Source organism: Tachyglossus aculeatus, chromosome 11 (assembly GCF_015852505.1).
Source record: "Tachyglossus aculeatus isolate mTacAcu1 chromosome 11, mTacAcu1.pri, whole genome shotgun sequence".
In the NCBI taxonomy this organism is placed as follows: domain Eukaryota; kingdom Metazoa; phylum Chordata; class Mammalia; order Monotremata; family Tachyglossidae; genus Tachyglossus; species Tachyglossus aculeatus.
In genome coordinates, this window is record NC_052076.1 from 55539228 (window position 1) to 55594787 (window position 55560).

General features: G+C 53.1%; 1 protein-coding gene and 1 non-coding gene across 2 annotated transcripts; one reads left to right on the forward strand and one right to left on the reverse strand.

The window, feature by feature from the left end:
* The first annotated feature begins 5172 nt into the window (after positions 1-5172).
* On the forward strand, positions 5173-5309 carry LOC119935385. The gene has a single exon (XR_005453270.1). It is a non-coding gene; the product is annotated as a small nucleolar RNA SNORA7 (small nucleolar RNA).
* Positions 5310-12219: 6910 nt separating this feature from the next.
* On the reverse strand, positions 12220-49714 carry MMP15 (matrix metallopeptidase 15). The gene is made up of 10 exons (XM_038754635.1): positions 48949-49714; positions 25584-25732; positions 24687-24809; positions 22934-23241; positions 20937-21098; positions 20381-20625; positions 19412-19550; positions 16645-16795; positions 15226-15341; positions 12220-13818 (listed from the first exon to the last, which is right to left on the reverse strand). Exons 1-10 carry the CDS (start codon positions 49120-49122, stop codon positions 13307-13309), a joined length of 2079 nt encoding a protein of 692 aa, XP_038610563.1. The 5' UTR covers positions 49123-49714; the 3' UTR covers positions 12220-13306.
* Between the last annotated feature and the right edge of the window lie 5846 nt (positions 49715-55560).

Consider the following 55560-nt stretch of genomic DNA (forward strand, 5'->3'; position numbering starts at 1 on the left):
GTCGGTGAACAGAGCCAAGGACAGAGGGGACCATTGTGGCCAGGAGCAAGGATTCCTGGGGTTGGCGGGAAAATGGAAGAGACAGAGGATGCCCTTTGTTGCGGTCTATTGAGGAGGGAAAGGGGAAAGCGGCGGGTTGGCAGGCCCCCTGGGAGAAACAGTTGGTTGGTTAAGTGACCATCTGCAGGCGGTGCTGCTCGGAGTGGCTAGTGAAAGGACCTGCCAAGTAGGGAAGGGGGCCTCCTCCGGGGCAATGAGCAGGGGCATTTACTGCTCCCATCCTTCTCACCCTGACCCCTGCCAAGTTAGGGTTGACCCTGACCCCTCTCCAGCTTCCCCATTCCCTGGGCAGATCAGCATCTCTCCTCTCCCGCCGGCCGCGACTTCCTCTCTGAGCTCTTGGTTGTCACTGCCCACTGGACGGGATCCTAAGCTTTCAACCTGCTCTGAAACTCCCTCCCCCTTAATAACAATAATAAATGTGATATTTGCTAAGTCCATGCTATGTGCCAAGCACGGGGGTAGTGCAGTCAGCCACACTGGGCTCAAGGTCTAAGGAGGAGGGGAATTGAGTCTCCATTTTATAGATGAGGAAACTGAGGCACGGAGAAGTGAACTTGCCCAAGGTCACACGGCAGGCAAGGGGCCGAAGTGGGATTAGAACCCTGGTCTTCTGACTCCTAAGACCGTGTTTTATCTACTAGGACACCCTGTTTCTTCAGGATCTTCAAAGTCCTTCTGAGAGCATGTAATAATAATAACAATAATAAAAATCATAGTATCTGTTTAGCACATCACCTTCTGGAGGCTTCCCTGAGGAATCGCTCATCTTCCTCCCTTGTATTCATTCATTCACTCATTCATTCAATTGTATTTATTGAGCACTTACTGTGTGCAGAGCACTGTACTAAGCGCTTGGGAAGTACTAGTTGGCAACATATAGAGACGGTCCCTATCCAACAACGGGCTCACAGTCTAGAGGGGGGAGACAGACAACAAAACAGAACATGTGGACAGGTGTCAAGTCATCAGAATAAATAGTAGTAAAGCTAGATGCACATCATTAACAAAATAAATAGAATAGGAGATATGTACAAGTGACTTCCACCTTGACCCTTCGATGCCACCTAAATTCCCACAGCCCCCCACATCTCCTCTGCCCATATCTTAAATACACTTTATCGCGCCACTGCTCCCCTGACCTATGATTTCTGTAAGTATTAGCCTCCCCTGCTAGACTGGAAGCCCCTTGAGGGCAGCGACTCAGTCTTCTAGCTCTTCTGTTTTCTCCCAAGTACTTAATACAGTGCTCGGCTCACAGTAGGCGCTCAATAAATATTACTGATGATGACGGGAATGATGATACTGGCTGACGAAGTCTCCCCTGCTCTATCGTTAACGGAGAACTTGAGTTCTAATCCCGCCTCTCGCCTGCTGTGGGACCTTTTGCAAATCACCTCACTTCCTTGGGCCTAATTTCCTCATCTGTAAAATGGGGACTCATTATCTGTTCTCCCTCCCTCTTAGCCTGGGAGTCCCAAGAGGAGCAGTTACTGTGCCTGCTCTGATCGTATTGAATCCAGCACTTAGTATAGTGCTTGGCACGGAGTAAGAGTTTACAAAATATTTATTATTATGACTTTTAATATTATTATTGCCCTCACTGGGTGGCAGAAAACTAAGTGAAAATCACACAGACTGGGCCCCCAGGTCCTGGCAGTGGGGAGAGTGGGTGGGCAGCATGCCTGGGGGGTGGTCCAGGTTGTCTCCCTGGCTGGAGAAGAGGGGGTGAGGCTTGGGCTGAGGTTTTGGGCCCTCAGGATCAAATTTGGGCTCTGCCCCTCTCTGGAGCCTGAAGAAAGAGCTCCTCTTCATCCCTGGCTGCTGGGCCCCACTCACCCCTGTCATTCCCTGGGCCCTGTGGCAGATAGCAAGCTTTTTCCCAGAACAAAACTCTCTGTTGTAACGGGGAAACAATTTTGGCCGCTGACGCCAGTGCTCAGTGAATTATGGCGTGGAGGAGCTACAGCGGGTCTGGACGGCAGCCTGGGCCACGGAGAACGGGGCTCCAGGTGCCGGGATCTGCGCTACAGAAGCAGGTTCGAATCTTGCTTTCTGACCGGCCAGAGATGAGGGGCGGGGGAGCCTTCTCCAGTCTCTATTTGTCCTAGCCTGACACTCACAGGGAAAGCCTAGTGGAGAGGGTAGGGGGCTGGAAATCAAGAGACTGGATTCGAATCCCGGCTCTGCTGCGTGCCCTTGGGCAGTCACTTAACTTCCCTGTGTCTTAATTTCCTCATCTGTAAAATGGGGATTTGATACCTGTTCTCTTTCCCCATTAGACTCTGATCCCCCTGATTCCCCATGTGGGATAGGGACTGTGTCCGACCTGATTAGCCTGTATCAACAGTGCTTTGCACAGTGCTCAGCACATGGCGAGCGCTTAATGACTTCTACAATTATCATTATTATTGCTCTAACCCTGACTAGATAAGCAGGGCACCTTAGGGCCAGGACAGGAGGAAACTTCCGGTGTCCTTTCCTTGCCATCCCAATGGTCAGTCTCACTGCTTAAAATCATTCTGCTCCCATCAAGCCTTTAAGGGTGCGTGGAGCCCAGGAGAAGGTGCCAGGAGCTAGACTCTGTGAGTTATTTCTGTTTGGAGCTGGAGCAGCTGGAAAATGTGCCAGAGGAGTTGGGAGAAACACACCCCCCACCCACCCCTCCCCTCTCCACGACCCCCAACCCCTGTGGGAGCAGGGAATGGGAGCTGGGGCCGGAGTGGGTGTGGAAATGCCTGGAGAATGCCCTCAGCCAGGGAGGAGTTGGCTTCACACTACTGGGGTGGAGAGTAGGCATTAGGACGGCGAGAGGAGCCATTATCCATGACCACCTGCTCCCTAGGAACTGGGCTTGGCCAAAGCACGGCAGCTGTGAGGGAATGGTTGAAGAATGTACTTCAGGCAGCCTGCGGGAGACAATCACGAACACCTGTTTCTCGTCCCGAACCCTGTGGGCCACGGGGGATCATTTCCAGTACCTGGGAGGGTCCCCCAGCTCCCCCTGAGACTGACAACCAGAACAGACAGATTCCTCCAGCTGGAAGGGGCTTGGACAGAGTCCCCTGTTTCCAGGGAGCTCAGCGATGAAGGCAACCAGGAGGTCTCCTTACTGGTGTCCTGGGACGGAGAATAAGTCTCAGCTGGTCAGAATCGTCACCGGCCTAACCTCTTCTGCACTAGGTAGACAGGTGACCATTTCCAAAGATGGATCCAAGAATGGATCAGCAACTCCATTGAGCTGGGAAAGGGGGAGAGCTAGGGGTGAGGGGGATGGAACGGGGTGCTGAGATCTCAGTCCACTATTAAATAGGTCATTTTCTTCCCTTTTGGAGCAGGGGGCCTCAGAGCTCCCCTCCCCCAGGGTTTGCCCGTTCTGTACCCCAGCTAAAGTGCTGCCTTCAGACTGGAGGTCAGACTAGACTGAATTTCCAAACGATTAACCTCAGGCCTCCGGGGGTCAGGGACCAGACCTGTCAGTGGGCCCAGGGGAGAGGAAATGGCTAAGGTCAGAGGGTAGGAGGGCTGAGCCAGGTCTGAGCCAAAGCCAGGGGCCCTACTCTGGAGTGGAGAAAGAGATTGTTGAGTGGAGAGGCTGGACTAGGAAGAGATGGGGCAGGGAAGATGTTGGGTCCCTTTCCTTTTTTCTCATCATCCCCCAGGGTTCTGGGACTTTGACCGAGGGAAATCCAACAAACTCCGGCAATCCTAGGAATACTCTCACTCTAGGTGATGGCGGTACCCATCTCCAAGTGGTTTGGGGCACAGCCGACAGGGAGGAAACTGAGGCCGCATCCAGCAGCTGAGGAAACTGAAGCTCGGGTCCGGACGGTGACTTAACCAGGCAGTCGGGAGCTCTGCACCTTTACCGTTGAGCTCTTCGCTTTACCTTCATGCCTCACTTCCGTCCCCCTTCCTTCCCATTGGTTACAGAGGCTGCTCCTTGACACTCGTTTGGATACCCCAGGATGAGAGCCATTCTAGAGCGGTGGTCCAACCCCTCCTGGAACCAGGTCTGTGGCCAACCGAGCACCTCTCTGGGTCCAAGCTAGGCAGGACTGGGCCTCCGGCCAGCTGGGGCTCAATCAGGGGGATGGATGGTGGGGCCCAGCTCCAAAAGGCCATGAACTCCTGGGCACAGGAAGCTCCGGATTGTTGGTTCGGCAGAGATAAATCAACGGCCTCGGGCGGACTGGCCTACCAGGACGGGAAATGGCAGGGTCTGTCCCCGTGAGCACAAGAATAGGAGCTGTGTAGCCCGACAACAAAAAGTCTTTTCTGCCCAAAGCAGTGGGGAAGATGGAAATAAGGAGTAGGTCTCTTCCCCCTCCCCCCGGACGTGCATGAAAGGAGGGTCTGTTGGTGTCTGCTAGAGTTGGGGTGGTTTCTGGGCAGAGGATCTGCTCTTTCGGGAGAATGCGATGACGATGCCGATCTGCTTCCAGCCCCCTCCACCCCCCGAGGAAGGGGGAGGACAGAGGAATGAAACACAGGGGGAGACGGAGGAAGTGGGGGGGATCGGAGTGGGGAATCCTGGCTGCAAGAGGTCAGCGAGAGCTGCAGTGGAATGAACATCCTGGGTGGGAATTGGGAGCGACCAGGAAAGTAACGTTCGGGTTCAATGTCTCCGGCTTCGGCTTAGGCCAAGAAAACTCAACCCCTTAAACGGGGCTTGGTAAAGTACAGAAGAAAACCTAGAACGTTCTTCAGAAATCGTAAGGGGTTTCTGCCCTGAGGAGGAGAGTGGGGGGGTCTTTGACAAGATCCGGGACTGTGGAGCAAGACGGTCTGGGTTTCAGCTGGCCTGCCCCTCTGTCCAGTGTGGCTATGGCGTTGGACACCTGTGGGTCCGCTGTTTTTATTTTCAGTGTCCAGCCTCTCCCTTCAGCTGAGTTCTGTGGCTCAGATCCCACAAACAAACCCTCAGGGGCATCAGGTCTAGAGGTCTAGAGTTGAGAAATAGTTCCCTCAACTGCAAAATGGGGATTAAATACCTGTCTTCCCTCCTAAGACTGTGAACCCCACGCGGGACAGAGACTATGTACGACCTAATTAACTTGTACCTACCCCAGTGCTTAAAACAGGGTTTGACACATAGTAAGTACTTAACAGCACCCTCAGGGTCGCGCCTGGAGAGTTTCCAGTACTTTACCAGTCTCGATTACTGGAGGGAGAGTCAGGCAGAGGCCTATCTATTCCATTCCTAGCTTGGGCGGTGGCTAGCGAGTGGGAGGCAATCTGCTATAAGTCAAAACTCACCTGTGCTGGGCAGCAACAGCGTGGGGGAGAGTCGAGGGTGGAGACTCAATTTTACCGCGTGGAAGGAGGCGATGGTAAACCACTTCCGTATTTTTACCGAGAGCTCTATGGATACACTACCGGAATGCTGGCAGTTGGAGGTGGGCCATTCTGGGAGAGATGTGTCCATGGTGTCACTATGGGTCGGAGACAACTCGACGGCATAAGACAAGTGCTTAACAAATACAATGAAGAGAAAGGAAGAGGGAAAGAGGTGGGAGTGGGGCTTCAGAGGGGGACTTGGGAGGAGCAGCGGCTTTGGGAGATGGGACCCCAAATGGTCCCCTCCCCTGCAGATTGGCTGAGCACTGGGGCTACCTCTTCCCCTGGCTACCGTTTCTCCCTTCCGCTGACTTAGAGGGCCACGGATGGTCCTCAAAAATACCAGACCCCTTTTGGATGGCTCCCCAGCACATGACCTGACAGGGAACAGCCCAGCTGAATGCCAGGCTGTCTGGAAGAAAACCAGATGGACGGCTACAGTAGAACAGCCACTCAAGGCTGCCCTTTGTCAAGGCCCAGAATAGCAAAGGTGGCTAAAGGCCACCTTTGGGCCTGGAGACTTTGGGACTGGAGGCAATAATAACAATAATAATAATTGTGGTATTTGTCAAACGCTTACTATACGCCAAGCATTGTTCTAAGCACTGGAGTAGATACAAGGTAATCAGGATGGACAGAGTCCCTGTCCCACATGGAGCTCACAGTCTCAATCCCCATTTTACAGATGAGGTCACTGAGGCACAGAGGAGTTAAGTGACTTGCTCAAGGTCACACAGTAGACAAGGGGCGGAACCGGGATTAGATCCCATGACCTCTGACTCCAAGCCATTAGGCCATGATGACATACACCTTCTTCCTGAAGCCTATTTCCATGAGCACTGTGGGCGGGGACCATGACTTGTGACTCTTGTATCGTCCCCTCCCAAGCTCTCAGTATAGTGCTCTGCACGGTAAGTGCTCAACAGTAAGCGCTCAATAATCAATCAATCGTATTTATTGAGCACTTACTGTGTGCAGAGCACTGTACTAAGCGCTTGGGAAGTACAAGTTGGCAACATATAGAGACAGTCCCTACCCAACAGAGGGCTCACAGTCAATAAATATGATTGAATGAATAATCAATCATATTTATTGAGCGCTTACTATGTGCAGAGCACTGTACTAAGCGCTTGGGAAGTACAAGTTGGCAACATATAGAGACAGTCCCTACCCAACAGAGGGCTCACAGTCAATAAATATGATTGAATGAATAATCAATCATATTTATTGAGCGCTTACTATGTGCAGAGCACTGTACTAAGCGCTTGGGAAGTACAAGTTGGCAACATATAGAGACAGTCCCTACCCAACAGTGGGCTCACAGTCAGTAAATATGATTGAATGAATGAATTAATACCACGGATTGAATGATTTCTTTGTTGGCAGAAGAGAGAGAAGGGGAAAGGCGGAATGATGAAGGTGGAAGCCGTCAGAAGGCTGTTTATATTTCCTTTCCCCCTACTCTGTCCCCCACTATGGCATCTCCGGTCCTTGAGGGTAGGAATCATGCCTACCAACACTATTATATTGTACTCTCCCGAGGGCTTAGTATAGTGCTCTGCTTACAGGAAGCAGCCATCAATCAATGCTATATATTAAGTGCTTACAGTGTGCAGACCACTGTGCTCTGCATACAGGAAGCAACCATCAATCATTGTTGTATATTCAGTGCTTACAGTGTGCAGACCACTGTACTAAATGCTTGGTGGAAGGACAACAATCAATCAATATATATTGAGCACTTACTGTTTGCAAAGTACTGTTCTAAACGCTTGGGAGAGTATAATGCAACTGTCTATTAATCAGTGGTATTTATTGAGCACTTAATGCGTGCACAGCACTGTACTTAGCACTTGGGAGGATACAACAGGGTTAACAGACACATTCCCTGCCAACAACGAGCAGAGGAGCCTGTCCTCCGGGAATACCATCGATTCACTGATTGATTCTGGCCAGCTTTTAGGCGAACCAGGGCCGGAAAGAGGCAGGACAAGACTCTGACACCAGTTCTGTCTGCCTTCCCTTCTCCCGGCTCTGGTGGACAGGTTTCAAGAGAAGCAGCGTGGCCCAGTGGAAAGAGCGCGGGCTTGGGAGTTAGAGTTCATGGGTTCGAATCCTGCCTCCACCACTTGTGACCTTGGGCAAGCTGCTTAACTTCTCTGTGCCTCAGTTCCCTCATCTGTAAAATGGGGATTAAGACTGTGAGCCTCACATGGGACAACCTGATCGCCTTGTATCCCCCCCAGCGCTTAGAACAGTGCTTCGCACATAGTAAGCGCTTAACAAATACGATTATTATTATTATTATTATAAGCTGGATGGAGGAAAGAGGTTGCAGAAGCCTGAGCAATGTAGGTCATAAAAGGGCAACGCTTAGAACAGTGCTTTGCACATAGTAAGCGCTTAACAAATGCGATTATTATTATTATTATAGGCTGGATGGAGGAAAGAGGTTGCAGAAGCCTGAGCAATGTAGGTCATAAAAGGGACCAGGCCGAGTAGTGGCACTTCTTTCCGCATGCTCACCGGGGAAGGGCAGGGGAAGGCAAGACTGCCCTCTCTCCCTCTCGCATTCCCAGCTCTCCGATTCTGTTCCCATCACTCTAGTATGGCTGAAGCAGCGTGGCTCAGTGGAAAGAGCCCAGGCTTTGGAGTCAGAGGTCATGGGTTCAAATCCCAGCTCTGCCAATTGTCAGCTGTGTGACTTCAGGCAAGTCACTTAACTTCTCTGTGCCTCAGTTCCTCATCTGTAAAATGGGAATGAAGACTGTGAGCCCCACATGGGACAACTTGATCACCTTGTAACCTCCCCAGCGCTTAGAACAGTGCTTTGCACATAGTAAGCGCTTAATAAATGCTAGTAGTAGTCGTAGTCGTAGTAGTAGTAGTAGTAGTAGTAGTAGTAGTAGTAGTATTCACCCAGAGTCCAGACTGGCCCCATTTAATTCTTCTTCAATCTTCTGGGCCACCCGGGCCAGCATATGTGGCTACCTGGGATTCACCTGCACGGGCTTCGTTTTCTTTCTACATCACCCCTCTCCCCTAGGGGCCACAAAACAGTGGCCCCACCATCTTTCTGTCCTGGAGGAGCAAGTGGGATCCCACTCCCGATCCGACCGGCAGGGAGTGAAGTTGCTCCCGGTGAGGGAGGGACACCTGCAGCCCCCAATGTCTCCCGGAAGGCTGAGGGCTGGGGCATGGTGTCCTTGAGGGGGGCTTGCTCCTTGACCTTGGGATCCCTCTGATGTGGGAAGATATTCATTAATTCAATCGGATTTATTGAGCGCTTACTGTGTGCAGAGCACTGTACTAAGCGCTTGGGAAGTTCAAGTTGGCAACATTTAGAGACAGTCCCTACCCAACAGCGGGCTCACAGTCTAGAAGGTACGGCAGGAGGCTGGAAAGAGAGATGCAACAGTGATTCAATCGATCAATCAACAAGCAGCGTGGCTCAGTGGAAAGAGCCCGGGTTCGAATCGCGACTCTGCCACATGTCTGCAAGTCACTTCTTTGAGCCTCGGTTACCTCAACTGTAAAATGGGGATGCATACTGTGAGCCCCACGTGGGACAACCTGATCACCTTGTATCCCGCCCAGCGCTTTAACAGTGCTTTGCACATAGTAAGCCCTTAACAAATGCCATTATTATTATTATTATTAAGTAGTATTGAGTACTGGTGGTGGGCAGGACACCAGACTCTGTGCGTAGAGGAGAGAGTGAGGCCTGGGCAATGGCCAGCAAGCTCTAGTGCACACTAGCCCCACCCTGGCCTGCACCTGCAGGGTAGTAGTAATAGTAGAAGGAGTTGTAATGGTATTTATTAAGCACTCACTGTGTGCAGAGCACTGTACTAAGCACTTGGGAAAGAATACACAGGTAGGAATTAGACACGGTTCCTTGCCATCCAAGATGGCATAGTTTTCCCCTCCGCCCCAGTTCTCTCTTCCCAAGCCGGTGGCACCCAGACAGCTTGGGGAACGGGCCGAGCTGGGTTGGATAGGAGGGGCCTGACACGGCTCACCCAAGGCTTGTTTCCCTCCCAACGCTCCCTCCAGAAGCTGGCAGAAGAGGGGCTCTCCTTCTCTATCCCACGGCGAACAGAAAATCACCCCGGCTCTATCTTTTCTTCCCAGCCTCCTCCTCATCTCCACCCCACTGGGCTTGTGCCTCTGAACCTCAGGATTGGGCCCACGTTCCCTCTGGCCTGGGGACTTTTTCCCTGTATTATTTTTTCTGCATGGACTGTTTTTCAATCTTCATTAGAAAAAACAAACGTATAATTTTCAAGAATTAAATCAGAATTTTATTTGGGAGTTCTCTAGATGATCCAAAGCATGCTTGTAGTGCCCTGATATCAAAGCAACTGAAATATTTAATTCTCACTTGATTGAAGGGTCTAGGGCCCACACCAGTGTATGTTAGAAAGTCCCCCTAAACTGCAAGCTTGTTGTGGATAGGGAAAGTGTCTATCAACTCTTTTTTGGTAATCTGCCCAGAGCTTAGTTCAGTGCTTTGCACAAGGTAAGCGCTCAATAAGTATGATTGATTGATTGGGGGAGGGGGGGATGCTCCAGTTCTCTGGCCCTTCCCCACCACTCGTGCCTTCCTCCACTTCTCTCCCAGGCTGGGGGACAAGTTTAGCCCTTCTCATCTCCACAGGCCCGAGGCAGGAGAGGACAACTGCCTCCATTTCCCACTCAATCAATCAATCAATCGTATTTATTGAGCGCTTACTGTGTGCAGAGCACTGTACTAAGCGCTTGGGAAGTACAAGTTGGCAACATAGCAGGGCCCACGTGTCAGTCCAACAGAGAGGGCCGAGGATTCGCAGCACTCGATTCCCATCTCCCCCCACCCCACGTCCCCCCCCCGCCTGGTGACAAACCACTCCGAGCCGCTCTGACGCCGTATGTACAATTTAATAAGCGCGGATTATTTACAGAAATGTACACAGGGGCCTCTTAAGCCTTCCGGCGCTAGGGCCGTAGAGGATGCCGGGGACACCTCGGCACCTAGGAGGTCAAAGGAGAGGCTCCATGCTCTCCAGAGGGGTGGAAAGACCTCATCCTGTCCACTTCTGCCTCAGGCCGGGAGCCGGAAAAAGGCCAGTGGTTGAGAGGGGGAGGTGGCCCTGGCTGAGAAGCTTTCACGTCTTAACATTTCTGCTTAAAATCCCCGCTGCGGGTTACCCCTAAGGTTCGCTTTTACTCCTCACCGGGACGTGGCTCTCCCGGTCTGCCGTCCGGAATCGTATTTCAATCAATCAATCGTATTTATTGAGCGCTTACTATGTGCAGAGCACTGTACTAAGCCCGTCCGGAAGCCCGTACTGAGTGGATTCACCGTTCCCCTCAGCCGCTGGAGACACTTGTTTGTTTCAGAAAGGGAAGGGGGAGGGGAAGGGAGGAAATAGATGAGAAGAGGCTCTCCGGGCCGGATGGACCCCAGGGGCCTCTCCTCCATCTGCCTCCTTCCTCGGCCAGAGCACACCAGGGCCAGGCCGCAGCAGGGGCTGCCCTGCCCCCTTTGGGGGATGAAATGGGAAGAGACAGAGGAGTGCACCTCAAGATTTCCAGCCTGATTTTCCCACATGGGGGGCAGGAGGAACTGAGAACGCTCCCCTTCCCCTCCCCAGTTCCCAAAGGGGAACAGGAAGCAAGTGAGATGATGTAAGCCCCAGGCTATATTCTCTATCCCGAGGCCCAGCAGCCCCCAAGGCAGGCTGCCAGCCCCCATCTGGCCTGAGCCTCCCTGAGGGAAACTGAGGGAGGTCAGCGCCTGGAACCCCCCAGGGTCCTGACCCCCTCGCCACCCTTAATCTTGCTACCCTCTGGTCCGCCAAGCCTTGCCCTGTCCTCCCTCTTCCCAGCTGTTTCAGTCTTGGTTCCCGTCTTCCCATCCCTTGTGTGGTCCCCAAATCAGAAGCAGAACGTGGGGGATCCGGACAGGCAGAGGGCCCAGAGCATCCCACTCGGCTCAGTTCAGGCCCTGAGGTGGGGCTGGGGGTGCCGGCACAGGAGATTTAAGAGCTGCCGAGAAAGGAGTCGTGTTCTGCCCGGGGCTGGGGGTGGCCATCAGCCCGAATTCCTCCTTCCCACGGCTCCCTGGCGGGTGGCCAAATCTCGAGCCAGCTGCTTCTGCCGAGACTCTAGGCTGAGATGAAAAACCTGACCAGAAGCAGGAGGCTGGACCAGATGACCTCACCGAGTCCCTTCCAGCTCTAGGATCGTTATTCTAACCCTGCTTTTGGCCAGTTTGCTCCCTGGTCTCCTAACACTGTGCCTTCCCTCCGTCTTTATTTTTTTTTCCAAACGTATTTAGCACCGTTCCTCCACAGGGCTCAGGGTGGTGGGCGCTTAGGACCTCTGGATGATGCAGCTCGTACAACTTGTGGAGGAGCCCCAGGGGCTCATATAACACATGCACGGTGGACTCGTGAGGACAATGTAGCCCGAGATTTGTCCCAGGAGCGATAGCAGGGGTTGATTGGCGAAAACCATCCTGGAGTGGGAGGGGAGGACGCTGCTAAAGTCCACAAGACTATAAGCTCTTTGAGGGCAGGGATGGCGTTACCAACTCTATTATACTGTAATAATAATAATTAATGATTTTGGTATTTGTTAAGCGCTTACTACGTGCCACGCGCTGTTCTAAGCGCTGGGGGAGATACAAGGTAATCGGGTTGTCCCACGTGGGGCTCCCAGTCTTCACCCCCGTTTTCCAGATGAGGTAACTGAGGCCCAGAGAAGTGAAGCGACTTGCCCAAAGTCACACAGCTGCTAAGTGGCGGAGCCGGGATTAGAACCCACGACTGCCGACTCCCAAGCCCGGGCTCTTTCCACTGAGCCACGCTGCTACTGTACTCTCCCATGTGCTTAGGACAGTGTTTGGCCCACGGTAAGTAAGGGTACAATATGCCCAGCGCTTAGAACAGTGCTTTGCACATAGTAAGCGCTTAATAAATGCCATCATTATTATTATTACTCCATAAATACCACTGATAGATTGATGAATATAGCCCTATTGGAGCTTGGTCTGGTTTCTGGACTGAGAGGGCAGGGAAGAGGAGTCACTGGAGGGCGAGGACAGCAGCTGGATGAGGAAGGTTGGGATTGAGTGACCGCCCACGCCCGGGTCAGTGGGGGGCCTGCCCCTCGCCCTCTCTTTGGGCAGGGATTTGCACTCTCCCGGAGCAGAGTGAGCTCGGCCCCTTGGCTCGCTAAGGATCTTGGCGCTCCAGGATCCTGGGGGGATATTTGGCCTCACCCCTGCCAGGCTGTGGAGAAGCTCTGGTTTGCCTGCCCCCGCCAGCCTTTTCTCCAGGACAGAGCCGCCCTCTGTGATGGAGGGGGCCGGGGTCGCCCGCTCCCTGCCCTTGCCATCATCGGCATCATCTCCAACTGATCCAGACGTGGGAAACCCCAAGGCGCACGTGACGAGGGGATGAGGGAGGCCCCAGAGGAGGCCAGAGGGAGAGGCTGCCACCCCCGTTCGACAACACCGAGGGGGACGTCCCGGATGAGCGCACGCAGATCGTTGTGCAAAAAAAAAAAAAATGTTTTTTAAATCTCAGTATAAATAGACTATAGGGTGGGGGGAAGAGGGCAAGGTTTCTCTGGATTTCGGTTAGCACCAGCGCTTGGTAGTAGGAAGGGCGGGAGCAACGCTCTTAAATACACCCGGCAGCATGCCTTCCGGCGCCGAGGCCCGGCTGCGGGGTGCTGGGAAACAAGAGGCGCCCGCCCGGCCCGCGGGAGTCAGAGCCGGGACCACCCCGTCCGGAGCGGGCCCGGGCCGAGCCGGGCCACGTGGGCGGGGAGCGTCGCCTTGGATCTGCGGGATGAGACCGCCGTCTAGCTCTAGGGGTTAGCACCATGTGGAGGGGAGGGGGGCCGGGGTCGGAGGTCACACCCAGTCCTGCAGGGACCGCTTGCAGTAGAGCAGCACCCGGGGAGCCCCCTTTCGCTGCATCTGGATGATGACGTAGATGAGGCCCAGGATGCAGAGCAGCAACAGCAGGGGCACCAGAACCACGATCACGTTCATGGTCCGCGTGTACTCATCCATCCGCACCACCACTCGGTGGTCTCCGTCGCCCCCGTCCTTCTCCGGCTCTTCCTCCACCTCCACCTCGTTCTCCTCCTCCCTCTCCTCCTCCTCCTCCTCCTCCTCCTCTCCCGGGATCGGGTCGCCGGCGTCCCGGCCCTCCCCTTCCCCCTCGCCGTCGTCGCCGCCGCCGTCGGGGTTGAAGGGCGGGCGGTGCGGGTCGGGCCAGCGGCGCCCACCGTCGGGGTCCGCCGCCGCCTCGTGGCAGCCCATGAAGTCTCGCAGGATGGACTTGGGGTAGCCGGGTTCCATCTTGAGCCGCTCGTTGTCAAATTTCCAGTACTTCGTGCCTTTGTAGAAGTAGGTGTGGGCTGCGAGGGGACAAGGGCGGGGGGAGAGAACCAGAGGAGCGTGAGGATCGGGACAGGCTCCAGGGACGGGCAAGCAGGCAGGCGGAGGACGTGCTCTGCTAGGGCGGCCATCTCTGGCCTTGGGGACTTCCAGTCGGGACAGAAGAGGGGTGAGTCCTCTCCAGCTCAACGGGCAGCAGTTCACACCCCATCCCCCCGGCACAAAGCCCCCTGGACAGGACTGCCCGGCCCCTAAAAGTGGCCAACTGTGATGGCAGCATGACCTAGTTGAATGAACCCGGGCCTGGGGTCAGAGGACCTAGATATTAATCCTGGCTCCACCACTTGTCTGCTGGCTGGCCTTGGGCAAGTTGACTTCGCTTCCTCTGTGCCTCGGCTCCTCTACGTGTCTGCTGTGTGACCTTGGGCCGGTCACTGCTCTGTACCTCAGTCACCTCATCTATAAAATGAGGATTAAGACTGTGAGCTCCATGTGGGACAGGAACTGCGTCCAACCTGATTAACTTGTATCTACCCCTAGAACAGTGCTTGGCACGTAGTATTCTCATCTATAAAATAGGGGTTCAGTACCTGTTCTCCCTCCCATTTAGATCGCAAGCCCCATGTGGGACAGGAACTGTGCCTAACTTGATTATCACCATCATCATCATCATCATCAATCGTATTTATTGAGCGCTTACTGTGTGCAGAGCACTGTACTAAGCGCTTGGGAAGTACAAGTTGGCAACATATAGAGACAGTCCCTACCCAACAGTGGGCTCACAGTCTAAAAGGGGATTATCTTGCATCTGTCCCAGTGTTTTTAGTACAGTGCTTTGCACATAGCAAGCGCTTAACAAATATGATCATCATCATCATTATTATTATTATTGTGGCTCAAAGAGGCACAAAAGGGGTCTGGAGCCTGGCAGGGAAGCAGCATTCCCAGTTTCTAATAATAATAAATAGTGGTATCTGTTAAGCGCTGGGGTAGGTGCAAGATAATCAGGTCCTACGTGGGGCTCACAATCTAAGTAGGGGGGAGCACAGACAGTGAATCCCCGTTTTGTAGATGAGGAAACCGAAGCATGGAGAAGTTACGTGACTTGCCCAAGGTCACCCAGCAGACTGGTGGAGGAACTGGGATTAGAACCCAGGTCCTCTGAGTCCCAGAACCGTGGTCTTTCCACCAGGCCACATAGCTTCTATTATCTCTGCCCTTTTTGTTGGCACACGGGACCGTGGGCTGGTTCTCGGGGTTGGGGCCTCTCCAGCTGCGCTCTGCGGGAGAAAGTGCCAGACTGTCTCCAGTGGAGTGTGGGACTAATGAAAACACTAAGGCCTGGGAGTTGGGGGAGGAAGGGAGGCGCCCAGAAGCAGCGCCCTGGCCTCCCTGCAGTGCGTTGGGAGATGGAGGGGCTTGGGTACCTGCATCTGGGCTCAGGAAGGCGCCTTTCGGGGACAACGGGACCCCCTTCCAGACGCTGATGGGCTTCGGGTAGCCAGGGTCCACTGAGTGAGTCTCCTCATTGAAGCGCCAGTACCTGCGGGTAGAATGCCCATACCATTAAGCGTGCCCTCTGCCCCCCATCACCAGCCCAACCTCCCCTGGAGTCTCAGGACTGCAGACGGGGACGGGTGGCGTGTGGGTCCTAGGCTGGGAGAGCCCCCCTAGCAGAAGCCCCCTAAAAATCCCAGCTTTCACTCCAGACTCCCTGGGGAAGAGGAATGCAGACGGTCAGAGGAGAGAGGGGTGTCCTTTCCCCTGGCCACTGTGGCCAGGTAATAATGATTGTACCTGTTAAGCGCTTACTACGTGCCAAGCACTGTTCTAAGCACTGGGGTAGATACAAGTTAGGTTGGACGCAGTTCCTGTCCCACGTGGAGCTCACAGTCTTAATCCTCATTTTATAGATGAGGTAACTGAGGTACAGAGCAGTGACCGGCCCAAGGTCACACAGCAGACATGTAGAGGAGCCGGGATTAGAACCCGTGCCCTAACCACTAAGCCATGCTGCTTCTCAGGTGGCCAGACGTTCCGGGAGGTGGAGCAGAAAGCGTCAGATGCCAGACTCCCTATTCATTCATTCATTCAATCGTATTTATTGAGCGCTTACTGTGTGCAGAGCACTGTACTAAGCGCTTGGGAAGAAACTCTAGCTCCTTGCAGCTCCTCGCCTCCCCTCTCCCCGATCAGGAGACTGGCGTGGAGCCTTTTGGCTTCAGCTGCTCTTTCTCTTTCCTGTTCCTTGCCCCAGACCCTCAGGAAAGAAACAGGGTTGTGGGGTGGATGCCTAATTCCCAGGAGTCTCTCATCCCTCATCCTGGGAGCCCCTCACCCCCCCGGCCCAGCAGCGTGATCTAATGGATAGAGCATGCTGCTGAGAGTCAGAAGGAGTTGGGTTCTAATCCTGGCTCCGCCACTTGTCTGCTGTGTGGACTTGGGCAGGTCACGTCACTTCTCTGCGACTCAGTGACCTCCATCTGTAAAACGGGGATTAAGACTGTGAGCCCTTTGGGGGACGTGGACTGTGTCCGACTTTATTAGCTTGTATCTACCCCGGTGCTTAGGGCGGGACCTGGCACGTAGTAAGCGCTTAATTGGTACCGTAAGAAAGGAGCCCCTCAATTCCCCATCCCAGGAGACCCTAATTCCCCATCCCAAGAGCTTCTCACCCCCCCGATCCCAGGAGCCCCTCAGTGTCCTGCCCCCATCCCAAGAACCCCTCACCCCACCTTTCCTGAGAGTCTCTCCCTTCCACCTCTCACCACCCCCATCCTGAGAGCTTCTCAGTTACCTTCCCAAGGAATGCCACCCCTGCAATCCCGGAGCTCGCCCCCTCTTACCTGTCCTCCTGGAAGAAGAAGGTGTGCCCGGTGGGCTCCCACCAAATGGCAGTGTCAATGTGGTCGAAAGCCATGCCCACCCCATAGCTGGACAGTGGCTGCGGGTAGCCAGATTCCAGGTTGGCCTCGCGGAACAGCCAGTACCGATCCCCTGCACAGGGACCAAAGATGAGTGAGGCGGGCTCAGGCGGGTGGGCAATCTGAGCTGGGAGGCACCGGTGGCCCCCTGAGGCGGTGGGTTGGGGGGTAGCGGGAAGGTGTACATGAAGTTCACGGTCCCTACCTTGGAGAAGCTCGCAGTCCCAAGGGGACAGGACAGGAAGGGCAGGGGTGAGGAGGGGTTTTGGCAATGTCGGAGGGGGTCTCTGCTCTCATTCTTGACCAGACTGAAGGGTTTTGAAAAGAGGAAGATGCAGGGACTGTTGGGAAGCCAGGAGAGAGTGAGTCCTGGCATCCCGGAGAAGCAGCGTGGCTCAGTGGAAAGAGCCCGGGCTTTGGAGTCAGAGGTCACGGGTTCAAATCCCGGCTCCTCCAACTGTCAGCTGTGTGACTTTGGGCAAGTCACTTCACTTCTCTGTGCCTCAGTTACCTCATCTGGAAAATGGGGATTAAAAAACTGTGAGCCCCCCATGGGACAACCTGATCACCTTATAACCTCCCCAGAGCTTAGAATAGTGCTTTGCACACATAGTAAGCGCTTAACAAATACCATTATTATTATTATTATACCAGCTTAAGGAAATCCCTGATGCCCTTTCGGCCCCCTTCCTGGTCTTCCCACAGTTCACACCCTGCTCCATCTCACTCTCCAGGCGATGGAGCGAACGGGACCTGACCTCAGCTCCTTGACACCCTTCTCCAGAGCACTTAGTTCAGTGCTTGTACACAGTAAGCACTCAAAAAATATGATCGACTGACACATTGATTCTCCCTTCCTACTGGGGCTCCTAATGTTCGTCCCCCACTTTCCGACGGTACTCGTGTCTGTCAGGACTAGAGCAGCCTGGGTCCTCCTCTCTCTGCCAATCGGGGCAACCATACCCAGATCCACAAATCCTAACAATGACAATAATGAAAATTACTATGTGCCAAGCACGGCACTAGGTATACGGGGCCCCCAGTCTAAGTCACAGGCTCCAAGAAGACCCTGAAGAATCGGGTCACAATTCCCCGGGAAAGGGGAACCCCTCTCCTGAACCTGGAAATTCCTGTGGAATACTGAGGGCATCTGGTGAGGTTGTTTGGGGTTCGGCAGGGAAAGGGGAGGAGATCGTAAACTCGTCGTGGGCGGGGAACGTGTTCTGTTACATGGGTGAGTTGTGATATAATGGTATTTGTTAAGCACTTACTATATGCCAGGCACTGTACTAAGCACTGGGGTGAATACATGCAAATTGGGTTGGACATAGTCCCTGTCCCAAGTGGGGCTCACCGTCTCCATTCCCATCTTACAGATGAGGTAACTGAGGCACAAAGAAGTGTTGTGACACATATCAGACTAGTGGCAGAACTGGGATTAGAACCCATGACCTTCTGACTCCCAAGCCTGTGTTCTGCCTACTATGCCACCCTCCTTCCAAGCACTTGTACTCTCCCAAGCGCTTAGTACAGTGCCCTGCACATAGTAAATGCTCAATAAATATGATTGATTAACTGAAGCCAAAACGAGGCTCCAGCTCTGGGAGGGGGATGGGATCAGGGGAGGGGGTTGGCTGTTTTTAAGAGTACAGCTTCGTCCCGCACAACCAGCACCCACAGATCAGCAGAGCGATGCCTCCAGGTTTCTGGCGACTCTCTCTCTCCCTCCCTTCCCCATGGCCCTGTCCCTCTCTCTCTTCCGCTGACAGTAGCTTCCTTTACACTGACAGGTTGGAAATGATCTCATCAACCAGGTCATGATGGGAAAAACATGAGCGAGGACATGAGCGAGATAGCTCTTTCTCCATTCTGTGGGTGGTGGTGCATGGCCGTTCTTAGTTGGTGGAGCGATTTGTCTGGTTAATTCCGATAACGAACGAGACTCTGGCATGCTAACTGTTTCTTCCCTTCTCAAAAATCTCCAGTGGCTACCAATCAACGTACGCATCAGGCAAAAACTCCTCACTCTCGGCTTCAAGGCTGTCCATCACCTCGCCTCCTCCTACCTCACCTCCCTTCTTTCCTTCTCCCGCCCAGTCCGCACCCTCCGCTCCTCTGTCACTAACCTCCTCACCATTAGGCCTCGTTCTCGCCCGTCCCGCCGTCGACCCCTGGCCCATGTCCTCCTCCTGGGCTGGAATGCCCTCCCTCCGCACATCGGCCAAGCTAGCTCTCTTCCTCCCTTCAAAGCCCTACTGAGAGCTCACCTCCTCCAGGAGGTCTTCCCACACTGAGCCCCCTCCTTCCTCTCCCCCTCCTCCCCCTCGCCTTACCTTGTTCCCCTCCTCACAGCACCTGTATTTTTGTTTATACATATTTATTACTCTATTTTACTTGTACATAGTTACTACTCTATTTTATTTGGTTAATATATTTTGTTGTCTGTCTCCCCCTTCTAGACTGTGAGCCCGCTGTTGGGTAGGGACCGTCTCTATATGTTGCCAACTTATACTTCCCAAGTGCTTAGTACAGTGCTCTGCACACAGTAAGCGCTCAATAAATATGATTGAATGAATGAATGACTGGGCCGCTTCTTGGCTAGTCCTCTCCTCCACGGGCTCTTCCCCGCCCCCCAGCCCCTTTCTTTGTCCCCTGGCCCAGGAAGGCCCGGGCGGACCTCCCGCCTCACCTTTGAAGAAGACAAAGCGCCCATCGTGGCGCTCGTACGCAGCATTGATGTCGCTGGGCAGCCCCCGCCAGAAGTGTCCGATGGGCATTGGGTAGTTGTCCAGCACACGGTTGTGCCTGACCCTCCAGAACCAGCGGCCCTAGGAGAGAAGGGTGTGGGGCAACGTTGGACTCTTCCCTCCCCCTGTCCCCCACTGGCAGGGACCCTCTCTGCTGCTCCCCAGACCGGGCCCTCGTTTTTTAATGGCACTTGCTAAGTGCTTACTATGTGTCAAACACTGTTCTAAGCCCTGGGGTAGGTAAAAGTTAATTAGTTCAGACACAGCTGTACCTGGTGGAAGTTCGGCCGTGTGGGGGTTGGGGTGGGTGGGCAAAACTCCCATCCCCAAGGGGAGTGAGTAGCAGCTGGCTCGGGCTGGAGGCCCCCAGGCTCTGGGTCCCCATGGGGAGGTGCGTTAGAGCTGGGGGAAGGGCACAGGAAAGAGCTTGGAAAAAGGCTGACTGGAGAGGGTGGAGGCGGAGGGACGGGGAGGAGAACGGCAGACAGGAAAGCCAGCCGAGGTAGAACAAAGAAGGCAGGGACGGAGGAGGGAAGAGGCAGGGTGGGGTAAAGGAAAGAGGAGCAGAGGGAGGAAATGAGGACAGAAAAGACAGGAGACTCTAGGTATATATCTTTCAATTATATATATTAGAAATAACTTATGTACTCCTATCAGTGGTCGGAAGCTCATTATGGGCGGGGAACGTTCTGCTAATTCTGGTGTATTGTACTCTCTCAAGTGCTTAGTACAGTCCTCTGCATATAGTGAATGCTCAGTAAATTCCAAGGATGGATGGACTGATCTAGGGGAGGCAGAAGTCGAGGGGCAGTCGAGGTGAAGAGGTCAGAGGGACGGAGGATGGAGGGAGTGATGGGGGCTGCCAGAGGGAAGGGAAGCCCCAGGGTGGGGAGGGCGGGTGGCATTCTTACCTTGAAGACAAACATCTCCCCCCGCAGCATGGCCACGGTGTCAAAGCCTCCATCGCAGATGTTGGGGCCATACTGCTCGGGCCTGTCGGTGGCCCGGGGCCGGGCAGGAGGGCCCGGCTTTGGGGGCCGGTCCGGTTTTCCCTCGGGCGGCGGTGGCCTGGGCGGGCGGTGGTCCGGCCTGCCGGGACGCTGCACGGTGACTGTCGGGAGGGGCTGGGTGGGCTGGGGCTGGCCGTCCGGGGTTCCTGGGGATCCAAGGAGTTAGGGAGAGAGGGTGAGAAGACCCCACGAGAAGCTGAAGAGACCCCTGTCCCCGAAAGATCAATGCTGAGCGGGGCGGGGAGTTGCCGCCCGGAAGCCGGACCCCGTCCTTCAGGTGGATGAGGGAAGACAGGGAGGGCAGTGGGTTATACCTGCAGCTCCTTCCAGGACAACTCTGGCTGTGGCTGGGATCCCCCCGGCGAACAAGCCCAACCCCACCTAGGTCCGGAGGCGAGGAGGGCATTGGGGGGGAGTGTGGGGCCAGGGGACCTGAGGCGGTGGGAGGGACTCTGACCATAGAGCTGCTGGATCCCCCGGAGGTCATCGTCGGGCAGCTGGAAGTCCTCGGTGTCCATCCACTGGTAGAAGGGGGCCATGATGGCACTGGGGTTGTTGGAATGCTCCAGGCCCAGGGAGTGGCCCAGTTCATGGACGGCTACTAGGAAGAGGTTGTTACCTGCAGCAGAGATTAGGTGTCACCCCTGGCCTTCCATGGGGCATCCCCTGCTCCCTAGAGCCCGCCACGCCAAGGACTCAAGAGGGAAGACCTTCCCATGGAGGGCTCCAGCTGGATTACGGGGGAAAGAGTAGCCCTGACCCCGCTATTCCTCCTCCTGGAGCCTCTAGATTCCAGGACACCTCACGGCTACATGCCCAGGAGGGTGATTCCAGAGAGGCAGGGCCGGGGGGGAGCCTGCTAAGGAACAGAACACCAGAAATGGAGGGGACCTGGGATCAGTAGCACAGCTGTGAGGGTTGTCTCTGCCTCTGCTATCATGAACGGGGGCCCGGGCTTTCCCATTAACTCTCCCGGGACTTGTGGGAGATGGGCAGGGAGAGGCAAATGCTCCAATTCCAGCTGGAACTTGGGCCACCCCACGGATTAGAGGCTGTTGCTGCCCCTCCTGAGAGGAACCATCCTCCCTTTAAGTGCCAAGCTAATGTTAGTGGAGTTGGCCCCAGAAGGAAATGCTTATAGCCTCATCCTGCTAGGCCTGCCTTGGCCCCAACCCCAGGAGTCCTACTGACAGGACACTGTCCACCGGTAATGCGGACTCTTCCTGTCCCTCCCTCCCCGTCGCGTGCCGATGCCGTGCGTCCTCGCCTTCCCAGGATCCAGGCAACCAAGATGGACGGGGAGGAATTCAGGAGGGGCCTTCGGACTGCTCAGGTAGCAACTGTCAATCAGGCAGTCCCCCTGGCCAATTGGGAAACTCAAGGAAACTTAGGCTTGCAGAGGGAATGCACTGGCTCAATCTCGGTCTCATTCTTCCATCTTTCTGGGCTGAACTGGGACAAGAAACAGCAGGAGCAAATCTCCTTATCATCTGCAGACCAGTGAGGGTGACTTCGTTAGGGTCAGTAAGGAAAGCACATATCTGGGAGTCAGAGGGACCTGGGTTCTAATCCCAGCTCCGCCACTTGTCTGTTGCGTGACCTTGGGCAAGTCACTTAAATTCTCTAGGTCTCAGTTACCTTATCTACAAAATGGGGATTAAGAACGTGAGTCCCATGTGGGACAGGGACTGTGTCCCATCTAGTTACTTTATATCTACCCCAATACTTAGTACAGTGCCTGGAACATAGTAAGCATTAAACAAATACCATAAAAATAAAATATTAAAAAAATGTATTCTGTAGAACGTTTTCAAATTGACATTAGATTCAGCCACGGCTGGAGTTGAAAAAGGGGAGAAACCGAAAAGTCTCTTTCTTGCTGTTCTTTCACCTGACTGCTGCGTTGTGGCATTCCCTCTGTCTCAGCTCAAGCCTGTCGAAGAGCCCACAATCTGTGACCCAAATTGCCCAGCTCCAGGCCCCTGGATACTGATCTTCATCTTTCAAAACGGCATCCACCTGGCTCTCGGCCTCCCGACTCAGGAATTCTGCCTCCTTTTAATTTTAAGGTATTCGTTAAGCTTTTACTATATATGTCTGTTATATTGTACTCCCCCAAGCACTTAGCACAGCGTTCTGCAAATGGTAAGTATTCACTAAATATCACTGATGGATTGTCAGACACTGTTCTACGCCCTGGAGTAGATACAAAGAAATCAGGTTGGATGCAGTCCATGTCCTCCATGAGGCTCAAAGTCTTAATCCCCATTTTACGGGTGAGGTAACTGAGGCCCAGAGAAGTGAAGCGACTTGCCCAAGGTCGCACAGCAGCCAAGGGGCGGACCCACGTCCTTCCGATTGCCAGGCCCGTGCTCTGTCTGCTGGGCCACACTGCTTATCCTTCCCTTCTCTCCGGTCCCCGCTCCCACCCCCTCCAGTACCGGAAACCCTCACCATACACGTCGGTGTTGGCAAAGGTCCAGGGCTCTTCAGCGTCGAAGTGGGCATCCCCGCCCATGCCCGGGCCGGGGAAGTACGCGTGGGCCAGGAAGCCCCCAACGCCGTCGAAGGGGGAACTGTCGCCGTGGAAACCAGAGGCGAACAACACCATGATGTCGGCCTCCTTTTGCTGCCGCAGCCGGATGTCCTCGTAGGGAATCTCTCGGAAGACGAGGGGCGTAGCCTGTTCCCACACCCGGAAGGCCCGCCGCACCGCCTCGTAGGACTGGAACCATCCCAGCTTCTCCGTGTAGTTCTGGATGCTGGAGAGCAGAGGAAGGGTGGGAGACACTCAGTCTGCTGCCCCTCCCCACCCCCAACCCCCAGGCTCCCTGGGGTGGAAAAGACCATCTTCCATCTTGGGATTCCCTGGCCTGGAAGGGAAGGCTCCCTTAGGGAAGATGAGGCCCTCCAGGCTGCGCCGAGGTTGGAGGTGACCCCCCTCCCGTTCCCCGTGGAGGGGCGGGAGAAGGGGTGCCCCTGTGACCGCCCTGCGCCCCAACTCTCCGATCCCTGGCTTAGGCCAAGAGAGAGGCTGCTTTAATTACGGACACTGGGACACAAAAGGTGTCTCTGCTTCTCTGGCAGTGGGAACAGTTGTCCCCCTTCTGGGAGAGGGAGACACGAACGATCCCAGCTCCCGGCACAGCCTAGTAGTCCAGTTCTCATCCGTCTCTGGGAGAGTTGTGGGAGTCAGACAACTTCCACTGGTTCTGCTCCGAGGTCCAACCCAAGCGATCCTACTCTGGGATCCCGGCTGGTGCCAGGGATCTTTCATTCCCTTTCGGGTACTGGGTCCCAGGGCCAAATGCCCCCAGTAACAATATCGGCGGTATTTGTTTAGCATCTACTATGTGCCAAGCATTGTATTGAGTGCCTGGGTAGACACTGGACAATCAGGTTGGATAAAAACCCCATCCCACATGGGGCTCACAGTGACAGTAAACTCTTTGATGGCAAGGATCCTGTCTAATCGCTCTCTAGCACCTTCCCAAAGGCTTAGGCCAGCGTACATGGAGTACAGTCGATATCAACGGATTAACGGCCCCACTTCTTGGCCTTTGGGGCAGAATCGGGGGGAGAGACTGGCACTGGTTGGGTCTCTGGGAGGAGCTCGGCGGGCAACGTAGGGGTCTAGTCAGGTTCTTCTCTCCCTGTCTCAATCATGAGTAGGAGAGAAAGGTCCAAGGGGAGAAAGGCCCAAGGGAAGCCAGTGGTGGGCTGCGGAATTTGCCTCTTGGAGGACACAGGGTGGGGATGGAATCTCAGGGAAGGGGAGCGAGAAGTCTGTGGGAAGCTTTGAGGTGGGTAGAGAGGAGCCTGCGGGGGGCTACGGGGAAGGAAAGGAAGGAGAGAACTGAGGCATAAAGACCTCCTTCAGGCCCCCTGGGGCTTTCTGAGACCCAGGCTGAGCAACGGCATCTCTGAGAAAGGGGGTCCGGCCTGGCTCTCACGTGGGCTGTGGTGAGGCCATTGAAGGGAGTGTGGGAAAGGAAGCAATTAAGACAGGACCCGAAGCATCTGGGACCTGAGCGCGGGGGGAGAGGAAGAGGAGGTGAGGACTGCGGGGGCTTTTCTTGGTGAGGAGTCCTGACCAGGGAGAGCATCTCCGAGACCCCCTCTCTGTCAACTGTGGACCTGCCAGGCGCCAAGCTACATCCTCGGTCCCCTCTCCCGTCCACGCTAAGGCCTGGGACGGGCCGGCTACCTGAAGGTCAGCTGACGATGGTTCCACTTCCTCCCGGTGAGGGCATACCGCTTCCGCCGCATGTTAGCTTTCACCCGCATGCCAAACTGGTCTGGAACCCCACAGCGCGGCCGCTTCATCCAGCTGAGGAGAAGAGGGGCGAAGGGGAGGCCGGGGGGCGGCTGCAGCTGGAGCCAGCAGGGCAGCACGGAGAGCAAGCAGCGAGCCAGATCCTGGGGCCGCCGGCCAGGACCAGAGCGGGGAGGGCGAGGCGGGTGGACAGGAGCAACAGGGAACTAGGCAAGGGCTCAGAGACAGGGGATTGGCCTACATGGGCCCAAAGCCATAGCCGCCAGTGGATTAGTCAATCAATCAATCAATCAATCGTATTTATTGAGCGCTTACTATGTGCAGAGCACTGTACTAAGCGCTTGGAAAGTACAAATTGGCAACACATAGAGACAGTCCCTACCCAACAGTGGGCTCACAGTCTAAAAGGGGGAGACAGAGAACAGAACCAAACATACCAACAAAATAAAATAGATAGGATAGAAATGTACAAGTAAAATAAATAAATAAATAAATAGAGTACAGGTGACGATTGGTTCTGAGAGGTAGTGGGGCTGACTGGATCGGAGCTGACTGGGGAAGTCGGAGGGGCAGGAGGGGATTGCAGAGCTGATTTGGGGATTGCAATAGGCCGCAGGACCAATGCCTGTTGTGGGCAGGGCGTGTGTCAGTTTAGTGCTATATTGTACTCTCCCAAGTCCTTTATACAGTGCTCTGCACACAGTAAGCGTTTGATAAATACGACTGACTGGCTGACTGACTTCCCACCCCCTCCAGGACTCCCTCATCAACCGCGGACACCGCCCGGAGCCCTGGGGCCGAGGATGGGGAGGGAGGCAGGGGACTTACTCTTTGGTCTCCTCGTCCAGCACCCCCGTGACCGTGATGCCATAGAAGCGCTGCATCTCAGAGATGGCGGAAGCCAGGATCTGGGCTGACCGCATGGTGGACATCTGGCGGCTGGGCTGGGGGAGGTAGCCATATAGACGCAGCCAGTTCTGCGGGGGGAAGTAAAAGGGCGGTCTTAGGTCCTGGTGCCTTGCTGCTCCTAAGCGCTTAGTAGAGTGCTTTGCTTAAAGTAAGCGATCAATAAATACAACTGAATGAATGAGTTAATGCTCGGTTCTGGGGCTCCCTGGACCTTGGAGGTGGAACAGCCCTTCAGAGTTATAATAATAATAATGATGATGATGATGGCATTTATTAAGTACTTACTATGTGTAACGCACTGTTCTAAGCACTGGGGAGGTTACAAGATGATCAGGTTGTCTCACGGGGGGCTCACAGGCTTAATCCCCATTTTACAGGTGAGGTAACTAAGGCCCAGAGAAGTGAAGTGACTTGCCCAAAGTCACACAGCTGACAATTGGCGGAGCCGGGATTTGAACCCATGACCTCTGACTCCAAAGCCCGTGCTCTTTTCCACTGAGCCACACTTCTTCTCTGAGTTCTTGGGGTCACGCTCACCTCAAAGGACCCTGAGCCCCGGAACCCTCTAGAAACCCGTCAGGGTGTTACCATCCTCCCCGGGAGCAGGGATCGAGGGGATGGCGGAGGACGGGGGGAAGGGGGAGAGATACGGGAGGAAGGGACGAGCGGCCGATGAAGGCTACGGGGCAGTGACTTTCGACCCAAGCTCACGCAGGCTCTTGAGCGAGGCAGCCCCGTCAAGCTCAGCTGTAGCTGTTCGGGGGCACAATTTGGATCTTTCCAGTGAAAAAGGTGCCTGAAAGGAATAGACGGCCAGTGCAGACGAGGCAAGTGGGAAGTGAAGGAGCTGTCAGGGGCCATCTTGTGGAATACGGATGCTGCCGTGGCTCCCATGGAAATCCTCAGGAGAGCGCCATGGGAGAGGGCCACAGGGGACCACTGCAGGACAGCACCAAAGGAGAGACCCAAAAGAAAGCATCACAGGAGAAGAGAGTACCACAGGAGTGAACCACAGTGTGGGTGGGTAAGGTGCCTTCAACTACTGCTTCCATCCTGCTGACAACTGACTGACCAGTCCAGCTGTTGAGCAGCAGTCAGAGAAGCACCTCAGGTGGGAGCTGCTGGACGGTGCCCTGGCACCCTCTCAGAGAGAGATTCCCCTAGAGGAGATCAGTCGCGGAGGTGGCTGACGTCCAACTTTGACCCGTTCTGGCTTCCCTGTGGGTGGGGGTGGGGGGCAGTGAATCCGGGAGAGGGGAGGGTCCATTAGGGAGGACACCACTGACCAGGGCAACCTTGGAACCCTGGGACCCCTCAATGCTGCCCTGCCAGTGACTCCCCTTTCCTCTTTCTTAGAAACGCTTTGAGCCTGACGGTTTGCGCAGGAGGGGAGTCGGGGTACTGGTTCTCAGGATAGACCCTATCCTTGAAGGGGGTGGGGGACTCCTCTGTAGCTCCTCTCCCCACCTCCAAGGCTCAGATCTGTGGGCCAGTGTCCCCCAGGGGTTCTGCACTCCCAATTCCCCTCTCCCTTCCCTCCCCGAGCATCCCTCAGAGGAAGGGGCGGCTGGGAGCCGAGAGCACAGGTCTTCCACTCTGGAGCTTCTCCTCCCTCACTGAACCTGTCCCCTCCACTCCACGCCCCACCAAGACCCCCTTCAACTGAGAAAATGAGAGCGCTAAGCTCTGGGGGAGTGGGGAGACTAGGCTTTGTCTCTGCTGCTCCACTCTCCTTGGGCTTGAGGGTCCTGGGTTGCTGGGGGTCCCAAAGGCCGGGGTGGGGGGGCAGCAAGGTGGAAGAAAGCGAGTTCTCAACTGGCCAAGGCCACGAACGGGGCTCTAAGCTCACTGCTAGGGCAAGCACACAGAGCGGCTGGATGGTTTTGCAAGGAGCCACTGCTTGTTGGGACTATCTCTGCAAAAGAGTTACACCCCCAGGCAGCCGTTCCCCACCCACCCCAGCTCACCAACTCCGGGGTGTCAGAGCGCTGGGATGTTGTGTGGCTACAGTGGTTGGAGTGCTTGCCCCGGGGCTCTGACTACGTGAAGGCCCGCCTGGACATTTACCATCACACCACAACGGGCGAAAGAGAGGCGAGAGAACCAAGAGCATCCACTGTCCGTTCTCCTCCTCTTCCTCCTCCAACTGGCAGATCTCCTGAGGCAGACAACAGGGGAGGGGCCTCCTCTATGCACTTTACACATGGACTACAAGACTCACCCATCAGGCCCCTCCTCTTGGAAATCATCCACAGAGTATCCAGGAGGCCAATCTGACCTCTCCTTCACCCACGCCTGGTTCCCCAGGCAAAGCACTCCGCATTTCTGGCAGGAAAACCAGTTTCAGGGTTGGACGGAAGCCAACCCAAGCAGCGTCCACTCAGAGCCCTAAGTGAGAATCCTGAGGTGTGGTAGTGGGAGGGAGGAATGGCACAATGTCTAGGGGCCCCACTTTTTCCAGGGCCCCTCAGTGGCAGCCCCCAGACCAAATATCAGGAAACATCCAACGGCTAGACAGCGGCATATCATCCCTGACCGATCCCCTGTCCGGCTGATAGGTCAGCATCCAACTTCTGCGGCCCCTCGTTTCCGCTAGCCCCTCTCCGGGACCAACAACGATAACCGTACTAGCCGTGACAAGGGAAATCAAAGACGGGGTTCCCGTCTTGAAAAACTTCCAACCTAAAGGGAAAGACAGCCTCTCCCTCTGGACCGTAAGCTCCTTGTGGGCAGGGAACATAGCTATCAACTCTGTTGTACTCTGCCAAGTATTTAGTACAATGATAATAATAATAATTGTGGTATTTGTTAAGTGCTTATTAGGTGCCAGGCACTGTACTACGCGCTGGGGTTGATATGAGGTAATCGAGTTGGACACAGTCCCTGTCCCACATAGGGCTCACAGTTTTAATCCCCATTTTACAGATGAGGTAACTGAGGCACAGAGAAGTGAAGTGCTAACCTCCTCACTGTGCCTCGTTCTCATCTGTCCCGCCGTCAACCCCTGCCCAATTTCCTACCTCTGGCCTGGAATGGCCTCCCTCCTCACATCTGCCAAACAAGCACACTTCCCCCATTCAAAGCCCTACTGAAAGCTCACCTCCTCCAGGAGGCCTTCCCAGACTGAGCCTCCCTTTTCCTCTCCTCCTCCTCCTCCCCTCCCCATCACCCCAACTCCCTCTCTCTGCTCTATCCTCCTCCCTACCTCAGTCACTATTTACTATATACATATATATTTACTATTCTATTTATTTTATTAATGATGTATATCTATAATTCTATCCATTTCTATTGCTGCTATTGATGCCTGTCTACTTGTTTTGTTTCGTCTCTCTCCCCCCTTCTAGACTGTGAGCCCGTTGTTGGGTAGGGACTGTCTATGTTGCCGAATTGTACTTTCCTAGCACTTAATACAGTGCTCCGCACACAGTAGACGCTCAATAAATATGACTGAATGAATGAAGTGACTCGCCCAAGGTCACACAGCAGACATGTGGCAGAGCCGGAGTTAGAAACCAGGTCCTTCTGAGTCCCAGGCCCATGGTCTATCTAGGAGGCCAAGCTGCTCTGCATACGGTAAGTGCTCAATAAATACTACTGCAGGATGGATTGATTGATTGACAGGGCAGACCCGGCTATGATTCCATCATGGAACTGTCAGCATGGCCTAGTGGATAGAGCATGGGCCTGGGAATCAGAAGGACCAGGGTTCTAATCATTCTTTCATTCAATCGTATTTATTGAGCGCTCACTGTGTGCAGAGCACTGTACTAAGCGTTTGGGAAGTACAAGTTGGCAACATATAGAGGCGGTCCCTACCCAACAGCGGGCTCACAGTCTAGAAGGAAAAAGAGTCTGGGGGTGCTGCTGTGGTCATGCGCTAATTGACTAGTCTCTGATGGGGATGCTGGGTGGTATGGGACTGGCCAGTTCTATATAATAATAATAATGATGATGGTATTTGTTAAGCACTTACTATGTGCTAAGCACTGGGGTGACATAATCCTGGCTCTACCGTTTGTCTGTTGTGTGGCCTTGGGCAAGTCCTTTCTTTTCTGTGCCTCAGCTACCTTTTCTGTAAAATGGGGATCCTTGCTGTGAACTCTATGTGGGATGGAAACTGTGTCCAACCCAATTTGCTTGTGTTTACCCCCAGGGCCTAGTATAGTGCCTGGCACAGAGTAAGTGCTGAACAAATACCACAATCATTATTAAGTGCACACACACACTCTCTCACGTAGTGTTGTAAGCATGGGGATGAAGAGGAGCAATGATTTTAAGGAGGCTGAGGACAGTGAGGGAACAGGCTACAAATCAGAAAGGTGTCATTTTGGGGTCTTCCCTGCCCTGACTGGAGACCCGTGATGAACAAATCTGGGAGTCCGGTTCCGACAGCTAGGGGAAGGGATAGAGGCATCACCTCATCCACCCCTGTGGAGTGAGTGCTCAAGAAACACCATTAACAGGTGACAAAGCCCAGAGGGGGAAAAGACCCCAGCAAACTGATGGTGGATCTAAGAATCATCCCGTCACTCCGAGGCTCGCTCCTGTGCTCTGTTATGAAAAAGCGATCAATACCATTAGGATCTGTATGGTTGCTGACCCTCAGTGAATCACAGGAAGCCACTTACACTGCGGGGGAGGGGGCAGGCAGAGAAACCATTAATGAACAATGGCCCGCCAGAAGTTTCAGAGAGACCGGCATGCCAAAGGATGGTGGGCAAACGAGATCCACACTTCCCGAAAGCCGGTAATGAGCCAAGGGCGTTGGGCGTCAGGCAAGGAGTCCCTCCGCCTTCCGCCCAAACAGCCGAATTAGCACGATCACCAGAAGCACGGCGACTGACTGAAAATATTTTCAGGAGGAAGAAGTGGGGGAGGGGGATTCAATCAATTAAGAGCAGGTCCTTCATGGCTCGGGGGATGGAGAATTATGGTACAGAGCAAGATGCTTCTGCGCCATGCTTTCATCTCAGGGCACAACTCTGAAAGCAGAGACTTCTCTCCAGGGACCACTCAGGGAGAATGGCCATTAGCTGATGCAGGCCTTGGGCTTGTCGGAGTTCACAGGTTACAGCTGTTGGAGAGCCCCTGATGAGGCGAGGAGGGGTGGCTGGGAGGGTGCAGGAGGGAAACTGCCAGAGCTCAAGGCTACAAAAGGCCCCAAATGGCAAGTTGCCATGTTGGTTGGAGGGAGTCCTTCCATACTGTGCTCATGTGGACTTTAAATTTAGCTCTTCAGTCAGCTCCTGGTGAGGTGAGTTGACTAAGCTTTCCTTTCCTCTTCTCCCTTTTGCGTCACCCTGACTTGCTCCCTTCATTCATCCTCCCTCCCAGCCCCATTCATTCATTCAATCGTATTTATTGAGCGCTTACTGCGTGCAGAGCACTGTACTAACAGCTTGGGAAGTACAAGTTGGCAACCTATAGAGACGGCCCAGAGTGCTTATGTACATATCTGTAATTTATTTATATTAATGGCTGTCTTTCCCCTTCCAGACTGTCAGCCTGTTGTGGGCAGGGAATGTGTCTATTACTCTTTCAAGCACTTAATACGGGGCTCTGCGCACAGGAAGTACTCAAATATGATCGATTGATGGGTGAGCTGGGATTGTAGCCATTTCTCAGATGGGGAAAAGGAAGTACAAAACTGCTTGGTTAGATGTCTTGGTTCCTTAGTGCCCTGTGGAGCTGGGATTCCTGTTCAACGGATTGTGAAAAAGGCTGTTTGGAGTTGGGGCCTGAGGTACTCCTATCTTCATACCCTGTCTATTTCTACAGTGCTCGGGGCTAGCAATGGTCTGTGATGCAATTATGACACTTGATGCTGGGGGAGATATAGGGCTTGTGGGTGGCTGTCCCTTCCCCACCCTAGGCACATTATCTGTCTATAGATACTTATAGATTATTAAATAGTATCTGCAGATAATGCTCTAAGAGATATTATTTATTTGCTCTATTTTACAAATGAATAAGCCATGGACTGGAGTGGTTAAGTGACTTGCCCAAGGTCACACGGTAGGCTAGGAGCAGAGTTAGAACTAGAACCCAGGTCTCCTGGTTCCCAGTCCTGAGCTTTTTTTTTTCCCCCCCACGAGGCCCGGTGGGAGGACCTTGATAAAGGAAAGTAAGCAGTCTCCCAGCCAGATGGGAGATGGGCTGGGTTTTTCCATTGGAATTCTAGAAGCCAACCCAGCTGGGGAGCTGAGTGAGAAGTTGGGAGAGTGTGAAGGTGGGCTGGGTGGGTACATGGATGACGCGTGTTTGCCCAGGAGTGGTGGGAGGAGACCAGGGTGTGGGGTGGGTGGTCTTGACCTGCTTTGTGTGGCATTTCCTGGTATCTCAGCCATAAGCTCACAGGTCTGGCCTGGCTCTGGGGGAGAAGTTATTCATAAGCAGCATGGCTCAGTGGCAAGAGCCCGGGCTTTGGAGTCAGAGGTCATGGGTTCAAATCCCAGCTCCACCACCTGTCTGCTGTGTTCCACCTGTCTGCTGTGTTCATTCATTCAATCGTATTTATTGAGCACTTACTGTGTGCAGAACACTGCACTAAGTGCTTGGGAAGTACAAGTTGCTTGGGAAGCTATGTGACCTTGGGCAAGTCATTTCACTTCTCCTTGCCTCAGTTCCCTCATCTGTCAAATGGGGATGAAGACAGTGAGCCCCACGGGTGACAACCTGATCACTTTGTATCCTCCTCAGAGCTTAGAACAGTGCTTTGCACATAGTAAGCGCTTAACAAATGCCATCATTATTCATTATTATTATAACAATAATAACTGTGGTATTTGTTAAGCTCTTCCTATGGGCCAGGCACTGTACTAAGTGCTGGGGTAGATACAAGATGATCGGGTCAGACATAGTCCCTGTCCCACATAGGGCTCACGGTCTTAATCCTGATTTTTACGGATAAGGTAAATGAGGCACAGAGAAGTGAAGTGACTTGCCCAAAGTTACGCAGCAGACAAGTGGCAGAGCTGGGATTAGAACCCAGGTCCTCAAACTTCCAAGCCTGTGCTCTTTCCACTTGGCCTCCTGGTTTCGGTAGGGCCCTTGCCAGTTTATTTGACTTGTACATATCTATTCTATTTATTTTATTTTGTTAGTATATTTGGTTTTGTTCTCTGTCTCCCCCTTTTAGACTGTGAGCCCACTGTTGGGTAGGGACTGTCTCTATATATTGCCAACTTGTACTTACCAAGAGCTTAGTACAGTGCTCTGCACACAGTAAGCGCTCAATAAATACGATTGATGATGATGACTGTTGGCTTGTAGTGGACTGGGAAATCCAGGAACTCCTTTCAGGGGCCCCTAGAGGATCTGTGGGCTCCTGGGGGTTTACTAGGAGAATGTCTTCCCAGGGATGCTGCCTGGACTCTGACTGGCCCCTGAACCCCGGGCCTTTCATGGGGCTTGGAAGGGGGCCAGGACCAGCTGAGCCCCAGACAGAGCAAGAAAACTGATGGACTGGACTTGGCCCAGGCTCGGTTGCAGACGTAGCCTGGGGTGGCTGTGTGCCAGGTGTGCATAAATGAACGGCCAAGGAGGCAGACGTCGGGCAAGACTCAATTTTCTTTCTCTTCTTTCCCCTCCTCCATGGAGCCTTTTCATGAATATCCATGATGAAGTGTCCTAAGATCATGCAAATGTGCTTAAACAGCTGCAATCAGGAGAGGTTTTTTTTTTCTTCCCTGAGATTAGAAAATGGAATGAAGGTGCCGACTGTTCCTGCCAGGCTAACTGCGGGCTAAGCCTCTGTTCTTAAAGTCTCCTCGCTGAGAGGGTCTTTTAGATCGAGTCTCTGTCTGTTCCCTCATCCCTTAACCAGCAATGTCTTCTTCCTTGGACACCCAAAACCCTGGTGCTGGTTTTGGAGGAACCAATCTCCGCCTCATCAAATCCTCCACCTTCAGAGCTGGAAGTATCCAGCGGGAGCCCCTCTGGCTCTAAAGGCCTCCCCTTTTCCTTAAAGATCAATCAGCACAACACACTGCACTAGGCGCTTGGGACAGTACGATACAACAGAGTCGGTAGCCCACGACGAATTCAGTCTACCTCTGGATCACTTCTGTGGCTGCTCTGTTTGCAGCCTGAGTGCTCAATTTATTTCCTTTTACATTGAACTGAAATCCGCCCGCTTTAAATGTAAGGCCATTTTCTTTGGTTTGATCCTCAGTGGATGTGAAATCCATCAGTGTCAGATTCCTGAAGGAATCCCAGTTGAAGTCCCTGGGTATTTCTATGGTGCTTGGTCCCACTAGTGGGCTGGGAAATAATTATGGCATTTAGTAAGCGCTTAATGGGAGCTAAGCCGTAGGGTAGATACAAGGGCAGCGGATCGGACGCAGTCAATCAATCAATCAATCAATCAATCGTATTTATTGAGCGCTTACTATGTGCAGAGCGCTTACTATGTGCAGAGCACTGTACTAAGCGCTTGGGAAGTACAAATTGGCAGCACATAGAGACAGTCCCTACCCAACAGTGGGCTCACAGTCTAAAAGGGGGAGACAGAGAACTGAACCAAACATACCAACAAAATAAAATAAGTAGGATAGAAATGTACAAGTAAAATAAATAAATAAATAAATAAATAGAGTAATAAATATGTATAACCATATATACATATATACAGGTGCTGTGGGGAAGGGAAGGAGGTAAGACGGGGGGATGGAGAGGGGGACCCACATGGCGCTCACGGTCTATCTCATCCCGGCTTTGCAGATAAGGAAACCGAAGCTCCTCAGTATCTCCCCTGCCCCCATTCCTGCAGTAGATCCTGCCTTTTATGGTATCCGTTAAGAATTTACTATGTGCCAGGCACTCTACTAAGCGCTGAGATAGATGCAAGCTAAACGGGTCGGACACGGTCCCTGTCCCACACAGGGCTCACAGTGATAATCCCCATTTTACAGATGAGGTAACTGAGGCCTAGAGCAGAGAAGTGACTTGCCCGAGTTCACACAGCAGAAAAGTGGCACAGCCGGGATTAGAACCCATGTCCTCTAACTCCCAGGCTCATGCTCTCTTTCCACACTGCTGCTCTGCGTGATGATCTTAGACTACTTACGGCTGAGGTCTCGGCCTCAGACTCCTCCAAACTTCCTCCCCCCCGGCTGCCGCTTTCCCTGCTGTTGATCAGCCAGTGGGCCGAAGGATGCAATCACGGTAATTAATGCTGCCGCAGCACGGGAAATACAGAGCGGCTTCCGTCGGGGAAGAGATGCGGCCAAGTGCTTCTCTGGTTCTTGGAAGTTGCTGGAAGCGGAGACGGCTACAGACCGCAATGGCGCACTGGAAGTTGGGGTTTTCAGTTCAGGCTTTCTTCCCCCACCCTGACTCGCGTTTCTCCCCGTCTGCAAGCAAAGCTGACCCGGCTTTCCCCATGTAGGTGAGGAGGGAGCTGGAAGCTGGAAGGACAGTATCAGTATTCAATCGTATTTATTGAGCGCTTACTTTGTGCAGAGCACTGTACTAAGTTCTTGGAAAGGACAATTTAATTCTATATACAGTTCAATTCTATGCTTCTGTTCAGCTGAACGGTGTCTGCTGGGCTCCAGGGATAGGGAAATAGAGGAACTCCAGGGGTGCTTCCTTTAGGGAGAGGGTGGGAGCTGGAAGTCTGGGCACTGGAGATGATGGAGGGAAGGGCACGACAGGAATCCTGGGCTCTGGCTTAAACTTCACTAATAATAATAATAATAATAATAATGGCATTTATTAAGCACTTAATATGTGCACAGCACTGTTCTAAGCGCTGGGGAGGTTATAAGGTGATAAGGTTGTCCCACGGGGGGCTCATAGTCTTAATCCCCATTTACAGATGAGGGAACTGAGGACCAGAGAAGTTAAGTGACTTGCCCAAAGTCACACAGCTGACAATTGGTAGAGCCGGGATTTGAACCCACAACCTCTGACTCCAAAGCCCGTGCTCTTTTCCACTGAGCCACACTGCTTCACTATTGCTCTTCTCCGGGCCCAGGCCGGGATCTGATCTCTCTGGGGCTCCACCCCTCGCCCTGGGAGCCCCCCAAGGAGGGCTGCTCAGCAGCCTGGAGAGCAAGGGCCTGGGTGGGTGAGCGTCTGGGAAGAAAGACGCTGGATCGATAGTGTACGTTAATAATCGGATTTATCACACTCGGGGGCTGCTCCTGGCCGGGTGGATGGTTCTGTCTCCTCTCTGGCGGCAGAGACAAAGGACTAGGGGGCCGCTGGAACCCGACAGCTGAGGGGCCTTTACTGCTCCGTCGATGTCCTGACTTGGTGAACGCCGTCAGCCCGCCCGCCTGTGGCTGGGGCTTTTATCTCTGGCTGGATGATAAGGACATTCCAACTCAGTCTGCTCTGACTCCCCACAGTGTGGGTGAGCTTGGTGGCCTTACTCTAGACCGGTCTGGTTGGGGGAAGGAAGGAGGGAAGGAGGAGAGGGGTGCCCCTCACAAAGGGGTCTGACACCTACAGCAGTATAGAGCTTTCTCAATTGCTAGGAGCTGGGGCTGCAGGGGTGCAGGTTGGCCCATGGCAGAGCCTCCGAGCTGGTCCAGAGTAGGCCTAGCCTTTTTGGCTCCAAGGACTGAGAGCGGGCAGAATCGGACCCTTGCACTTGTTTAGGGCATCCCGGGCTTAGGTGTGACTGCCGGACAGGTGGGAGACCGGCAAAGGGCTGCCAGGGAGAGGGGGGACCCCCCAAAACTGGGGAATGAGGGCAGCAGAGCCTGAGGAGAGTGGGGAGATTTTAGCGGGTTAACTGACAGAGGGCAGGGGCTATGTCTGTTATGCTGCTTGGCAAGGAGCCCCACCCTGGTTTGATCAGGAAGTTTAGCAACGTCTTCGGTGAGGTTGACGATAAGGATTTGGGACCAATATAGTCACGGGACCAGGAAAGACTAGAGTAGAGGGGACAGAGGGAGGCCAAGTGGGGAAAGAGAAGTCTCAGATTCTGCCACTCAGAAAAACTAACAATCCCAGAAAGAGTAAGAGCATGCGGTGGTTTTCTGGTGCCGGCACGGAGTGTTTACAGAGCACTTTCGCCTTGACCCTGAGCCCTTCTGGCCCGGCCAGAGGCTCCTGTATTTGCAGTGTTTTTTTATCTAGCTCAAAGTAAACACACCCCTTGTCCCACAGGGTTGGAACAGGGTAGCACCCACCCACTGGATGGGTGGAGATGTTTGTTTGCCGAGTCGTGCAGTATGCAGCGAGTACCAACACTCCCCAGCTCTGGTGGGGAATCATTGAACTAGGCAGCCATCTGTTTCTTCCTCTCCGAGGAATCCTCCTCCCTCTGCTCTCTGTTCACGTCCTCCCTTCCCTGGGTTGTTCTGTGACTTCAGGGATGGAAGCTGGGATCAGGAAACTCTGCAGTCCCAGCCCTTGAGGGCATTGCTGATTGTTTCCAGGCCTAAGGATCATTCAGTTGTATTTACTGAGCGCTCCCTGTGGGCAAATCAATCAATCAATCGTATTTATTGAGCACTTACTGTGTGCAGAGCACTGTACTAAAGCGCTTGGGAAGTACAAGTTGGCAACATATAGAGACAGTCCCTACCCAACAGTGGGCTCAACAGTCTAAAAAGCACAGTCTAAAAAGCACTGTACTAAGTGCATGGGAGAGTACCATATAAGAACGAACAGACACATTCTTGCCCACAAGGAGCTCACAGTCTAGACAGATCAATTACAGGTCCAGGAATCATCATTTCCTCCAGCTAATATCCTCTCCCCACCATGCCCACCCCTCTGTACTCCCAAGGCCCTGGGCAGCCCTGTTTCTGGTGCTGGGGAATGCTCAGTATGGGCAGGTGGAATAGGGCCCCATGAGAGGGAATTAAGCAGCGTGGCTCAGTGGAAAAGGGCCTGGGCTTTGGAGTCAGAGGTCAAGGGTTCAAACCCCGGCTCCCCCAATTGTCAGCTTTGTGACTCTGGGCAAGTCACTTCACTCCTCTGGGCCTCAGTTCCCTCATCTGTAAAATGGGGATGAAGACCGGAAGCCCCACGTGGGACAATCTGATCACCTTGTAAGCTCCCCAGTGCTTAGAACAGTGCTTTGCACATAGTAAGCACTTAATAAATGCCATTATTATTATTATTATTAAGGTGATAACTGCTACATTGGTTAGAATAGTTGCCCGAGTTGTCCTTGGTTTAGGGAGGCTCGACTGGCTGGTGGTGGGGCGGGTGTGGATAAGAAGTCATGGCCCTGGGGGTGTAGTGAGCCCCTGATGCTTGGGCTCTGTCTGGTGCACAGCCTTCCCTGGCTGTCCATGTTGAGAGATGAGCTCTGGGAAAAATGCCACAAGAACCCATAGGGACTGAGGGTGGGGGAGAGAGGGTTAAGGAGGAGCCCCTCTGAGGGGGGCACCATTCATTCATTCATTCAATCGTATTTATTGAGCGCTTACTGTGTGCAGAGCACTGCACTAAGCACTTGGGAAGTACAAGTTGGCAACATATAGAGACGGTCCCTACCCACCAGTGGGCTCACAGTCTAGAAAGGCCTTGGAGACTCTCTTCCTGACAAGCCTGGACCACAGCTGCCTCACTCTTGACCTCCTTAGGAGGCAAATCCTTGATTTCCCTACAGCCTCCTAGTGCCAAGACCCAAATCAGCTGCTCCTCCTCTCCTTATCCTAGGCCGCAGGTGGCCAAGTCTCTCAAAGGGAAGAGCCACGAACCAAAAGCCACAGAACCAGAACAGCAGGCAGTGCATTGTAGAGGGGGCAAGAACTGCATGCGCCCACCCCTTCCTCCTGGCCTGCGTTCACATGGGCGGCAAAATATAAAGCTTAGGCTCACGAACCACACGGCGAGTGGAGAAGAGCTGCGGCCAGGCCACCCGGTACTCCCTCCTAGCCTGCGCCAGATTGGTAAGAGCGCCGATGTCCTCTGGGCCCCTGGTGACCTGGTCTTTCTGACTCACACTTGGCTGGGGGACGAAGGTCAACTATCATCAGCCCAGCGTGATCTGACATGGTATGGTGGGGAGGTGGCAGAGCTTAATGTCCTTTACTTCCTCTTTAGGGGAATCCCTAAAGAGAAGCAGCGTGGCTCAGTGGAAAGGGCATGGGCTTTGGAGTCAGAGGTCACGGGCTCAAATCCCGTCTTTGCCAATTGTCAGCTGTGTGACTTTGGGCAAGTCGCTTAATTTCTCTGGGTCCCAGTTCCCTCATCTGTAAAATGGGGATGAAGACTGAGCCCCCCGTGGGACAACCTGATCACCTTGTAACCTCCCCAGCGCTTAGAACAGTGCTTTGCACATAGTAAGCTCTTAATAAATGCCATTATTATTGCCACCATTATTACAGCACTTAGAACAGTGCTTTGCACATAGTAAGTGCTTAATAAATGCCATCATTATTAATCCCGTTTCTGCTTCCTTGGATTCAGTTGAACTTACTGAGTGCTTCCTGTGTGCAGAGCACTGTACTAAGCACTTGGGAGAGTACAATATAACAGATATTCATAAACCCTACGTGAATGAAGGCTTAGGTTTTTCATAATAATAATGGCACTTGTTAAACGCTTACTATGTGTCAAGCACTGTACTAAGCACTGGGGGGATACAAGGTAATCAGGTTGTCCTACATGGGGCTCACAGTCTTAATCCCTGTTTTACAGATGAGGTAACTGAGGCCCAGAGAAGTTGTCCAAAGACTTGTCCAAAGGCATTTGCTACACAGTTAGACTGTGAGCCCACTGTTGGGTAGGGACTGTCTCTATATGTTGCCAATTTGTACTTCCCAAGTGCTTAGTACAGTGCTCTGCACATAGTAAGCGCTCAATAAATGATTGATGATGATTTACTCTGTGCCAAACACTGTACTAAGTGCCGGGGTAGATATGAGACACAGTCCCAGTCCCACCAAGGGCTCACGATCTAAGGGGGAGGAAGAACAGGTAATTCATCCCCACTTTCAGATGAGGAAAGGGAGGCATAGAGAAATGAAGTGGTTCGCCCAAGATCACACACAAGGCAAGTGACAAAGCCAGGTTTAGAACCCCGGTCCCAGGCTCATGTTCTTTCCACTAAGTCACGTTTGTTCAACCATCAACCTGTTCTTCTGTAATGGATTTGACTGTTTGCAGGGCCAGTCAGTTACAACGAATGATAGTAATAATGTTAATCCACTCACTGTACCTCGATCGCATCTATCTCACCACTGACCCGCATCCTGCCTTGGAACGCCCTCCCTCTTCACATCCACAAACAATTACTCTCCCTACCTTCAAAGCCTTACTGGAGGCACATTTCCTCCAAGAGACCTCCCTTAACTAAGCCCTCACTTCTTTTTCTCTCACTCCCTTCTCCATCACCCTGATTTGCTCCCCTTAGTCACCCCTCAGCCCCAAAGCACTTACGTATTTATCTATTATTGATTTATTTATGTTGCCTGTCTCCCTCTCTAGACTGTAAGCTCGTTATGGGCAGGGAATGTCTACCAACTGTTGTTTAGTACTCTCCCAAGAGCTTAGTACAGTGCTCTGCACACAGTAAGTGCTTTGTTACCATTATCGAAACAGGAGCAGCAGCCCTGTGCTGGGCACTTGAAGATTTACAAATCAATTAAACCCAACCTTGCCCTTGGCATGTTTCAATTGAATGGGAGGGAGATGAGACGGATTAACTCTGATGTGAACATATGTGTACATTGCAGAGGATAATAATAGGCAACAGCGCTTAGAACAGTGCTTTGCACACAGTAAGCGCTTAATAAATGCCATTATTATTATATAACCAGTAGTGAGGGTCAAATAGTGATGGGACTGGACCTAATAGGGAAGGCTGAATGGTAGGGGAGGAGTTAAGAGCTAAAAAATTGGAAGGATGTTGGCAGGGAAAAGGGAGAGGACATATAGTACCAAGTGCAGGGGGAGCTTTTGATTGATCAATCAATCAATCGTATTTATTGAGCGCTTACTGTGTGCAGAGCACTGTACTGAGCGCTTGGGAAGTACAAGTTGGCAACATATAGAGATAGTGATCAAGTCTGCACTGGACAAACTAAGTCACAGCCCATTTGTCTCAACTGCCCAAATGGAATCTGACTCTTTAGCCATCTAATGGTAAGGAAATTGGATCCTAGCACTTTTTATTGCTAACGCGGAAGGATCAAAAAACATGAATTTGAAGCCACGGAAGCTAAGACTTTTTTCTGAAAGTGTGATTTCCACAACGAGTCTCTCAGTGGACCTGGGATTTATCAGACTTCTGCCCTACGTGGAGTGAAGATTCATTCATTCAATTGTATTTATTGAGCGCTTACTGTGTGCAGAGCACTGTACTAAGCGCTTGGGAAGTACAAGTTGGCAACCTATAGAGACGGTCCCTACCCAACAACGGGCTCACAGCCTAGAAGGGGGAGACAGACAACAAAGCATGTGGACAGGTGTCAAGTAATCAGAATAAATAGAAATAAAGCTAGATGCACATCATTAACAAAATATGTAGAATACTAAATATGTACAAGTAAAATAGAGTAATAAATCTGTACAAACATGTATATACAGGTGCTGTGGGGAGGGGAAAGAGGTAGGGCGGGGGAGGATGGGGAGGAGGAGAGGAAAAGGGGGTTCAATCTTGGAAGGCCTCCTGGAGGAGGTGAGCTCTCAGTATTCATTCATTCATTCATTCAATCGTATTGAGTGCTTACTGTGTGCAGAGCACTGTACTAAGCGCTTGGGAAGTACAAGTTGGCAACATATAGAGATGGTCCCTACCCAACAACGGGCTCACAGTCTAGAAGGGGGAGACAGCCAACAAAACAAAACATGTGGACAGGTGTCAAGTCGTTGGAACAAATACAGCTAGATGCCCACCATTAACAAAATAAATAGAATAGTAAATATGTACAAGTAAAATAGAGTAATAAATCTGTACAAACATGTATATACAGGTGCCGTGGGGACCTGAGGCTTTGAGGGAGGAAGAGAGCTAGCTTGGCAGATGTGTGGAGGGTACTGGGGTGGCAGAATGGCTTTAAGAAGCCTGAAATTCCTCCCTGCAGTTCATCAGGAAGACATGTTGACATGCAAGTATGCTGCCATACTTTGGAGGAATTAAAACTGGGAAGTTGCAGAATTTGAGGCAGGAGTAATAGAGGAGAGGTGGAGTCCCTAGACTGAAAGCTCCTTGTGGGCAGGGGTTGTCTACCAACTCTACTGTATTCTCCTATGTGCTTGGTACAGTGACCTAAGAGAGTACAATAAGAGAAGCAGCGTGGTATAGTTGATAAAGCATGGAGCATGGGCCTGGGAGTGATCAGGTCATGGGTTCTAATCCCGACTCTGCCACTTGTCTGCTATGTGACCTTGGGCAAGTCACTTAACTTCTCTGTGCCTCAATTACCTCATCTGTAAAATGGGGATTAAGACCGATCCCTGTATGGGACAGGGACTGAGTCCAACCTAAACGCCTTGTATCTACCCCAGTGCTTAAAACAGTTGTGTGGCTTACTGGAAAGAGCACGGGCTTGGGTGTCTGAGGTCACAGGTTCTAATCTCAACTCCGCCACTTGTCTGCTGTATGACTTTGGGCAAGTCACTTAACTTCTCTGTGCCTTAGTTACCTTATCTGTAAAATGGGGATTAAGACTGTGAGCCCCATATGGGAAAACCTGATTACTTTGTATCCACCCCAGTGCTTAGAACAGTGCTTGGCACATAGTAAGTGCTTAACAAATACCACTATTATTATTATTATTATTAGCGCTCAACAAATACCACCATTATTATTATTACTGTTGTTGCTTTACACACAGTAAATCAATCAATCAATCAATTGTATTTTTTGAGCGCTTACTGTGTGCAGAGCACTGTACTAAGCGCTTGGGAAGTACAAGTTGGCAACATATAGAGACAGTCCCTACCCAACAGTGGGCTCACAGTTTAAAAGCGGGAGACAGAGAACAATACATAGATACTGTCAATCTCTGGGGCAGTTGAGGAGAGGAAGGAGAAGAGGAATCCACCTTTTGTTGAAGACAGGATGACTGAAGACATTCCAGACCACAGGGCTGGCTCATTTCCGCTTGCCGATAGCCCAGGCCTTCTGGTCTCAATCAATCAATCAATCAATCGTATTTATTGAGCGCTTATTGTGTGCAGAGCACTGTACTAAGCGCTTGGGAAGTACAAGTTGGCCTCCCCAGGGAACCTTAGAGCAGTGCTCTGTAATTTCCACACCTGCTTTTGGGGGTGAGTTGTCCCTTAAGGTGAGTCTTAGAAGGCACTGTTTACCCACTTACTTCTAAGGACAATTCAAGAGGTTGACTTTATTCTACAAAGTCCACACTGAGTACCGGTATCAATCAGGTCCTTCTTCCAAGAAGGATCTTTCAACTCTGGGCACGGCTCATTCCTTGCCACTCTCTGGCCAAACCCCTGACCTTCTGCGGAGGATGCAAAATACCTCTCTTCAATACCACCTAGCTGGTGGGCACATTTTGTGGGCTATCGACGGAGAGTTGAGGGGAGTGCTTGTTTGAGGTTACGACTTAAGAGTTTAACTTTCTAAACTTTCAAATTCTCCAAACCCCACCCCCTCACCCCCCCCGAACCCCAGCTTGTAACCAGATTTCTTTGGAATAATCCGATGCAGTATCCTGGGTGGGCAGAGAAGCCAGGGCAGGGAGCTGGGTCCAACAAGCCGCCTGCTTCTCCGTGGGCGGGCCAGCAAATAGCCAGAGAGGTATCCAGGTTGGACCTTAGTTCTAAGCAGCCCAGGCCTCTGCCCCATCTTGACCCTGAATCAATCAATCGTATTTATTGAGCGCTTACTGTGTGCAGAGCACTGTACTAAGCGCTTGGGAAGTACAAGTTGGCAACATATAGAGACAGTCCCTACCCAACAGGGGGCTCACAGTCTAAAAGGGGGAGACGGGGAGACAGAGAACAAAACCAAACATACTAACAAAATAAAATAAATAGAATAGATATGTACAGGTAAAATAAATAGAGTAATAAATATGTACAAACATACATACAGGTGCTGTGGGGAAGGGAAGGAGGTAAGATGGGGGGATGGAGAGGGGATGGGGGGATGGAGAATGAAGCCCAGGGAGAGGACCCGGGAGCTGGAGGAGGCGGTGGAGCCCTTGACCTGGGCAAGCCCTTCATCACTTTCCCAGTACAAATGGCTCCCGTGATCCCCGCGGCCAGCTCTCGGTGAAATTCCCCTCGTTTCTCCTCCAGGCTCAGGTTAGCCAGGCCCTTCTCTCTGCTCGGTCAAGCGTGCGTTCCCGCAGGGCGGGGTGAACACGTTGGCTCAGGCGAACCTCTCCCGCAAGGTCTTGGGTGAGACGGAAGGCTTCCCTTCCTGCTCGGGCCTGAGAGTTCAGGCCTCCAGGGAGTCAGGAGGCACAAAGGGATTAACGTGTCCCATACAAAGGTGGGGAGGTGAGGGGGGAATTTCCAGTTAAACTGGTGTGGGGGGGAAACTCGAGCTTCTAGAATCTGAATCTTAAGTCTCAGCTGGCAAGAACGAGACCAATCCTGAGGTGGGGGTGGTGACACTGCTGTTCTTGGCATCTGGGGAGTCTTGGAAGTAGCTCAGCTCTCCCCCTCTCCCTGTCTACAGACAATCTGATATGATATCCAGGCCCCAGAGTTTGTTAGGAAACTCGGAACCACCAAACACTTACTGCTGGTACTTGGAGGGCTTCCTTCTGCTCAGATGGACAAGGAATGTGCCCGCTAACTCTGTATTGTACTCTCCCAAGCACTTAGAACAGTGCTCTGCACACAGTAAATGCTCAAATACCATCGATTGGGAAACTCGGAAGGATCGATCCTCTCTGGCGGCCCTCTAAGGCTGGGGCTCCTCGTGCTACGACGGGAGGGAGACGGGGGTCTGTGGCTGGGGTCAGGTTGACCGCCAGGCCTGCAGGACGCCAGTATTCCCGCTGAGCCCTGAGTTTCATGCCTCCGAGAGGCACGTGGAGCTCTGCTGCATCATTCGGAACTATTCCCTGCTACAAAAAGGGGCTGATGAGTTGGTGGGTTTTAATGGCCTGCCCGTTTGAAGCAAAGAGATTCCCTTTCGGTGCCAATGGCGTGCCCGTGATGGGGCGGGACTGGCCATCAGAGCGGCTCCTGGCCAGGGCCTGCAGTTTCCTCTCTGGGGACCAGGCCTGCCACTCGTCGCCTGCTCCGCTGCCTTGGCTGGCCGCAGGCTGGGATAGGGCAGGGCACGGCAGGTGGGGGATGGCCATGTAACCGGAGCCGAGGAGGAATTCCCTGCCCTTCCCAAGAGGCCGTTGTTAAAATAGGTCGGAGACCAGCTGGCCTCAGTCGGAAAAATCTTTGGGGGGTGCGTAGGGAGGGGCGGGGAAGCCGGGTCCGAGGCTTCCTGGAGGGGAATCGAGGTTCTGCCGGCAGGCAGGAGCAGCAGGAGCGGGGCGAGGGAGCACCCCCAGGGAACTAGAAAGACACCAATGGTTCCCAGGACTGGAACTCCCCAAATCTCACTCTAGGGCAGCATCGGCTGGGGAAACGGCACCAGGAAACGGTTCTTGTTTCTTGCCCTCACCAACCCCAAGCTGAAACTTAAGATGGGAAGGCTGGATACCTGGGTTCTGACTCCAAGGCTGACCAGAGGGGATCCTGTCATCCTCACGCAAGGGCTTAGACAGCTCCAAGTTCCCTTTTACCAGAGTGGGGAGGGGTGATTCTTGCTTAAGAGCCACTAACTTTCTTTCCAAGCAGTGGGTCGGCACCATCACTGAGCAGCAAAAGAAAAGAGATGGGGTAGGAAAATGCCAAGGGGACTCTGGGTGGAAAATCTGGGCCCTGCGGTAAGGAGAAGTGTGGGAGTCTGGGCTGGGCCCGCTGACCCTTAGGGATCAAAGGCAGAGGGACTCGAGCTTCCTGAGACACCTGCAGGATTCATTCGTATTTATTAAGCGCTTACACTGTGCAGAGCACTGTACTAAGCGCTTGGGAAAGTACAACACAACAATAAACAGTGACAATCCCTGCCCACAACGAGCTCACAGTCTAGAGCGATAATAATGATTATAGTATGAAGCGCTTACTGTGGGCCAGGCACTGTACTAAGCGCTGGGGTGGATACAAGCAAATCGGGTTGGACACCGTCCCTGTCCCACATGAGGCTCAAAGTCTCAATCCGCATTTTACAGATGAGATAACTGAGACCCAGAGTAGTGAAGCAACTTGCCCAAGGTCACACAGGAGACAAGTGGCGGAACAGGGATTAGAATCCATGACCTTCCGACTTTCAGGCCTGTGCTCTATCTACTACGCCACCCCGGGAGGCTGGTGGGACATAGAGATTTCCCTTCTGTGCTTCATATTTTTCAAGATTATATGGAGGCACCGTAACTTTCCCACTTTCCAAAGGTTGTAGTCCTGTCCCTGGGCCACGGAGACCCAAAAATGAGCCCACCTCCTCACCTCGCCTGTCTTATTTTGGGTCGGGAGCTTGGCCAGGCCTGTGGCCAGATGATTCTAGCTCAGGTTAGCGTGGGAGGCCCGAGTCCCTGTATGTCCATGGATCTGATTCACTGAACAATGGTGTTCTGGGCAGATCCCCTCCCCTTAGTCCCAGTGCTTCACTTGACCAACTCTAAAAAGGGGTGGCAGTACCCCAAAATGCTGATCTCCCTGGGATGGTTGAAAATGAGGCAGGCAGGGCAAGAATTTTGGGCATTCCTAAGTCGATATGCTTCTAGCAGGTTCCACGGGTCCCTGGCTTGCCCAAAAGCAATTCCCACTGGATCAATAGGATCTCGGTGCACATCCTGCTTCACTCTCCTGTTCTGGACAAGAAAGAGCCCATCATAGTTGCACTGCCAGAGACACCCCGACTCTCCCCAGTCAGCCAAGGGTATTTACAGAACACTTGTGTGCTGAGCACTGTACAACAGAGATGGTAAACCTGCTCCCTGTCCACAAGAAGCTTACACTCTAGAGACTCCCCAAGATGTATTTAGCACAGTAAAGGGCAAAAAACCTGCCTGACTTCCATCACGATTTCCCATTTTTCCCCAGTCCTCTGCCTCTATATGAGCAACCCCTTTCCGTGGCCGGTATCCTTCTCCCACTCCAGGTTCTGGGACGGGTGAACCTTACTGTATGGCTACCTGTATATCATTACACGCCAAACTCCTCATGGGTAGGGGCTGCATCCTCGACCTGGGTCAGCTCCACAAGCAGCTAGTAAAGTGCAGCTTTGGGAGCTCAAACACTGCTAGCCCTGAGAGGGAGGAGTGTATGTAGGTGTGGGTCAGCCCCATGGAAGACTAGGGGAAGAACATATGTGAAGTCACAGCTGGTGTTTTGGGGGAAAAACCACTCTGCGGCCATTCAGACGGGAAAATGATGGGTTGGGGAACTTGAGAATCTGTTCATAGTGGGGGAAATTCCAGATTACCCTCCTGGTGGGCAGGGATCATTTTTACCAACTCTGTTGTACTGGACTCTCCCACCTGCTTAGTCTAGTGCCCAGTGCACAGAAAGTGCTCACTAAACACCATTGATTGATTCATTCGTATTTATGGAGTGCTTACTGTCTGTAGGGCACTGTACTAAGCACTTGGGAAAGTACAATACACCAACATTCATTCATTCAATCGTATTTATTGAGCACTTACTGTGTGCAGAGCACTGTACTAAGCGCTTGGGAAGTTCAAGTTGGCAACATATAGAGACGGTCCCTACCCAACAGTGGGCTCACGGTCTAGAAGAGTGACAATCCCTGCCTACAGTGAATTCGCAGTCTGGGGGGACTGGGGGTGGGGGCAGACATCGGTACAAACAATCAGACATCAATATAAATAAAATTACAGATATATACGTAAGTGTTGTGGGGAGGGAGCAAGTCAGGGCAACACAGAAGGGAGTGGGAGAAGAGGACAAGTGGGGCTTAGTCTGGGAAGGCCTCTTGGAGGAGATATGCCTTCAGTAAGGCTTTGAAGTTGGGGAGACTAATTGTCTGGGGGGTTTGAGGAGGGAGGGCATTCCAGGCCAGGGAAAGGATGGGGGCCGGGGGTCTACGGTGGGGTAGGCGAGAATGAGGTACAGTGAGGAGATGAGCGGTGGCAGAGGAGCGGAGGGTGCGAGGTGATGGAGAGCATTAAGGCCGATAGCCCCTGGGGTAAATCTAGTGATTTTTGGAGGTGGGGACTGCTGTCATCTCTATATGTTGCCGATCTGTACTTTCCAAGCACTTAGTCCAGTGCTCTGCACAGAGTAAGGGCTCAATAAATACGACTGAATGAACGCCAGCCCCAGGGAGAGAGCCCTTGTAGCCATAATGTCTTTCCGGGACCCCTTACCCCGGGGCCACCGGAGGGGTTGGGGAAAGGCTTGGAGATTTCCAGCCCACTCCTCCTCGGCTGCTCGGGCCCAAGGCTGTGCCCATCCTCTCTCGGATTCCTCAGTTTCCCCACCCGATGTGGCCCCGGGTGGTTTTTTAAAGTGAATTCAAGGGCACCGTCAGTTTTCTCCATCCAACTGTGGACTGGAACCGGTGGCACAGGCGGGGGGAAGGGGGTTGGGGAAAGGCTTGGAGATTTCCAGCCCACTCCTCCTCGGCTGCTCAGGCCCAAGGCTGTGCCCATCCTCTCTCAGATTCCTCAGTTTCCCCACCCGATGTGGCCCCGGGTGGTTTTTTAAAGTGAATTCAAGGGCACCGTCGGTTTTCTCCATCCAACTGTGGACTGGAACCGGTGGCACAGACGGGGGGTAAGGGGGTTGGGGAAAGGCTTGGAGATTTCCAGCCCACTCCTCCTCGGCTGCTCGGGCCCAAGGCTGTGCCCATCCTTTCTCAGATTCCTCAGTTTCCCCATCCGATGTGGCCCCGGGTGGTTTTTTAAAGTGAATTCAAGGGCACCGTCGGTTTTCTCCATCCAACTGTGGACTGGAACCGGTGGCACAGACGGGGGGAAGGGGGTTGGGGACAGGCTTGGAGATTTCCAGCCCACTCCACCTCGGCTGCTTGGGCCCAAGGCTGTGCCCATCCTCTCTCAGATTCCTCAGTTTCCCCACCCGATGTGGCCCCGGGTGGTTTTTTAAAGTGAATTCAAGGGCACCGTCGGTTTTCTCCATCCAACTGTGGACTGGAACCGGTGGCACAGACGGGGGGAAGGGGAGGCAAAGGCCGTGCCCTGGGGCCTTCCCGGGACAAAGGCCAGGCTCTGGCCCTTGGGCAGCCCAGGCTTCCCTCCCTGGGGCGCGCACGGTGCCCACCTCCCGGTGCCCACCTCCCGGAGGGTGCCATGCGGGGAGAGGGAGGGCAGGGGGATCTGGAGGGGGGAGGACGAGTCCCTACCTCGGCGTCGACCTGTCCGTCTTGGGCCGCCCCGCCGCAGCCCCCTCCCAGCAGGATGAGCAGCAGGGTGGGCAGCAGGGTGGGCAGCAGGGGTGGCATCAGGAGTGGCGGCCCCCCCCGGCTCCCGCCTCGCTGCCCGGGGTCTCCCCGGCCGCCTGCGGTCCCTCCGCTCATGGTCCGGGGGTCCGGGGGCTCCTCCCCCCAACCCACTCGAGGGCCTCCTTCTCTCCGGCCTGCTCCGAGGGGCACCGGGGGGGGGGTGGGGGTTCAATCAATCAATCAATCAATCAATCGTATTTATTGAGCGCTTACTGTGCAGAGCACCGTACTAAGCGCTTGGGAAGTCCAAGTCCTCGGGTGCCAGGGGCAAAGGGAGGCAGGCAGGGGGTGTCAAGCCGGGCAGAGCTCGCCCCCCGGGGGTCCTCGAGGGACAGAAACTGCAGTGCGCCCAGAGGATGGGGGCGGCGGGGCCTGGTCCTCCTCCTCCTCCTCCTCCTCCTCCTCCTGGTCCTCGGGGTGGCTACTCCAGCCTCCTCCTCCTCCTCCTCCTGTTGTTCTTGTCGCCTTTGTCCGCGCTCCGTGCCCAGGCTGGCTCAGTCTCGTCCACGCCGCCCCTGCCCATGCCCAGGGCCCCCGGCCGGACCGCCCTGGCCAGGGCTTGGCAGGACTGGGCCGGACAGGAGCGGGCAGGACCGGGCCCGGCCCGGTCCAATGTGGGCAGGGCCGGGCAGGAGCGGACCAAGCTGCGCAGAGCGTGGCGGGCCCGGGGAGCGGCGGGGGTCGTGTCGGGGCGGGGTCTGCGGGGCCCGGCCCGCCCCAGCCCGCCCCAGCCCGGTGGGCTCGGCGTCCCTCCGGGCCGTGGGTCCGGTGTGAGCGCCCCCCGACAGCCCCGCCCCCCGGCTCGGGGCGGAGACCCTCTTAAAGGGCCCGCCAGGCCTCCCGGCGGCTCCCGGCGGCTCCCGGCGGCTCCCGGCGGCTCCCGGGGGCCCGAGAGACACGTGCCTTCGCGCCCCGGCAACACCTCCGGGGCCAAAGCTGGATCACACCGGGACATCGAGGCCGGGACCGAGCCGCCCCTCTACCTCCCTGACACCACCTTCAAAACTCTCAACCTCCTCCTCCTTCCTTCCTTCCTCCTCCCTCCATCCTCCTCCTCGTCCTTCCTTCCTCCTCCCTCCATCCTCCTCCTCGCCCTTCCTTCCTCCTCCCTCCATCCTCCTCCTCGTCCTTCCTTCCCTCCATCCTCCTCCTCGTCCTTCCTTCCTTCCCTCCATCCTCCTCCTCGTCCTTCCTTCCTTCCCTCCATCCTCCTCGTCCTTCCTTCCCTCCATCCTCCTCGTCCTTCCTTCCCTCCATCCTCCTCGCCCTTCCTTCCCCCCACCCTCCTCGTCCTTCCTTCCCCCCACCCTCTTCGTCCTTCCTTCCCCCCACCCTCCTCGTCCTTCCTTCCCCCATCCTCCTCGCCCTTCCTTCCCCCATCCTCCTCGCCCTTCCTTCCCCCATCCTCCTCGCCCTTCCTTCCCCCATCCTCCTCGCCCTTTCTCCTCCTTCCTTTCTCCTCCCTCCATCCTTCCCTCCTCCCTCCATCCTTCCCTCCTCCCTCCATCCTTCCCTCCTCCCTCCATCCTTCCCTCCTCCCTCCATCCTTCCCTCCTCCCTCCATCCTTCCTTCCTCCCTCCATCCTTCCTTCCTCCCTCCATCCTTCCTTCCTCCCTCCATCCTTCCTTCCTCCATCCTCCTTCCTTCCTTCCTCCTCCTTCCTTCCTCCTCCTCCCTCCATCTTCCTCCACCCTTCCTCCTCCTTCCTCCATCCTTCTCCTCCTCTTAGGACTGTGAGCCCCACCTCTTAGAACAGTGTGTGGCACATAGTAAGTGCTTAACAAATACTATTATTAATTATTATGATGATGATGACACAGGACCTTATTGGGCAGAGACGTTTGCACCTCTGTAGGTCCCTGCCACAAACTTGAAAACTCTGAACCTCTGTCTACCCGGGGACCAAGTTTCTCCTTCTCCCAGGACAGGCTTTGACTTGGTCCCTTGGAACCTATCTGTATCAGGCCTGAAGTCTTCCCTCCCCTCCAAGACCTCCGGGAGAGCAGGTGGAAGACTGTGAGCCCCACGTGGGACACCTTGATTACCCTGTATTCATTCAATCATTCAATCGTATTATTTATTGAGCACTTACTGTGTGCAGAGCACTGTACTAAGCGCTTGGGGAGTACAAGTTGGCAACATATAGAGACGGTCCCTACTCACCAACGGGCTCACAGTCTAGAAGGGGGAGATAGACAACAAAACAAAACATATTAACAAAATAAAATAGAATAGTAAATATATACATGTAAAATAGAGTAATGAATCTGTACAAACATATACAGGTGCTGTGGGGAGGGGAAGGAGGTAGGGCAGGGGGGTGGGGAGGGGGAGAGGAAGGAGGGGGCCCAGTCTGGGAAGGCCTCCTGGAGGAGGTGAGCTCTCAGTAGGGCTTTGAAGGGAGGAAGAGAGCTAGCATGGTGGGTGTGCGGAGGGAGGGCATTCCAGGCCAAGGGGAGAAAGAGGCCCAGTGAGGAGGTTAGCGACAGCAGAGGAGCGGAGGGTGCGGGCTGGGCTGGTGAAGGAGAGAAGGGAGGTGAGATAGGAGGGGGGCGAGGGGATGGACAGCCTTGAAGCCGAGAGTGAGGAGTTTTTGCCTGATGCGTAGGTTGATTGGTAGCCACTGGAGATTTTTGAGGAGGGGAGTAACATGCCCAGGGCGTTCCTGCACAAAGACGATCCGGGCAGCGGAGTGAAGTATAGACTGAAGTGGGGAGAGACAGGAGGATGGGAGATCAGAGAGGAGGCTGATGCAGTAATCCAGTCGGGATAGGATGAGAGATTGAACCAGCAGGGTAGCAGTTTGGATGGAGAGAAAAGGGCGGATCTTGGCGATGTTGCGGAGGTGAGACCGGTGGGTTTTGATGACGGATTGGATGTGCGGGGTGAACGAGAGAGCAGGGTCTAGGATGACGCCAAGGTTGCGGGCTTCTGAGACGGGAAGGATGGTAGTGCCATCTGTATCTACTCCAGCGCTTAGAACAGTGCTTTGCACATAGTAAGCGCTTAACAAATACCATCATCATCATCGTCATTACTATTATCATGACACAGGGCCTTCAAGGGGAGAGACGTTTCCTCTGCTCTAGGTAACTGCCACGACCTTGAAAACTCTGAACCTGTCTGTCTCAGGGCCAAGTGTCTTCTCCTCCCAGGATAAGTTTTGACTCTGGTCCCTTGGGAGTTATCCGTATCGGGATGAAACGCCCGCAGGCATCTTCCTCAGCTCCGAAGTTTATGAAGTGTTTCCTTAACCCTCCCTCTCCTTGTCATTTAGTAGATACAATGCGATGCTAAGAGCAGGGCCTTTGGCTTGGGATAGACAAGTTGGGAATTGGTTTTGCAAGTTTCTCCCTGTTTTTAAGCAAACAGTTTCAGAACCTGTCTCAGGAACTCCAAAACACTACTGGCAAGCAGGTGTGGTGTCAGGTCAACTCGGCTTGTCGAATCTGTGTGCGAAGGACTTGTAAAAATTATTACTGCCTGAAAAAACAAGCTGCTAAAATGACACTTGGCTCTGTGCCCAAATCGGGATTTTCACTATCTAGATGACTTATACACCCCAAATGCACTGCCTGTTAACCTTTATTTTTCAGATGGGTGTAAAGTCCAAAAGATTTCGTTACCTTGCGGGTGTACACTACCCATTGTTTGCCCAGTGAGAATTTCATGCCTCTGAGAGAAAACATAAGCAGCGTCGGCGGCAGAATCGAGAGAAGCAGCAGGCCCTAGCGGAAAGAGCACGGGCCTGCGAATCAGATGATCTGGGTTCCAATCCTGCCTCTGCCACTTGCCTGTTGTGTGTCATGGTCAAATCAGTTCACTTCTCGCTGCTTAGAGAAGCAGCGTGGCTCAGTGGAAAGAGCCCGGGCTTTGGAGTCAGAGGTCATGGATTCAAATCCCGGCTCTGCCAATTGTCATCTGTGTGACTTTGGGCAGGTCACTTAACTTCTCTGTGCCCCAGTTACCTCATCTGCAAATGGGGATTAGGACTGTGAGCCCCCAGTGGGATAACCTGATCACCTTGTAACTTCCCCAGCGCTTAGAACAATGCTTTGCACATAGTAAGCACTTAATAAAAGCCATTATTATTCTTCTTCACTTCTCTGTGCTTCCATTTCCTCATCTGTAAAATGGGTCTGAAATACGTGTTCTCCCTCCTCCTTAGATTAAGCCCCGTGGGGAACAGGGACTGTAACGTGATTATTGTATACCTTCTTCAGGGCTTAGTATAGCGCTTACTTTTTTTTTTTTTATGGTATTTGTTAAGAACTTACCATGTGTCAGGCCCTGTACTAAGTGCTGGATTAGATATAAGCAAATAATAACAATAATAATAATAATGATAGCATTTATTAAGCGCTTACTACGTGCAGAGCACTGTTCTAAGCGCCGGGGAGGTTACAAGGTGATCAGGTGGTCCCATGGGGGGGGGGGGGGGCACAGTCTTAATCCCCACCATCTTACCTCCTTCCCTTCCCCACAGCACCTGTATATACATATATATGTTCGTACATATTTATTACTCTATTTATTTTACTTGTACATATCTACTCTATTTTATTTTGTTAATATTTTGTTTTGTTGTCCGTCTCCCCCTTCTAGACTGAGAGCCCGTTGTTGGGTAGGGACTGTCTCTATATGTTGCCAACTTGGACTTCCCAAGCGCTTAGTACAGTGCTCTGCACACAGTAAGCGCTCAATAAATATGATTGAATGAATGAACCTGAGAGCAATAGTGAAATTGCCACCGTTTAGCCTGCAAGGCGTTCTATACGCTGATGCAGTGTATATTACTATTAATGATATTGTTATTATTAATACCAAAGGCTTGGGTTTTCTTTAATGCTTTAACATTCGAGGGAACGGGCCCAGGAGTCAGAAGGACCTGGCTTCTAACCTCGGCTCCACCATTTGTCTGCTGGGTGACCTTGGGCAAGTCGCTTCACTTCTCTGGGCCTCAGCTACCTCATCTGTAAAATGGGGATTAAAGCTGTGAGCCCCAGGTGGGACACGGACTGTGCCCAACCTGATTAGCTTCTATCTACCCCAGCGCTTAGTACAGTACCTGGCACAGAGTAAGCACTTAACAAACACCATAAAAAAAATGGTGCTGTCCTTCTCATTCCGGGATTTCCTGCGTGTCCCTAAAATGGTGCCTATGTTTGTAGCAATCCTTGGGATGAAGGTGGCTCTTCAGAAGCAGGGGAGTTTGGGGTCCGCGGCATCCCGGGACGTTGGGGTAGGTGGGGATATATGCAGACGTTATCATCACCATCAGTCCACGTTCAGCCAGCTGGCAGCAGTGAGGTGAACCCATCTGGAGCAAGGTCCGTGGAACTGGAGGACAGCGATCGTCATGTACAGAAAAAAATGGCCTCTGTCACGACCAGTGGAGGATAATAATAATAATAATAACGATGGTATTTGTTAAGCGCTTACTAGGTGCAAAGCACTGTTCTAAGCACTGGGGAGGTTACAAGGTGATCAGGTTGTCCCACGGGGGTGCTCACAGTTTTAATCCCCATTTTACAGATGAGGTAACTGAGGCCCAGAGAAGCTAAGTGACTTGCCCAAAGTCACACAGCTGACAGTTGGAGGCTGTCAAAATGAAGTGTTTTGGGACTCAGGTCTCCTGTAATCGTACTAACAATAAAAATAATTATGGTGGTATTTGTTGGGTGCTTACCATGTGCCCCACGCTCTGTGCCAAGACTCCAGTAAACACGGCACCATCAGATCAGACAACAGTCCCGGCCCCACGTGGGGCTCAGAATCTAAGGGAGATGGGAGAACGGGCATTTGATCCCCGTTTTTCCGACAAGGAAACCGAGGCCCAGAAGAATCAAGTGACCTGCCCCAGATTACACTTTTGGCAAGTGGTAGAGCCAGGATGAAAACCCAGGTCTTCTGCCTCCCAGCCTTGGGGCCTTTCCACGGGCTTGTTCCTCTTGTCTCCTTACCGCCGCCGCCTTCTTTTCCAGTTTTCCCCGCTGCTTAATGCACGAAACGAAGGTATCGAAGAAGTCATTCCTCTGTGGTAAGCTCGGCTAAGCGCTTGGGCCTCATCCCTCGTCCCTCCCACTTTCCGGCCTGAGAAAAGCAGGGGTAGAGAATTCTCAGCCAGAGCTGTAAGCTCCTTTGACTGTAAGTTCACTGTGGTCAGGGACTGTGTCTCAGAGACGCAGCGTGGCTCGGTGGAAAGAGCCCGGGCTTTGGAGTCGGAGGTCGTGGGTTCAAACCCCGGCTCCGCCAATTGTCAGCTGGGTGACTTTGGGCAGGTCACAACTTCTCTGGGCCTCAGTTCCCCCATCTGTTAAAATGGGGATTAAGACTGTGAGCCCCCCGAGGGACAACCTGATCACCTTGTAACCTCCCCAATGCTTAGAAGCACATAGTAAGCGCTTAATAAATGCCTTTATTATATTATTATTGCTATATTATACTCTCCCAAGCGCTTAATAGTGCTCTGCACACAGTAAGCGCTCACTAAGTATGACTGACTTGAGACC

What these genes read in the sequence shown, in the direction of transcription:
- MMP15 (XM_038754635.1), bottom strand. Translation starts at nt 49,122, where the DNA reads ATGAGCGGAGGGACCGCAGGCGGCCGGGGAGACCCCGGGCAGCGAGGC. An exon ending in ACGGACAGGTCGACGCCGAG is followed by an intron (nt 25,733 to 48,948) that starts GTAGGGACTCGT and finishes TTCCCCCCGCAG; the next exon opens with AACTGGCTGCGTCTATATGG. An exon ending in GGGAGATGTTTGTCTTCAAG is followed by an intron (nt 19,551 to 20,380) that starts GTAAGAATGCCA and finishes CTTCTCTCCTAG; the next exon opens with GGCCGCTGGTTCTGGAGGGT.